This window comes from Arachis ipaensis, chromosome B9 (assembly GCF_059453495.1).
Source record: "Arachis ipaensis isolate K30076 ecotype BB chromosome B9, ASM5945349v1, whole genome shotgun sequence".
Lineage (NCBI taxonomy): Eukaryota > Viridiplantae > Streptophyta > Magnoliopsida > Fabales > Fabaceae > Arachis > Arachis ipaensis.
In genome coordinates, this window is record NC_142444.1 from 42,826,669 (window position 1) to 42,898,757 (window position 72,089).

Here is a 72,089-nt window from a genome sequence, read left to right on the forward strand (position 1 = left end):
ATGGTTCTGATTATGGAGGCCACTTTGGTGGTGAAAGGACAGCTACAAAGGTCCTTCAGAGCGGGTTTTACTGGCCGACTCTCTTCAGAGATTCAAGAGAATTTGTGAAGCACTGTGACAGATGTGAAAAAGCCACAAATCTCCCTGCCAACCATGAAATGCCACAGCAGGGGATTCTTGAGGTTGAGTTGTTTGATGTATGTGATATTAATTTCATGGGACCTTTCCCACCCTCACATTCAAACAACTATATTTTAGTGGCAGTTGATTATGTGTCCAAGTGGGTGGAAGCTGTGGCTCTACCCACCAATGATGCCAAGGTGGTAATGAGTTTTCTTCAGAGATATATCTTTAGCCAGTTTGGTGTTCCAAGGACACTCATTAGTGATGGAGGAAGTCACTTCTATAACAGACAGCTAGACTCTCTTCTGCAGAGATATGGAGTCCGTCATAAAGTGGCAACCCCTATCACCCTCAGACAAGTGGACAGGTTCAAGTTTCCAACAGGGACCTCAAGAGGATTCTAGAAAAGAGTGTCAGTGTTTCAAGAAAAGACTGGTCTAGGAAGCTTGATGACGCTCTCTGGGCATACCGGACAACGTACAAGACTCCCATTGGCATGTCCCCTTATCAGTTGGTCTATGGCAAAGCCTGTCACTTGCCAGTCGAGCTAGAGCATAAAGCTTACTGGGCAATCAGGTATCTGAATCTTGATTCAGAAGCTGCAGGAATCAAGCGAATGCTTCAGTTGAATGAGCTTGATGAATTCAGATATTCAGCCTATGAGAATGCCAAGCTCTATAAGGAGAGAACCAAGTTATTGCATGACAAGAAGATTGCCATCAGAGTCTTTGAGTCAGGACAGAGAGTACTTTTGTATAATTTAAGGCTCAAACTCTTTCCCAGGAAGCTGAAATCTCGGTGGTCAATACCGTTTGTGGTTTCCAGAGGTTCACCATATGGTCATGTGGAAATACAGGAAGAGAATTCTGACAGAAAATTTACAGTGAATGGCCAGAGGTTGAAGCACTATCTTGGAGGCGAGATTGATCGCCAGAGGTCCGCTCATCTGCTGAATTAGCAGAATTGACCGTCAAGCTACTGACGTTAAAGAAGCGCTTGTCGGGAGGCAACCCGATAATTTTGTATCCTTAGTTATTTTTTGTAGTAGTGCTTTTCTTACTTCTTTGATTTTTATTGAGTTTTTACTGTTTTTCTTTCGTTTTAAGTGTGTTCTGATCATGCAGCTATTTTCGAACAGGAATCGAATAAAAAAAAAAGAGCACACGACGCGCGAGCGTCTATGATGCGTACGTGTCATATGTGTGTGCGTGAAAAAAAATAATAAAATTGAATAGAGAGTTGGGCAGGAGTGGTGCTGGTGGCGTGCCTTGCGCACAAGCAAGTCCACACGTACGCGTCTCTCACGCGTACGCGTCTCTCACGCGTACGCGTCGCTTGCGTTTTCACCAGTCCACGCGTACGCGTCCCCCACGCGTACGCGTGACCTTGAAAATGGCGTAAATGAATGTATGCCCCGAGAGTTATGATGGTGTGGGGCTGGAACTATGCTGGCCACACAAGCCACATCACGCGTACGCGTCCCTGACGCGTGCGCATCGTTTTCCCACCCTGGCCGTCCACGCGTACGCGTCCCTGACGCGTACGCGTCATATGCAATTTTGGCTCTTGTGCGTATCTGAGCAGAGAGTTGTGCGTGCACGGGGCTGCCCTTGCGCCATTCGCACAACCAACATCACGCGTCCGCGTCCCAGACGCGTACGCGTCGCTTGAAATTCGCGCGATCCACGCGTACGCGTCGCATGCGACGCCCAATTAAACCACCTCGGCGCCTGATTTCAAATCATCCACCCCCAATCCTAATTCTCTCTTGTTCTTTTATCCTTTTATTCTTCTTTCCTCATGCTATTTTTTTATGTCTTTCTATGTCTCTCTTTGTTTTCAGTTCTTCTTTGCTTGAGGACAAGCAAAACTTTAAGTTTGGTGTTGTCGCTCGCTGATGGGTTTTCTGTTTATTTTTATGGTAGCAAAGGGAGGCAAATCATCTTCACGGAGGAGCACAGCCTGAAGAATAAAACGACCGCTAGGATAACTGAGGTGATTGAGTTCCTTTCATTCTATATTCCTTCCCGCTGTTACTATGTTATGTTCCGGTTTTCTGCTATTTTGTCTCGTTTATTGCATGATGCTTTATTAGATAACTTCCTAGGTTCTAGTTTAGTCTACTATTTTGAATTTTTCTGTTATTTTCTTTAATGTTGAAAGGTGCCTCATGTATTGCCCACAGAGCTTGAAATCAAAAAGAAAGAAGAAAAGATGTAGTGCATGAGAAATTGAGTTTAATTTTTTTAGAGTAGTCTCATTTATTCAAATGTGGTGGTATTTTCTGTGACTCTGAATGCATGACATGAATAGTGCATATTTGAATTTGAATCAAAGAATGTTGATGTACAAGGAACAAGGATTTAGAGAATTATTATAACTTCTCTGAAATAAACAAAAATTTAATCCTTGAAACAAAAGAAACAGCAAAAAAAAAGGGGGATATCAAAGCAAGGTCCAAGGCTCTGAGCATCAATGACTAGGGAGGTCAGACATGATTAAAAGCTCAAAGAGTTATTTCCCTAGTCATATGCTTGTGGTGTTCTTATGTCAAGTAATCCTTGAGACAAAACATTTAGAGTCGAGATCAATTGCAATTAGTAGAGTATGCCAAAGGCTTTCAGCACCAATGTCTGGGAGTAGCTGAAAGAAAAATCAAAACTTCAAAAGAGTTCCCCAGTTAAGTGCTTGTGGTGTTTCTGTGTCAAGTGAAGCTTGAGACAAAACATTTAAAGTCACGGCTAGGCTCAAGTTGCAAAGCACCAAAGAAAAGAGAATCAAAGAAAAATTGCTGTGTTCAAGGGTTAAATTGAGTTACAAAAGATCAGAGAATTCATAATATTATCCGGATTCTAATTCCGAATGACAGTGACATCCTTCTGATTTAAAGGAGAGTGAGATGCCGAAACTATTCAAGATTGCAGTTATAAACCCCACTATAAGAAGAGACATGAGCTTAATCGAACTCTCATTCTCATGCAAATTCACATTCTAAGCGTATATTAGTTTGGTTTCTTGAGGACAAGCAACAATTCAAGTTTGGTGTTGTGATGCGTGAGCATCTTTCCTATCTTTTCCTAATGAATCTGCATTTAAATTGTTGACTTTAATCAAGAATTAGTAATCTTTTAGCCACTATGGATGCTACTTTGAGTCGTGTGCAATTCTGTTTATTTTAGGTAGCATTTGGTTGGATTTGATGGAGCTTCTGCAGAAAAAGAAAAGAAGGCTATATAGGACAGGAATGGCTTAGAAGATGGAGAGGAAGCTTGCACAAATAGAATCAGCACAAGAATTAAAGGAGATGACATTGCGCGTGCCTGATGCGTGCGCGTGATTTGGAGATTTGCATAGCGACGCGTGCGCGTACCTGACGCGTACGCGTGACACGCGAAGAAGACCATCGACGCGTACGCTAGACTGACGCGTACGCATGACATTCGCCACGTGCAGAAAACGCAGAAAACTCTGATTATTTAATTAATTCTGATTTAAACTTTATTTTTATTTTAAAATAAGAAAAGATATTATTTTAGTTTTAGAAAATAGATTTTAAATTAATTAGGATTAGATATAAAAGAGAAAAGAAACTTCTCTTATGGGGGATTCCAACATTATTCCACTTTTCATTCCACCTGAGCCCATTTTACATTTTATCAGAATCCTAGTTTTTCTCTCTGAACCATGAGCAACTAAACATCCACTGTTAAGGTTAGGAGCTCTGTCTATTGTATGGATTGATACTATTATTTTTCTATTTTAATTCATGCACTGATTTATAATTCAAGAATTGTTTTCGTTCTTTATCTTATGAATTTGGGTGGAACGAAAGTATGACCCTTTTTCTAATTGAGTTCTTGTATAACTTGGAAAAGCTCTTTACTTGAACAACAGCTTGAAAACATATTCTCTTAAATTTCTAATTATCTGGACTTAACGAGATACGTGACATATAATCCTCTTATATTTGGGTAATTAGGATTTTTGTGGCATATAAACTAGAATTAAGCTTCACCCTCTAATTGGAATTAAGTGACCAAGGAATTGGCGGTTGATGAATTTTAGAGGAGACTAAAAAGGTCTAAGGAATTAGAGTTTAGTCACATATAGTTTGCCATGAATTAAATCTTGCATGATTAAAATAGTTAGTAAGAAAAGCCAATCAGAAAAATAGATATCTCTGAAGCCTTAACTGTTTTCTCCATATATTATTCACCTCAATTCACTGCTTGCTTTATTAATATTCTGAATTTACTGTTGATGCTTTTGAACCTTCAAACACATTTTTCTGCTTGTCTAACTAAGTAAATTAATCAACTATTGTTGCTTAGTCCAACAATCCTCGTAGGATCGACCCTCACTCACCTGAGGTATTACTTGGTACGACCCGGTGCACTTGCCGGTTAGTTTGTGGTTAAAATTTCTGCACCAAGAAACAGTTAAGACTTCAGAGTTATCTATTTTTCGGATTGACTTTTCTTACTAACTATTTTAATCATGCAAGATTTAATTCATGGCAAACTATAAGTGACTAAACCCTAATTTCTTAGACCTTTTTAGTCTTCTCTAACCTTCATTAACCGCCAATTCCTTGGTCACTCAATTCCAATTAGAGGGTGAAGTTAAATTCTAGTTATATGCCACAAAAATCCTAATTACCCAAATATAAAAGGATTATATGTCACATATCCCGTTAAGTCCAGATAATTAGAAATTTAGGAGAATATGTTTTCAAGCTGTTGTTCAATTAAAGAGCTTTTCCAAGTTATACAAGAACTCAATTAGAACAAGGGTCATACTTCCATTCCACCCAAATTCATAAGATAAAGAACGAAAACAATTTTTGAAATAGAAATCAATACATGAATTAAAATAGAAAAATAATAGTATCAATCCATACAATAGATAGAGCTCCTAACCTTAAGAATGGAGGTTTAGTTGCTCATGGTTCAGAGAGAAAATAAGGATTCTGAAAAATTGTAAATTGTAGAATGAGGTAAAAGAGAAGAGAAGAGATGCCCGAAGGGCTGATTCTTTTCCCTTTTATATCTAATCCTAATTAATGTAAAATATATTTTCTAAAACTAAAATAATATCTTTTCCTAATTATAAATAAAATAAAATTAAATCAAAATAAATCTGGCTTCATTTGCAGCTTTTCTTGAATGCCTGGGGACCACTTGGTTGTTAGGATCCACGCTGAACTTGAAAAACCTCAAGTTCAGCGTGGGATAAGCAGAGGCGTCCTTATTGAGTTCCATTGAGTCCACGCTGAACTTGGAAATTTCCAAGTTCAGCGTGGGATGGTGCATGGTTCTCCCTTAGAGCGTGGATTCCACGCTGAACTTGGAAAATCCCAAGTTCAGCGTGGACAAGGTCGAATTGTCTGGATGGAGGATTAGTTCCACGCTGAACTTGAAAAATTCCAAGTTCAGCGTGGAGTGGTCAGCAACAATTCATCGTTTTCTCCATTCTCTAGCCTTGGCCTAAACTCTACGAAATCCATCCAAAATGCTACCTGAAATAAACAGAATTGTACAAAGCTCAAAGTAGCATTCATAGTGGCTAAAATGTATTAATTCTTGATTAAACTTAACAATTCAAGTGCAAATTCACAATGAAAAGATAGATAAGATGCTCACGCATCACCCCTCCTACTATTGCTATTAATTTCCACCCCAGCCACCATCTCGGTCCTACCATAATTCCAGGATTCAGTTCTATCCGAATTAGCATCTTTATTACTTGCTGCAAAATCTGATTGATCAGCCCTCAACACACCAGAATTGATTGACCTAACTGTTGTTCTTGTTGTGTTCAAATTAAAAAAATCATTTCTCCATTCATTCAAATCCTCATGTTTAATTACAACTTTTCCCTATCATTGATTCTCCTTCCTAACCGTCGTCGCTATCAAATCTGCTGCTGCATCCCATTCCGACAGCAGCGTATTACTGCTATTACCACCCTGGTGATTTCCAGGATCTCCCATAGCACATTTTCCTCTCCCATAGAGAATCCATCAGTGCCTTCCAACACATCCTTCACCACATAAGGCAGTAAGCCATCGACTTCAATTCCCGCTTCCTTTATTAATACATCGAATCCAACCGTCCCTACAGTAATGTGTACCCATTCATGAATGACCTCGAACATGCATGTGTCAATCTGCACTCGTCTAACACTAAAGGACTGACATGATTTTGTTGTATCGTTACAATTCACCACCTTACCCCACTGTTCACCGATTGTACAGAACGCATCTTCTGACCAAGCATGTAACGGTACTCCCAAGCACTCGAGCCACACCCTTCTAGTTTCGCATCGGTCATTCTCCTCCCACCTTCACACCCTATGAAAAAACTTCAACGGGCCATTCCCGTCAAGTGCGAGCGCTGCTTCCATAGTGCGAATGCTATGAAAAGTTAGTAAGGCTTTGTATGCCCCCATCTCACAAACCTTGACCATGTGAGGCCACTCCTTACGAGATGTCGCGTTCAACAAACCAAAGTCTATAGCTGTCATCATGGTACCGATAACACTCTTCTATAACCAGCTCAAATTTAGCTGTGCCACCGAGACATCTATCTTCTTCGTCCACACTTTCCATGCATATCTTTACCAGTGTCCATGTTTGCCCGTTCTTCCGATTGTTCCCCTCATAGAGCACTAGTTTTCTGACGTTTCACAACTCCATCATCAATTCGCCGAATCGTAGTGTCCACAACCACTACCTTCTTCCCCTGGTCAGTATCCCGTCTATACCTCGCCCCTCCCACAAAAATTTTCTGACCTCGCAATCGCATTCGATTCATTTCTAAAATGGCTTTCAAAGCTTCTCCCTTTGTGGTCTATCGTATGAACCCAAAAAGGTATACCACACCATTTCTCATCTTCCTTGATAGATATATGTCAATGCTGCCCTATCCACAAAAATAAGCCAAATAATTCACGTTTTGATATATCTTCTGGTAGCCCATCCACAAAAATACTAAAGAATTCCTTCTCCAAACGGACGTACTCTTCTCGGTTCTAAATCATTGGATCCTTGACTTTGGATCGTGACTACCTAGACCTACCCCAACCTGTGTTTTTCCAACCCACTCTCTCTCGCTCTCTTTCTCGCTCTCTCATGATCGAAGTAATTTTATACGTTAAATTACATTTTCACATGTTAATTCTTTCCTATGAAAAAAATGATGAAGGTACAAGAAGAAGATATTTGTCTTGCAGATAGTGCAAGTACACACACTATTCTTAAAAACAAAAATTATTTTTCCAATCTTGTACATGAAGAGACAAGTGTTGCTACCATTATTTGTACCAGTAAAATGATTGATGGATGTGGAAGAGTTGTTATTTTATTTCCTAAAGAAATAAAACTCATTATAGATAATATGTTGTTATCTACAAAGTTTCAAAGGAACTTGTTGAGTTTTAAACATATTTGTAAGAATGGATATCATATTGAGACAGTAGATGAGAATAATAATGAGTTTCTCTATATTACGAATTGTGATTCAAATAAAAAAATTATATTACCTATGTTTTCTTCTGATATATATTATACTCATATTAGTGCAATTGAATCACATGTTATAGTAAACCAAAAATTTACTAGCCCAAATGAATTTACCATTTGGCATGACCGATTAGGTTACCCTGGAACAAAAATGATGCGAAGTATCATTCAAAACTCACAAGTAAATTCATTGAAGAACCATTAGATTTTTTAATCAATATAAGTACTGTTTTGGTCTCTATGATTTGAGGTCAAAATCAAAATAATCTCTAACATTTTTTTGGGTTTGAAATTGTCCTTAATGTTAAATTTAGTATTAAAATGATCCTATTCTAATTTTTGGACCAAATTATCTCTGATAAAATAAAATAAAAAAACTCTCTCCTCTCATTTTCACAAATCTCATATTTGTATTTCTAAATTCAATCTATCAATTTTTATCACTACATCTATATTATTCATTATCATCATTACATTTCAAATTATTCTAAACTCATTCTTATTTATCTCTAATCCTAAATTTTCAAAATTATACACAACTTAATCTCCACACAAAGAAAAAGAAAAGAAAGAAGAGAAGGCACCAGAGACAGAGGAAGAAGAAGAAGAAAAGGAGAAAAAAGAAAGGGAATGATGGTGCCTGCGTAGGTTGAGTCGCCAAGAATAAGGAGTGGTAGAGCAGGGAGAAAAGAGACTGTAGCGCCGGTTTCCGGCAACCAGAGGTTCGGTGGCGTGGACCTCCTCCCCTTCTCCTCCTTCGTGTCGTGCTCTCTCTCTCTCTCTCTCTCTCTCTCTCTCTCTCTCTCTCTCTCTCTCTCCCTCTCTCTCTCTCCTCTTCCCCCTCTCAATCTGATCTGTCTCTTTGTCCATAGCCGTAACGGCGGCGGTGGCAGCAATGCCTCTTCACATCGTCGTTTCTTCCTCCCCTTTCCTCCTCTTCTATTATTCTTTCCTCCCCCTCAGCCTCTGTTTTTCACTCCCTCTTTCTCTCCCTATTTCTGATTTTCTCTTGGCCAAACTCCCTCTTTCTTCCTCAGCCACGATTGCAACGTCGCCCGTTTCCTGCCTTCTTTTTCTTTCTCCCTCTCTGATGTGGATGATGGTGTTAGAGAGGTGGATGGAGGATGCTGATGATTCTTCTTCTTCTTTCTTCGTTCTCTTTCTCTCTCTCTCTCTCTTTCTCTCTTTCTCTCTCTAATGTGGATGAGGGTGTTAGAGGTGGATGGAAGATGCTGATGATGATGAAAAATTTTCTGTTGGTGTCTAATAATGACGATGGAAGATGATTCTTAGGGATAATGTTTTTTTTTTCAAAAAAAGGAAAAGGCTAATTATTAATTTTTAAAGGGTAAATTTGTCCAAATATCTGCACATTGAATATATTACTAACACAATTAAATTCACCAACTCTAAACATATTAATACACTCAATACAGTAAATATATTAATAATATAACAAACACCAATAAATAATAATATAAGAAGAAATTCAAGAAATAACAAATAACCCAAAATACTTAAAATAAGAATTTTAAAAAGGAACCAATTCATGTCATAATTAACAAAAATATCAACTCTAAACATAATTCTAAAACTTTCGAAAACATAATTTTAATTTTTCAATTTCACTCAAAATCTTATAAAAATTTCGACAGAGTCTCCCCTAAAATTCGGATTTCTCCACCCCTTAAGGGTTCCATCCAAACCAAATATCCATCCAACCCAACATACAAGGGTTGAAATCCTAATCCACCCACCAAAAGGCTTCAATCATTTTTACTAATAAACTCAAATGCACAGTATAAAGCGATCTAACTTTGTAAAATAAACAAACACTAAATTATATAATTTATTTTAATTTCTTCATCATAAAACCAATTTTAATAACCAGAATAATCAACACGAATCTAATATAATCAACATAAATCCTATTTTATAATAGCTAAATAACAAATACGAATAAACTCTAAATTACCATATGATAACCAAAACGCAAATGGTAGGTCGAGTGGGTCATGTGGTCGTGGTAGAGGGTGGCCTTCCACTGAATCCCCAAAGACTACCCAGTCATCGCCCTCTACTTTGACTACACCATCGACTCCTGTGACATCATAAGCGGGAGACCAGCAATTTATCATTATCTCAAACACCAACTACGTTCCTCCTTTTGCTACGCCCCTTGCAGATCCAGCGACAACAGAATTCGCAGTGGGTGATTCCTCCAGTGTCCCCCTGCAGGATGCCCCTCCACCACTGTCCGTCGCATTTCTATATGTTTGTTAATGTTAGATTTTTTCTCTACTAGGTTTGCACGAAATTCCAATGCTTGCACACAGGAGATCTTCAACATCATTAAGTCAATGTACGACCACCCGTGGCTGACCTACATGCAATCTGGGACCAGAGATCGATGGTTTCAGAAGTGGGCAGTAAGAACCCAATAATGTTGAATTAATTAACTGTACTTGAATTGTATTTTATTCTGACTAACTAATGTTGGTGAATCACTTTGTGCAGTTGAAATTCATATGAGATGCGAAGCATAATCTCATGATTAGGAAGATTAACGACCACCAAACAGCTAAACGTTTTCAGCAGATGATGAGTGACGTTCATAAAGGGCGCAACCACTTAACGTCGTGGATCTGTTCAGCCATCAAGAAGGACTTGGAGATCTATTTTACTCATGATGAGAAGTTCAAGTGTCGCCGTCTAATGAATGTCGCTAACAGCACTTCGCCCAAGTCGTCAAAGTATACAGGTGGGTTGGCAACCTTCATGAAGATGAAGAGCAAACTGGTAAGAATTTTGTCATTGTGTAATATTTTAGTAGTTACTTGAATTAGTTGTTTAAGTTATTCATTTATTTTATTGGACTGTGAGGCGACACTAGCGGAGACCTTCAAGAATATCCATACTTTGAAGGCCAACAAGAAGAGATTTGTTGACGAGCGGTCAGCGGCCCATTATATGAGTTTAAATTAATTCTAAGTTTCAAATTTATTTTGTTTAAAAGCAATTATTTAACTGTTATCCTAATTACGATGTGTGTGACACAGGAGGAATACACGCAGATGTTGACGGGCACGACCCACCAATCTCAGCCGCCTAGTGGGAACGACGAAGTCGGCTCCGAGACCTCAATGGTAGATCCTGATAGGATTTGACCTAAGACCGCCTCTGATTCCCATAAGAATCGTCGCTTCGGGTTGGAATCGTTCTTCGCCAGTGGCCTCTGTTTCTCTGTAATGGTGGCTTTCTCTGCCTCTGCCTTTGCCTCTGCCTCTGCCTCTGCCACCAGCCTTGCCGATACTTAGAAAATTGTTGACTTGAGGAAGGAGGTGCAGAAGCTGATACAGGAGCTTCACCAGCAAACGGAACAAAGGTACAACGACCTTCTTGTACTTGTAGGAGGAGTCGTTGCCATCAGCTCGAATTGAAAGAGAAATTGGAGCAACTCGATTGGTTGTAAAAGCAGATGGAGGAGTACAACCAACAGATGCGCGCTGAAGGCAACATGTAAGTTTTTTTCAAAAGCTTGTTTGATTTTTCAACAATGTTCTAATATTTAATGGACTCGATCAATACATATATTTTGAAGTCTTTCTTACCTAGAAGGAAGAATATGTTGAAGAATGATTTGGTATTTGGATTTAGAAGCCTGGTTGAATTAACTAATAGTTGCTCCAGTTTTTCCTTTTCCAATTTATTAAGTACTAAATTAAATAGGTTGTGTAGTAAGAAAGGGCTAAAATGGTAGTTTATGATGATAACAAGATGAGGTAACTGAAAATAAACATAGAAATGAACAGTTAAAGTAGTATGGTAAATTAGGAATGGAAGGGTGAGGTAAATGCATCAAATTAAAACTAAAGGGCAGAGGCGACAAAGAACAAGCCATGCCAAGCGGCAACCATTGGATCAGATAAATAGAATTAAAAATAACATTGAGCAGTTAAACAGGCTACTGCAATTTCTAGAAGGGGACTAAAAGGGAGCACAGCAGACACACCCATTGAAATTGAAAGGATTTTATAATTAAGACACTATCTGATAGATCCATCAAAGTCAAGCAAATAACATAACATAGCTATAAGCTCTCTAGGCACAATTTTAGATTGAGACACTATTTGGAATCCCTCTTCCAGTTAGTCCACCTTCACTAGAAGGATAAAGCAAAGTGTACGGCATCTTAACGGGTCCATATCTGTTCCTCAGTTTCTCATCATTGTTCATTCTCTTCATCCCTTCCTCAATATCTTCAATCTTCTTCCCGAACTTGGCAAATGCTTCTAACGCCTCAGCATCCGACGTCCAATTTTCAGTGTCTCTCTGCCCTAAGTACACCTCATCACTAGAATGCCTAGACAAGATCTCCACAAGTGAAATTCCAAGAACAGCCTTGAACTGTGAAGTGAATGTTTTCAGATAAGTCTTATCAGGATTCGCCAACAGTTCATCATACTCCGGCGTTCCTTTTTCCGGCACCAATTTGCTACTTATGGCTGGACGGTTCGGCGGGTAGCCTCCGTACGGATACTGTCCGAAGTTGATGGCGGCATGAAGAGCCGAAGCGATCCATATAATGATGGTGCATGTTTCAATGAGCTCCTCACGTGTCTGCATCTTTGGCCACCATATCTCTTCTTTCTTGTCACCATGGCCCTTCTCCCTTAATTCCTTCCACCAAGATTGGAGTTCTGCGTCTTTCTTGATTGACTCGTCGTCCTTGTAGTAAACGCTGCAATAGTCTTGAACCCATGTCTTGATGGCGAACCAGATTTCTAGTCCATCAACTGCAAAAGGGTAATCCTCGATCAATAGCTTAAGGCCGTGTGGGCAACTTGAATCTTTAACAGCCACTCCTCTGAAATAAGCAAAGATGCAACATGTTAACACGAAATTCATGGCGATCGAACAATGTCACATAACAAAATTATGAGAAAATTTCATTCCTTTCACTTGAGAGAGATGCTAAAATGACACTCCCCTCTTCTCTATTTGTAAAATGTATATTTTCGGAGAGTGTTATTTTAGCCTCTCTCTCAGGAAATGGGAGTGAAATTTTCTCTAAAATTATTTGTTCTCTTGATTTCAATATGGTGGGTTACCTCTTGAGAAGATCTTGAGGTAGTGCTTGCTCCGGGAAAACCCAATCTTTATAAAGCATAGAGGAAAACTCCATGGAATATTTTGATGTAAAAACTGTTACCTCTAGAGCACCACCTGCATTGATGAGGATCTGCCTTCCAAGCGCATTTATATTCATGGTGTCGCGATAGTGAGGATGTAACAGCTTATAAATCGGATGAAGAACACTAAGCTGCCTGTTCGTCGCGATAATAAACGGCTCGATGACTGCATGAGTATGTAGCCTGTGATGCAAGAAACACAACATCAAATAACAAAACACTTTTACTCTAAATTTCTCTGATGGAGTTATTATTACCAATGGCTTATAAGTTGATGATAGCCGGAGTCGACTACTCCGACATAACCTTTGGCGAGTTGCCACAAGGAATTTTCAACACCTTTTTCTTCGGGGACAAAAACTTTACTTATGGCGCCATGTTGATCTCCCTCGGGATGCGGCAAACTCAGCTCGATGGCGAGGGGCTTTAATGTCCCATTCTTTTGCAAGAAAAGAAGTGTTCTGGAAGCATAAGTCTTTGTAGAAGTGGAGTTTATCCTTCTCAGGTATGGCATTAGTGCATCATGGTGATCCAATATGAATAACTTCCTTTCTATGATTACCTATTGAATCAATACAAATAAAACATTAGATGGAAGGATTTATTGTGAAAACACAGCATCATTTTAAAAATTACCTCATTAATTGTGTGGCCTTCCAAATTACTTTCAATGTGTTCTTTTGTTATTGTGCTGGTTTGATCACCATAGACTTTTGGGTCTAGCTTGCTTGCTGGTGGGAATTCCTGCAGTTTAAGGATGATTGTTTAATTTTTTAATTGTTAACAATTAATCTTAAAATAAAAAGAAAAGATATGAAACATTGGCTTACTTCGAGACTGCGGATCATAACCGGGTTTATTCCGGCCAACATCTCTCTCGCAAATTCTTCGTCTGTTCTCCATGCAAACTTATCCACTGCACCAATATCCCAATCATTCAATAGGAACGGTTTGCACTTTGCAAAATGCATAGTTTTCTATGTTTATAATACCTGCAATCACTTGAGGCAGAGGAAATTTGAGGAACCTTTCACCATCGGTGCGAAAAATTTCCTTCAGCATTTCAAGAGGAACATTATCCCGAATAACCTTAACTACACCCTCAGGCACTTCAAGTCCACCTTCATATAGTTTGAGTACATCTTCAAAGCTGTCAAACTCATTAGGGGTTTTGTCGAATATTGATTCAAATTCCGGTTTGAGAACTTGGACTATAGATTTCAGTGCATATGAGAGAAAATCCGCCAACTTCAAGTGACCAAATCTTTCATCCCTTGGAACATATATGTTTAAGCTCAAAGCAAGATTCAACCTACTCTCATACTTTGGATCTGCCAAGATAACAACCACATACAACATTGATTTTATTCATATCATCCTTGCCACATCAACAAGCATAGAACACAACTGAAAATCTTCCAGAACATTGAACAATCTAGACCTGAATAAAGCACTAACCTGATTTAGCTGGTGCTCTACCGGTTCTTCCTCTTCGAGGGTATGGATATTCGGTGGACCCTCCAAGAACTGGACGAGCATGTTGTGGACCCTTATCTGGATTTCCCAGGTCATTGTAGACTTCATAATCATAGACTCTGTCCCACTCTTGGAGCTGGCCCTTTCCATCCCCTCTTAAATTCTCTAGTTCTTCTTCTCTATACTTGAGCAGTGATATTGGTGTTTCAGCTGGAAGGTATGTCTGCAATTCATACAAAGTTATGTAACTTGTATCACACATTTCTAATGATAACTAATTAAATGCAAGGGTAAAGTATTATTTTAGTCCCAATGTTGAGTCAGGTTTTAATTTGATCTCTAAAATTTTAAACAGAAATGATAAAAAATTTACTAAAAAAATGTATTTATTTTATTCCACATTTTATTCTAATCTAAAAAAAAAAAGAAAGATTCTAATCTAATATAGAAATAAGATAAAAGCGGGTAGCGGGAATCGAACCCGCATCGTTAGCTTGGAAGGCTAGGGGTTATAGTCGACGTTTATTTATCTTTTTTTTTTTAACGTCTCTAATTCAAAACCGAACGTGAAACTTTTGTTTCATTCGGCTCCTTTACGGAAGGGATTCAGAAAAGAAGAAAATGTTTCAAATGGCTTTAATGTTGTCCTCCCGTTAAATTTAACACGAACATTAGTATATTGAAGAGCTAATACCGTTCGACTTAAACATGTAAATAAAATTAACTCACCAACGACCACCAATGTAAAATCTTTTTCTTTGATTCTAGAGCGTTAAAAATTGATTGTTAGAATTTGGAGTTTTGTACAAGAACGAGAAGAAAAAGTGTTATAAAAAAGTTTTGATTATGTTTTTTAACACACGAGAATAAGAAGATATGACTTCACTAATAACGTTATTAACGTTCACGTCACTCATTTCATTAACTATTTGTGACAAATTTAATAATAGAACAACATTAAACTTGTTTAAAATTTTTTGAAACAAAAATAACATGTTTAAAATGTTAAAAATCATATTAGCACTTGGTCCAAATATTAAAGGTCAAAATAATACTTTATCCTAAATAAAACAAGCAGGTCATTGCCATGTTTTACAAAACACAAAGGTCTCAAGTGCATTATTATTTAAACCTCAAAACTGAGGTTAGCTCAGTTGGTATAGATAGTTAATTTAGATTTTTCCTTTCCACTATCTCCGGGTTCAAATCCCCTGATGTACTGAAAAAAAAAATCATCTAAACCTCAAAGAGGATTAATATAGATATTTATCATGTGTAAGTTACCCTTAATAACAACAAACAGTATGACTCGAAATACAAGTATGGAGGGTAAGTGTGTAATTGTACCTTGTTGGAGAAGAAAACGCGGTCGTTTTGATATTTACTAGCAGGGTAAACCCAAGAATTACAAGGAAAGTGAATGACACCATGGGAAGGAACATCTTCAAGTGTGAGGCTTTTAAGGTAAAACTCACTGTGATGGTTGTTCCTAATTAGAAATGCACCTGGTGTTCCTATCTCCTCATTGTCCCAATCAAAAGTAACTGTGAATGCTGCTTCTCCTGCTGTCAATGGTGTAAATGTGGTGATCCAATCTTCCAAGTATGCAGCCTTACCTACCTTCCCCTTCAACCCATTTCCTATACAATCACAAAAACATTCAGATTAAAATTTTAATCTGACGTAAAAATATTTTACAATTACTTAATCTAGATTGTCACGTTATCTAGATCCCACCACCATTTGCAAGTTTAAGATATAAGATAAGGAGACAAGAACAGTTCCATGTTTCGAAGTACGCTTCTAAACTTTTGGACCTTTGACTACAAGATTTTATGATATGGAATTTGACTTAAAACACGTCACAAATGAATTTAAATATCGATCAAGATAAATAAAATTACAAATTGTTCAAAGTGCTTCCTCATCTATATAATGCAAAGCACCAAATTACACTCATCACACAATGAATGTGGTGACTTGGAAATTGGAAAACCAACAAAATAGCAAACAACCAAATGATATCTATACAAAAGGGATATTAAAATTGGCCCAATAAAGTAAACACACATTATATTTTAAATTACACACCTAAATCTTAATATTAGAATAACTATCTGCATACCTAGTAAACTGAACATCCGATATATCTATTATTCACATTGTTTAGTATTTTCATTATCTATCTATACTTTTCCATACAAAATAATTAGTGGTATATATATTACATTAATTTTAATAACACTTTTTAAAATACCATAATCACTATGATCTCCGTAGTATATACAGCATCACATGCACCTACTAAGTGTGAATATACAGATTTTTTAATTTAAAATATAATATATTAAAATGTGTAATATATAGACAAATTATGATTTTAAATACCCATTACATATTTTGGATATACAGACCAAAAAATTATTATTCAAATAATTTAAAATATAAAATTTTGAATTTAAAATTTAGATAAATATAATTTAAATTAACGATTTAATTCAATCTAATATAAATAAATGTATTCATATTATTGTACTTATATTTAAAAATTTTTTAAAATTAATTAGGTAGTACTTTTGATTAATCATATGAATATAATAATATAAGTATATTTATTTGTATTTAATTAAATTAAATCGCTAATTTTAGTTATATTTATTTAAATTTCAAATTAAAAATTTTATGTTTTTAAACTTTTAAATTATTTAAATAAATATGTACATATCTCGAGTATATTGGTTAAGATTTTTATATGACCATATTTCGGGTGCAATTGTGTTTTTCTTTAGCTGTGTCATATTTTGGGTATACAGTTCTCCATTTGTGTATTTAATGGTTTTTGGGTCTGTGTACTTAAAATGTATGATGAATTGATGATAATATAAAAACATAAATATACTCAGCAATATGTATATTGATAAATTTATTTATAAATAAAAAAATCCGTGAATATATCCTAGCATTATGTAATAATTTCTTCAACACCCAGCATGCTAAAATGATTTCAATGAACATAAATAAATAAATAATAAAATATCATGAAAGGGAAAAATAAGTAGACAAGCACATGGTTCCATCCATATAAAGATAGCACCGACGCCCCACTAATAATGATGCTACATTATATTTTTCTATTTCTTCCTTTATTTTTCCCATTAATTCCCAAGTTTTCTCATTATAGCACAACAGCATTGTTATATTGGGTACAATTTAAAGTCATTCTTAATGGTCTTTTATTTTGCTATATTTATAATAAAACTACGAATTTAATATTTTTTCCGATTAAATATATCCAATTAGTTCCTAAAAATTTTTTTAAATTAAATATTTTAATCTCTCGAAACAAATTGGTCTATTTGTTAGGGGATTAATTTATTTATTTTATAATAATATTTATTAAGAATCTAATTGTCTTATAATAAAATTTGTTAAAAAATTTCTATTTAACACACATATTAAATATTTTATTGTAAGTGATAGAAAAATTAAACCATTTGAAAAAAATAATTTTTAAAATAATAAAATATCTAATTTAAAATTCGTTAGAAATTAATTTGAGTATATACTCTTTTCTTCCCCTTATTGTTTAGGTACATTCTTTGTCACTACCACAACTACACTATCTGTGACTGTTATTCTGATTTCATTATATAGATGAGTCAACCTAGATATTTTCTTTTAAGAATTAGAAACGACAATCTATCATTATCAAAGCACTAAAAAAATCCATGTGAGCAAGCATCTATTTCACGGACCAAAATTTCTCCACAAATTTCCAGTTTCGTAAGAATTGAATGAGTCGCAGTTATATTAACCTAAAAGATTTGCTAAGATACTTGTTAAAAAAATAATTATTGAAAAGCATCATGTCTTCAATATATTTAAAGTAGTTTAAAACAAAACCGATAATTATAAACTTAAAAAGATGTCATTGTCATGTGAATATAATTTAATTTATAATTTTTTTCTTTATCAATTTGTCAAACATTTTTAGAAACAAAATATAATAGGAAGTTGTGAAGTATCAAAACAACGACCATTTTAGTATTTTTATATTTCACACCAATAAAATTGACAGGGCCTGACCAATTCTAATTTTGTTTTCATACTCACTGGGAATTCGCAAAATGTGAAAGTGTTAACTCTTAGCTTATTTGACTTTAAATTGTATGGGGTATGTATATTTATTATAAGATTTATTGTACGTACCATTCAAACATAATATGATGAGAACTTATGTATATTTATTTTAAATTCTATAAAGGCAAAACAAAAAATTATATATTATCCATTAATATTAATGAAGAGGAGGGGGTTTAATTTGATATGCAATTTTTCAATTCCAAAATATTTCTCTATCTAATTTTTCTCTCTAATAACTTTTATACTATAAGTATAAACAACAAAAAAGAACTAGTCACTAACTAAACTACTACCGATTATATAATTAATTTTCACAATAAAATCTAATAACTTATTTATAGACAATAACATTTAAATAAAAAGTAAATTAACAAGCATGTATATAAAGTTATAAACCTACTACTATCACTTGATCACTTAAAAATTTAAAAGTTTTTAATCAACACAAACAAGTGATTAGATTATAAATTTATCAAAATGAATAATAGAAAGAAAATTCTTCCATTTTCCAATTCTTTTTTACCATGAATAGTTATTTTGACCATTAAATTTGAAAAACGAAGAGAAAAAAATAATAAAAGAGAAGAGAATGTGAAAATAGATAAAAAGAATAAGGAAAAGAAACATCTCCTTCATATAGGAAATAAGAAATTCCTATAATATAAATACTTTTCTACAATTGCATAAAAAATAAAATTCTTTATCATATTTACCAAAACAATACATTGATGTTGTTTTTATAAAACCATGGGCTGAATAACTAAAGGAACCTGTTGTATGTTGAGCATTATTCTCACAAGAAGTGTTGACTCACATTATTTTTAGTTTCATCATTGAACGAGTAGTACAATGAAGACGAATTGAAAGATTTCTTCAAAATAAAAAAAATTGAGAAAGAAGACGACACTTTAATTTTGTTTTATTTATTTATGATCAGTTATGATATGTCACTTGATCAGCACGCTATAGACCCAAAAGATAAAATAAAACTAATTATTCAAATAAATTATTAAACTACAGTGTCAATCATCGGAATATCACAATTCCCAATACCAAACAGCAGTATTTGAACTTGGACTAGATATAAAGTGCTAAGAAATATAAGATCTCATAAGATCAATAATTGCTAAAAATGTATATTCAACTACTTGGAACTTTAGACAGTGTTTACCAAGAAATTGATTTTTTTTTCTTTTATTATTATATCCAAAAAGCCTGACAATTCATGTTTAAATGTTTTTTCACCAAAGTTGGTGCATGGCCTAAAAGTAATCGAATTCATCTTGAAACCGATGAAACCAATTTTATATAAAAAAAATTGAATTAAAAGTACCTATAGGCTATAAAGAATAATTAACTAAATAATTTTATAAAGAATAATGAATTATGTTCATGATTATTTTAAAAGTACCTATAGGCTATAACATAAAGAAAAAAAATGTTAAAAGAATATAAAAATTTAAGCCCCCTTTTATACAGTAAAATTTTTCTTAAGACACTAATTAACTAAATAACAACAAAACTAAAGAAAGCAGTTACTACAATGGAAAAAGCTGTAGTGAACAGAGCGAAATCATTATCGAACATTTGAACTTTGAAGTAATAATTAACAAACACCCAAGACATAAAAGAAGAATGGAGAAAAGTTATACAATCCTTTTTTTTTTAATGAAAAAAAAAAAGAGAAAGAAAATGATTGATAAGGAATGTAAAGCAGAGAAGTATTTATTGCAGGCGTCCACATTTTCTCAAAAAATGTTTGATGAAAGTATAGGGTGTTTATGTTAGGATGATTATAGTAATTATGACATCTTAAAAAATGTCTTGGAATTATAATAACGTTTATGTTACTAAAATATAAAAAACATAATTTTAATTTTAAAATATTTGCATAATTACTGTAACTAATATAACTATAATTACCGTACATTTCCCCTTGATAAAACAGTATACCAAAAACAGAGAATACCAAAAGATCGAATTGATTGGGTGCTATGCTACTAAAATTTTTAGAATTCTTCATTCTATATTTAAGTTATAGCTATCTAAAAATAAAAAATAAGTTGTTGAGCAAAGTAACTAGCAGATAGGTGGTCCAAAATAACATAAAATTAGATAAACCTCATATCATATTAGAATTAAGATTAAATGAGTTTAATTAAATCCAAAAGTCAGTTCAAGCGGTAACTCTTGAATAATTTCTTGAAGAATCTTCAGCAGAAAGAAAGGAAGGAAGGAAGGAAGGAAGAGAACTAACCATGATCATCAGCGTTGACGGCACTTATGAGTTGGAGAGAGACTCGTTTTCCGAGAAACTCATGAAGGCGATCGAGGAGGGAGGCACTGAAATCGTTGAAGTCCAACACGTTCTTTTTCATGAGCACCACCGTCCCTTTCACTGTCTGGCGGTGGTTCTGCTTGTCGCCTCCGCCAGTGACAGCGTCGATGATGTTCTTAAACATGTTTCAGAGAGAAAACAGAAACCTTGGCAGTTTAGAATGAAGTGAGAGAGCTTATTTTTGTTAGTGTGTGGTGTGAAGGAGTAACATGACATTATTGTGCCATTTATAGACACAACCGACTCACTCTGTTACTGTTCGCTAGCTAGGACAACAGTTATTTTGAACGAAAGGATTTATGAATATCTTTTGCCACGTTGGAAATAATAGTTTTGTCAATGTTTTCATGTGTGTCTTCCAAACCCTTAAATAATTTTGTCCAAATATTAATAATTCAAATGATGCAAATGTAATCATTTTTATCCACTTCAACACGGCTTGCTTTTTTTTTTTTTTTTAACGATTCTCTATCAAGTATCATTTGAAAAACTAAATTACTCCTTTCTTTAAATAAATATTAAAAAATTAAATTTTATTTATATAATAATTTAATAATAAATTTTTAATAAAATTTTAATTTATAATAAATCAGATTGAGTTAAAAAATAACAATTATTTATAGTGTGTGGAGAAAATTAGAAAGACAGATTGAGATTGTGAATTTTCTAACGCCTCAGACAGTGATAGATATAATATAAACTTCATCAAACAATACTGAAAAGAGATTGGTTAATAGTTCACTGCAGTGGTGATGAAGTTCTTTCAGAGCGCTAAACTACCAACTGATGCGAATGTCACGTGAATGACACTAGTTCCGAAGTTTGTGGCTACCAAGGAGACCAAGGACTTTCAGCCGATTAATATGGTGAGGTGTATGTATAAGGTGATTTCGAAGGTTTTGTTGAGAAGGATGAGGTCAGTTATGTCAAATTTGGTAGGAGTGATATAGAGTGCTTTTGTGAAGGGTAGAAAAATTTATGATGGTGCCCTTATTGCCTGTGAGACGGTTCAATGGCTCAAGACGCGAAGAAAGAAGGCGACAATTATCAAGCTGGGTTTCCAAAAAGCATATGATAGAGTCAGATGAAGTTTTATGGATATTGTGCTACAGAAGATGGGTTTCAGACAAAGATGGAGGAATTGGATGAAGCAGTGTGTCTGTACGGCTACTATGTCAGTTCTGATTAATGGGTCACCATTCAAGCCGTTCAAAATGGAGAGGGGCCTAAGACAATGAGATCTTTTATCTCCTCTTCTGTTTGTGCTTGTGGTCGATGTATTGCATAGGATGTTGGGGGAAGCCGTAAGGAATGGGCGCATTGCTTCGTTACTGGTTGGGAGAGATCATATTGAACTGCCACATCTCTAATTTGCAGACGATACTATCTTGTTTTGTCCTCCGGAGACAGAGACAATTGTGAATTATAAAAGGCTGTTGCGTTGTTTTGAGTTGATGTTTGGTCTGAGTATTAATTTTTATAAGTCGAATTTGATCTCGGTTAGTTGTGAGTAGAAGTGGGTGGCGCGTGTATGTGGCCTACTAGGGTGCAAGCAAGCTGTCTTACCTATTAGATACCTCAGAATTTTTTTAGGAGCTAATTTGTGTTTAGTGAAGATGTAGAAACTGATCATAGATAAGGTGGAAGAGAAGCTCAACTTATAAAAAGTGAAGGTTCTAAATAAAGCAGGTAAGCTAGTTCTCATCAAATCGGTGTTGAATAGCCTACTGATCTATTATCTTAGTCTGTACAAGATGTCGAAGACGGTCGCTGACATGTTGATTGCATTACAAATGAGATTTATGTGGTGTAAGGAGGATGGTAATTATGGTCTACCTCTAATTAAGTGGGAAGTTAAGTGATTCCGGTACCAAAAAAGGACGGGAGTTTGGGAGTCGGAGATGCAGTGCTCAAGAACACAACACTTTTGTTTAAATGGTGGTGGCGGGTTTTAAAGGAGGACTGTCCGTTGTGGAAGAAGAATGTTTGTTCTTGTAACAATTTGAAACCTAATGTAATGCTAGTAAATCAGACTTTACCAGTAAAAGGGGGTCCGTGGAAAGACATCTGCCAATTGAATATAAAAGAACAACAGGTGAAAGAAAAAATTATTAGTGGGCTGATGATGGAAGTAGGGAATGGAAGAAGAACTCTTTTTTGGAAAGATAATTGGGTTCAAGGTGGTCCTTTAAAAGTGGGTTTTTCAAGACTCTTCTCTATTTCAAACTAACAAAGATCTGTGATAGGGAACTGTGAATTTTGGGATGGGTTAAAGTATATATGAAATTTTTATTGGAGAAGAGAGTTGTTCCAATAGAAGTTGAAACTCGTTCATCAACTTCATGATAGGTTAAGGCTAGTGAAGCTTTCAACTGGTAGAGAGTATAATGTTGTTTGAAAATTTGATATTAAATGTGTTTTTTCTACTAACTCTTTTGTGCAAGTGTTACATTTAGAGACTCTTTCGGAAGAGATTACGAACTATAGTTTTACAAGTTCAATTTGGAGAGGGTTAGTACCTCCGAGAATTGAGCTTTTCGGATGGTTTGTTCTAGTTGGTAGGATGGATACTAAAGAGAGGTTGAATAGATTAGTTATTATTTATCAGAGTGACAATACATTGTACTGTGTAAAAAGGAGATAGAATTTGTTCATCATTTATTTCTTTTTTGTGAGTTTATGTGGCAGATGTGGTGCGCTTGGTTGAGGTGTTTTAATAGAGTTTGGGCCATCTCTAGAACTATTAAAGAACTGTTTGAGAGTTGGACTAGCATGCCTAATAGAAAAGAGGAGTAGAAGATGTGGCTGACTGAGTTCTTTGTAGTGATTTGGAATATCTGGTTGAAACACAATGATAGAATTTTCAACAATAAAAAAACAGATATTAAAATCATACAAAAAAAGACATTTTTGAGCTACAAAAAATTGACTGGTATTGATTTTTTTTGTTATTAATGACAATGTCAAATATGACAGGAGATTAATAATTTTTGTATTCAAATTTACTTTGTTGTATCTGATTTATTTGTTACTCTATTTTAGTGTGTTGAGCTTTTTTTATTTTAAAAAAATCAATTACTTTAAATATATATAAAAAATTAATCACTAAATTAATAACTAATATAAGACTAAAAGTGAAAACATTAAATATGATAAAATTAGTAGTGTGAAACACATAAATACCGTATAAAATTTTTTTGTTGAGCGCCAAAAGCTTGTTTGTATTGGGGGTGAAAAGCAAAGCTTTTCATTGGGGCTTTTATTTGCCAATTATCAGGGGTGTTCATGGTTCGGATTCGATCCGTATATTTACTGTGTTTATCCGAATCTGATCTGAAAATTGTGGATATAGATCCGATCTGCAAGGCTTTCGGATTGGATCGAATCGGATCAGATCCGCACACTAATCGAATCGGATTGCGGATTTTGTGTTGGTATTCGCATATCCGTGTATCTGCAAAAATAAAGAAATAAATAAGTAAATATTCTTTTTATGTTTTATTTCAACTAATAATTATCATATATGTATTATTTTAATTTATTATTTAAGAAAAGTATGTTTAATATTATTTTAAGAGTAAATATATTTAAAAGAATAGAAAAAATGAATTTTATTGATATGTTTTTAATAAAAATAAGCTTTTAAAAATATTTTTGTATTTTGCGGATATATCCGATATCCGATCCGATCCGATCCAATCCGCAAATATGCGGATATTGAATCCGATCCGATCCGATAATTTTAGTGCGGATCGGATCGAAATTTTAGCCATATCCGATCCGATCCGATCCACGTTCATCCCTACCAATGACTCTTCCGTTCAATTGAATTATTTTTAATTTCTCCTTTTTGTTTTAGAAAAAAGAATTTTCAAGTTACGAAAATAATATTTATATTATCAATTGTTTTTTTATATTTGTCCTCATATTTCATGTTTAGGACTTAAAGTGAGATGAATCAATCACAGTTTAGTAAATGACTTAAGTACCTTAAGTTAAAATTTAAATATAAACTAGTTATTATTATAATTTAATCCCTTTAAATTGTTTTAACTTTGAACCAAAATTCTAATTGAAACCAATATTAAACCCATTTTGTTTTGATAAAAAATTTTTGATACAAATTAATTTAAAATATCAATTATACAGATTGATTACGTAAATTAAATTTTATAAATTAAACAATAGAATTATATAGTCACCAAAAAACAATAGAATTATATTATATGAAACATAGAATTATAATAATTAATCACAAACCATCTTCTAATAACTATAATAATAAGGAACGAATTTAGTACGATATTTTTTGAAAGAAAAACATTATGCACCTCTGATTAGGATATAAGCCAAAAAATTTATAAAAAAAATTCATTTCCGTGCTTATTATCTAAAATTGTAATTTTTTGTTATCTCTATATATATAAACATTAAATTTGATATTAGTACAATATATTTTTACATTGATAGTTTAAAAAGATAAACTCAAAATCAATCTTTATTTTTATTACAATTGAATCTTAATTTTAAAATTAACATTTTCTCTAAATTATTTAATGTTTTTTTAAAGGGAAAAAACTGAAAATTTGAAAGGTAGGTGATAAAAATTTTCTTTTTGTTTTTTTTTGAAAAATAAATAAAAAAAGTATACACATAACTATATTTTTATGTGAACAATATTATAGAAGAAGAGTATTAAGAAATTAGCAGATATTATAATTTGTAGTCATTAATTAATTATTATTAATATTTTTAATAGTATAAAATTATATTTAATAATATAAGATTACTCATTTTTTTTTGTTGATTAAATACTAACCATATTTTAATAAAAATATTAGTTGCTAGACTTTTTCTAGAATTATTATCTTTTGTTTATGTATATTTTTTTATTACAGATTTAGTATATGTCCACCGACTCATCACTCGTGATTTTATGAATTTATTTTAAATATAGTAATATTTTATGTTTAAATTTCTTTTGAATTTAAAATTATTTCCCTAAAGAAACGCGAAGTCATGCAAGTATCGGGTAGTCATAATACGAGTTTTATAGTGGCATTCATTTTGATGATTAAAGATGATATAAATTTAATTTAAAATATCGATACATGATAAAAAATTAAATTTAAAATTTAAATAATTTTTTTATAATTTTTTATAATTATTTTTATTAAAATAATTTTTTATAATTATAAAAAAAATAATTTTAGAAAAATAATACTAAAATAAATTTTTTTAATTATATTTATAATTACTATTTTATTATTATTTTTATTTAAAAAATAATTTTTTATAATTATTTTTATAATTATTTTTACTAAAATAATTTTTTATAATTATTTTTTATTTTTTAATTATTATTATTATTATTATTATTATTATTATTATTATTATTATTATTATGTCCTAAAAATAACACCAAAATTATTTTATTAATTATTTTTACCAAAATAATTCTTTTTATAATTTTTTTTATAATTTCGAAAAACTAATACTAAAATAATATTTTTTTTGTGGTAGTTTAAAAATAATTATAAAAAATTATAAGAGAGAAAATATGTCATTTCGGTGTTAGTTTTTTAAAACTACAAAAAAATAATTATAAAAAAATTATTTTGATAAAAATAATAATAAAAATAATTATAATTTTTTTAAAATAAAAATAATTAAAAAAATAATTTTAGTTTTATTTTTAGAAATTATTAAAAATAATAATAAAAAATAAAAAATAATTATAAAAAAATTATATTAATAAAATAATTATAATAATAATTATAAAAAAATTATATTATTATATAATATTTTTTAAAAATATAAATAATAATTTTAAATATAATTAAAAAAATATTTTAATAAAAAAAATTATAATAATAATTATAAAAAATTATTTTAATAAAAAAAATTATAATAATAATTATAAAAAATTATTTTTTAAAAATAAAAATAATAATTTTAAATATAATTAAAAAAATTATTTTAGTATTATCTTTTTAATAAAAGAGAGAATTATTTTGAGCTTAAATTTAATTTTTTTTATCCTGTATCAGTATTTTATTTATAAGTTAAATTTATATTATCGTTAGTTATCAAAACTAATCTCACTGTAGAATTTTCTCATAAAATCCTAATTATAGTTCCACGTACATATTTATTTATTTTTATTCTTTGCGTATAGTGCATGAGCATACACTAGTTTAATATTAAACGTATGAATTATGGATTTTATTTTGTTTTATGTGACTATTTTATGGATTTTATTTGATTACATAATATCTGTTTTATTTATTTCTGAGATGTTTAAATAGCTGATTAATTACTTCTTTCTTTTACGTGGTTGATTAACACTTCTGCATACAACGAATCTGGGATTTCCAAGAAAGAGTATTTTAAGAATTATTTTTGAAGCTAAAAATTATAAATTATGTTAAGTAACTAATGATTTTTTTAAACATAAACAATTACTAATCAAATAAAAATACACTATATCTCTAAATTATTCACCTAAATTTTAATATTAAAATAATTATCTGTACACTTAATAAAATAAACATCCGATATATTTATTATTCATATTATTTAATATTTTCATTGCCACCTATACTTTTTCAAAAACTATTTGGGTGGCTGGGTTTAATTTTTATATTTCTTTAGCTTTCTGACTTTCGCTGCTCTCAAAAACCTAAAATACTCTTTTAGCAACGCGGTAAGTTTCCAACCGCATTCCATGGAGGTTTAGAAACTATTTTTAATAAGGCCACGACTGTAATTAGTTTATCAAAATAAATAGAGTCAAACTAACAAATATCAGAGAAAAGTGGAGTTAAACTCCATTTTAATTTTTGAGATTGGTAAGTTACTTAATTTAATTTATAATTTTTAATTGTTATAATTTAATCTTTTAGATTAAAAAAAATACACTAATATAATTTTTCGTGTATTTTTTATCATTGGAGCTCTAACGCCGTTAGTAACATGACTCAAGCCTTGCCATGCTGGATTGGACATATTAAAACGATGTCGTACGCATTTTGACGTTAAAAAAGGCACTAAACAATGTCATCTAAGGGTTAATTGTTAAAAAAGGAGAGATATAACGTTTTAGTATTATTCAAACACTCAAATGTCATCGTTTAGTGCCTTCTTTAGCGTCAAAACGCGTACAATGTCATTTTAATATGTCCAGCATAGCAAGACTTGAGCCATGTCACTAACGGCATTGAGTTGGGAGCGACAGAAAATACACAAGGAACTACGTTGATGCACTTTTTTAATCCGGGAGGGGGGGGGGAGGGATCAAATTGTAGCAATTGAGAAGTCAATGACTAAAACAGTGCAACTCGTCAATCTCAGTGACTAAAATAGGATTTAATTCGAGAAAAGTGAGTAAATAGACAAAAATATACATGAAAAATTTTAAGTTATAAAAAGACATATGACATAATTAAAATTTTTAATGTACGCACCAAAGAGATGATTAACAATTGATAAAATTAACCTGTTTACGTGACAAAAAAAAAGTGGCTTAGCATTCTTTATCATTATTTTGAGTAACTGAAGTAAAAATTAACAATTTTTTTTGAATGAGAAAATATTATTATTAAAGGATGAAGTGTCCATATCTAGCCTTAAATTGATCGAATCCTAATTTTACCATATTATTCAGAGGTGTGCCAACAAACAAGGACTAGAAGAAAATACTAAAGGTTTCAGAAGGGTTAAAGAAGGGGGAGGGGGATTGAATTTATGGCCTTCTTTAACTTTGATTGATTAAGCATTAAACCCAGAGCTTTGAACTTGATTTCTGTTTGGTTTGCGCAGCGGATAATTCAGGAGACAATTTCGTTTTGTCTCATAAAAATAAAAAAACCGAACTAAAGTAGATAGGAAGAAGATGACATAGCCATATATCCTAGTTCAGTTGCCTTGTGCAATGCAACCTATATCCAGTCTCCACCACAACATTGGTGGAATTTTTACTATAATCCAAGTATTATATACACCAATTTCCTAGGACTCAACGTAATCCTATCTGAGCACACAAGTTTCAACATAAAATTAACTTGAATATGCTAATACCTAGACTCACCACACTAAGTGTTTACCCAACTTAGCAAGGGATACCTCTCAAGTACATGACACAAGATAGAAAATACAACCAAAAGAAATCTGAAATTACTCTTAGCTTTTCTCTCAAGTGTTTCACTCAACTTTTTTCACTCGACTTTTTCTGAATGATTCTCTTTCTTGCCCTTTACCTCTAAAAAAATAAAAAACTAAGAAAGATATACATTGAAATTGAAATATAAAGATGGCAAGCTTTATGGGAAGGAACTTCAACTCGCTGATTCTGATAAAATCTATTCTCAAGTACCTCCTTTCATTCTTCTCTTCCTTGTTTTTTCACTATGAATTTGCAAAAGGAGAGGAGATTGACTCTTCTATCATCAAGGATGAAAAATCTAAGTTCCATCTTAATACGACTACTAAACTTCTCAAGTGTGTGCTAGCATAACTCATTTGTTTATTTCGTATGCTCTACTATGCTTTATTATGATTTTGTCAATGTTCAGTTCATTTTATGTAATTTTGTTTTAGGTATGATGCTATGAGCTTGGAAGATGCACTGATCAAGTGTGTGATGGTAACACCTGACGAGGTCATTATAAGAACTCTTGATCCTGTTTTTGTTGGTAGCAGGGATGCATTAGCTAAATTCTAAATCTATCATTGTAGTTCTTGATATCTATGGGTTTGAAAGTTTTAAATTCAATAGGTAAGCTAGTTGTTTCATTTGGCATTTTTGGTATAGTATTTAGCCATGTATCTGATAAATATCTTTTTCTTAGTTTTGAACATTACGAATGAGAAGTTGTAACAACACTTAATCAGGTTAGGTGATTTCTGGCATAATTTGTGACCCAGATCCAGAATTCTTGTATTACTCTACAACTGAAGCATTTTTTAATTGAATGGTCGCATCATATATTTAAAATGGAACAACAAGAATACACCAAGGAAAAGATTGGTTGGAGTTACATAGAATTTGTTGACAATCAAGATGTTCTGGATTTGGTTGAAAATGTATTTATCTGTTGCTTGTTACATATTATAATGTCTTGTTCTTCTTAAGAATGGACAAGCAACTATTGGTACAAGATGTATGTGTGTGCTTTAAATGTATAGATTATCCATGTAAAGTGTAAAAGTTTTTTTTAATTCTATTTCACTCTTAATTTTCCTACACAATTCATTCATGTAATGTTGATTTTAATGTTTCAATCTTTTGCAGAAACCTGAAAGAATAATTGAACTTCTTGATGAAGCCTGGTATGCTAATGGCGTTGATTTGTTATTGATTTGATATTACTTTTAAGTTGTAGCTAAATGCTTATACCTTTTTCAAATATACTTTTTTTTACTGTATTATTTTTCGTATAACACTTGTATTAGGCATTGCCTATAAGGTGTACTTTGTAATTTGATTGAGAGTTAATATTAGCCTAATTTTTGTGGTACATTATGTTTCCTAAGTCTACACGAAACATTTGCTCAGAAGTCGTACCAGACATTCAAAAACAACAAGTGGTTTATCAAACCTAAACTTTTCCGAACTAGTTTTACCATATCTCACTATATAGGGGAGGTAGATATATTCAACCTTTTTTATTACATGTTCCGTTTAATGACTTTTCGAATTTAAATGTTGCTTGAATATTTGCCTCCTTCATTTTGACTATTATTTTTTTTGTCCAGGTGACATATCTGGCTGATATGTTTCTTGATAAAAACAAGGATTATGTGGTTGCAAAACATTAGAATCTGCTGACAGCCTCAAAATATTCATTTGTGGCTGGTCTATTTCCCCTTCCCCACTCGGTGTCTTCAAAATCTTCAAAGTTGTCTTGAATTGGATCTTGTTTCAAGGTATTATTAATTTTTTCAACTCTTTTTGTGCTTTTTATACCTCATTTTCATGTAGTCTTTGAAACTCTTCTGTTGTATATCTAGGCTTTTTGTTTTCATGTAATAGACTTAGTGAATGACACTTTCTGAAAAATATAGTTATAACTTCAATCTTTGATGGAGACCTTAAATTCAACAGAACCTCATTATGGGTTCGCTATGTTAAATTTTTATTATTGACTTTATGGATTTGTCTAGTTCTTTTTAATGATAAATAGGAATATTGGCCCGGAAGCTCTATGAGTAGTTGCATCGTGAAGTAGCAACTCTGAAAATAGAAAAGAACCTCAAAGGATACATTGCTAGGAAATCTTTCTTAAGTGTACGATCATTTGCAATAATAATACAGACATGTTTAAGGGCTATGAAGGTTCGTGATGAATTTAGATTTAGAACGCAAACAAAGGTTGCAATTCATATCCAGGTTCTGTTTTTTATATTCATACTTCATAAGTTATAGACTTTCAGTTGAGAAAATGGAAAGATGCAATTCCTGTAACATCTTGTTACCCTAAGCATTACCTCTAACCGTAAAGCAAAGGATAACAAAGTACCGCGATAGTTCTAAAGCTTATATACACACACACACAAGAATTTATATAACTAGAAGCCCGATAAAGGAGTAAAGCTCAAAGTCGTATAAAGTGGAATTACGAAATGTGAAGCGTTCACACACGACAACTAAACGCGTAGGCACGGACGGAACAAAACATAATATATATAAAACCTTGTAAATAGCTCTAGGATACACAAGGTAATAATTAAAATAAATAATATATATAAGTATGATATACCAAAAAGAGGACTAGTCACAGTCTGCGAAATTTAGGCCGGCTAGTCAAACTGAAATACAAAAGAGTTTGAGAAGTTTAAAACAGTTTATACAATTTATCTCTCAAATCAAGCATCTAAGGCCATAAAGTATAGAATACAAAAGGTGAGAGAATAACTACAACAAAAGTAAAGTAAAATAAAGCATAAGAAAGATCATCCTCCGCTTTGTCACCATATCCGCAAACTCACTGAGGTGGGTTGTGATCTGCATCTGAAAAATAACAACATATGGTATGAGAACCGGAGATTCTTAGTATGGTAACAGTGCCCAGTAATGTAAGATATAAGATTCTGGGACGCCAGAGACAATCCTAGAACTTCACATCAATACAGAATATTCAAGCTTAAAGCAAATAATTAACTTAAACTGTAAACAGGGTATTCTAACTTAAGGAATTTCTAACTAACATAGCACCGCTATCTCACAGCCTTTGCCAGCCTAACCTCCATGTGATCCTATCGCCACCGCCTACCGAACTTCCTCAATTCCAGCAGAAAACACAAGTAATGCAGACAAGTAAAGTACATGTATAGTAAGTAGAACAATTAGCAAGTAAACATGTGATTCATTTAGGCATAATAGAAATTAAGCAAAGTAAAAAACAGGTAGAAGATGCATATGATGAATGCCTTTCCTATTGGCTCATGATATCACTTGTCAGTCTATTGGATGTAGCCTTTTTGCCACGCTAGGGATATAGGTCATGCACACTCATGCAGTAGAGAAGGTTATGCGAGTGGGATACCACCCCAGCCCTCACATCTCAACATAAGCGGGATTAACTACCGTCATTACGCCGACGCCGTGACCTTGACAAGTGGGAGACTGCCACAGTCCTTGCCCGAGGCGCATAGCGACTCAACAGTCTCAGCACAAAATAATATATCTGTAACTTTTTAGAAATCATCCTTGTTACTCAATAAAAACATCATTTAATCCCGAGTCCTAGACTCGTCTCAAACATCATCAACTCGTAATTCCACAAATCATCACATTAGTCATCGTTACAGTACTCCGTCATCTTACTCAACTAATCCATCCTCAGTACTTCAGAAACCTAAGTTTCCATCTTCTAAGTTCATATAGAAATTCCCTAAATTAGGTCACTAACTCATCTTTAGCAATATTAGTAACTAAGCACTAGATAGTATTCTTAAACGGCACTTAAAGAATGTTTGGAAAGCTCGAGAACCTTTGAAAACAAAGAAAAACAAATTTTCAGCAAAACAGGAGTCTCGCGTACACAAGCCTCTGTCTCGTGTACGCATGCAGTAAAAAATGGGTGGTCATGTATGCAACCACCTGCTCGCGTACGCGAGTGTCCCAACCTGAATGGGTTGCTCGCATCACGTGTTAAAGTTCGCGTACACAAAGGCCAAAACTCTTATAGCTCGCGTACGCATATAATGCCCACGTACGCGAGATGCCCAACCCGAATGGAATGGCCACATCGCGTGCACTGTGTCGCGTACGCAACCCTCACTAGACTTAGAAAATTTTCAACTCTGCAGAATTTCAGTTTTGAACACCAAACTTTAAACGTTCATAACTTCTTCTACAAAAATTTATTTTTCTCAAACTTTATATCAGTTTAAAGCTCTTTAAATCATCTTTAATTTAAAGTAATTTCCAACCAATTTCAAAAATAGAGGCTCAAGTTATGATCCACCAAATTTCACCAAAAACTTATTTTTACCAAAAGTTAACTAGGTTCTCAACTTCCAAAATTCATAATAAAAACCAATTATCCTACAACCAAAACAGTTCTAATGGACCTAAATGATGTTTATATATCTTTCAATTCATTTTGCAACCTATCCATACACATTTTCACCATTTCCACTGAAAAATTTCCACTTACACACCTTCACAATCTCAATAAATCACAACTCAACCTTAATTCAAAATCCTCAACATTCATCAACATCAACAAGCATCTAAACCCAATATCACTACTCAATATTGTCATTATTTAACTTCAATCTCAATAATCAACAACAACATCACAATTCATTAAAATCATCACAAGCATCAATATTCATAAGCCACAATCAACAATTCAAACCTATCCTATAGTCCACTAGCCTAAGTGTCCAGAAATTTTACATATTACATAGGAAAAACCGAAACTATACCTTGGTTGATTCCCAAAATGCACCAAACACCAAAACGAAGCCACTAAGCTCAATCCAAAAAGCCTCAAACCAACTCCAACAAATACCAAAGCTCAATCTAACACCATACAACATACCAACATCAAACTCAGGGTTCACAAAAATAACTAAACACAAAGGTTTGAAGAGACTTATCCAACGAGATTAGGGGCAAAACCCAACAATATTTTAATACTAGATCACTCCTAAACAACCAAAATCATAAAAATCTACTCAAAAATCAAACGTAAAAATGCAAAATTATTAGGGCTGAAAATTGGAGTTTGAGTTTCAAAATCTTACCAACAAAACTTAGCTAGAAATGACGGGCTCGATGAGAGCATCGCGTGACCACAAACGGCTCATTAATCAGAGCTCCGTAGCTCAAGTTATAAGCGAAACAAGATGAATGTGAATAGTAAACCCTCTCCTCTCTTCTCTCAACTCAGCAGCATCCCTTTTTTTTTATGGGTGGAAATGAGCTAAATTTACTCTTAAGTGAGGTATATATATGTTGAGATTGGGTCCAAGTTGGGCCCGGTTCAACCTGTTAGCGTTTTTAGCCCGTTTGCTCCACTTTGGGCAAAAACCCTTAAGATTAGCGACCGGTTTTGAATTCTAAATTATTTTTTCCCTTTCAAAATAATAAATTCAATTTTCAAAATCTTATTTTTCTAAGTACGTGGTACCGGATAGACTAGAGTCGGTTCTGTTGGCTTAAGCATCGATACGCATTTTTTTACAAAAATTTTCTACAAAAAATACATTTTCCCACTCAGAAAAATTTATTGAATTCAAATTTCACCTTTTATTTTTAAAATACCATTGCTATATTTTTGAACCTATTTCAAATAGTTAAAAAAATTATTTTATTAAAATGGTTATTTCAGTTCTTATAATTCCTACTTTCTTATTTGCCCTGCTATAATGATCTTTTTTGTCAATATCTTCAGGCTAATTTACGCCGAAAAATTGTATTTTCATATTATAAAAAGTTGCAAAAGGCTACAATTGTTACTCAGTGTCGCTGGAGGAGAAGGGTTGCTAGGAAGGAACTTAAAATGCTCAAAATGGTTTGAACTATTCTATCTCATTTGTAATTTTATATAATTTGACCTTATCTCGAGATTAATAATTTGTGTAATTGCATTCAGGTTGCAAGAAAAACAGGGCCCTTAAGGAAGCAAAAGACAAACTAGAGAAGCGTGTAGAAGAACTTACATGGCATTTGCAAATTGAGAAGCGTTTGAGGGTAACATAATCATGATAAATTTTGACATATCAATTTTAAGTATCTGATATACATTTTCAGTGTTTCTTATACCATAAACTTATTTACTTTTTGACTAGTTACAGACTGATTTGGAAGAGGAAAATGTACATGAAATTGTCCAAGTTACAGGGTGCTTTGCATGCAATACAAATACAGGTATATGAAGCAAATTCCATAGCAGCTAAAGAGCGTGAGGCAGCACGGAAAGCCATTGAAGAAGTACCACTAGTTATTAAGCACCACCAAGCTGAAGTGAGAAATTAAATAAGGAACTAATTAAAAAGGTTAAAGATTCTGATCGTAAAGTGGAACAACTTCAAGAATTGATTCAGAGGTTAGTAGAGAGCCTAACTACATAAGGAAAAATAATGATTTATAGGGTTTCGCGGATGTTAGGTCCATAGTGTTATATACAATTTACACTATTATTTGTTACATAAGAATAAATAAACCATATTTAGATTTTTATGAAATGCAAACATATTGAGTTTCAAAGTTAGTAGTGTGATTTTCTTGTGTCCCAACCCTCAAATGCAATTGTAATGGTGCTTAAGATTTGTTCTAGTCCCGTAACCTATCCTGATCTAAAGCTTATATTAGGCTAGGTTCATGTTCTAAATTTTAGAACTCTCATGTCAAGTTTACGACACAGTCTGGCTCAAATTAAGGTTACATGATTCTTTCAAATTTTTCCTAGTATAATTATTAGTTAGGTGGGTTATAACCCATAATTGATTCAATTATGCCTTCAAAGGAAAACCTAGTCAAGAAATTAGTGTATGGGTTGAGGTCTAGTAGCACTGTCGATCAACTTTTACGATCCACTTTCATTTATGTTATTCATTTGTGCACCTTTTATGCCTTTGGATGTATAACACACTTCTTTTTCCATCTTTCCCATCATCATCATCATCATCATCATCATCATCATCATCATCATCATCATCATCATCATCTATACCTGCCTTAACATAAATCTAATTAACTTCTTAAAACAATTTTTTTTATATAGATTGGAGAAAAAATTTTCAATTTGGAGTTAGAAAACCAAGTTCTTCGCCAGTAAGCTTTGGTTGTATCACCGATTGGAAAAGCTTTGATTTCAAGATTAATATAATCACCATTACAAATTTTTAAGGAGGAACAATACTTGAGGCATTACTTCTGCTTCAACAATTAACACATAATTGATAATACTTTTAACTTTATTGTTCCAGTTTATGTGAGTAAGTTAGTTTTATAAAGTAATTAGATTAATTTGATGAATGAAGTTGTATGAGAGAGTGGAATGATGTAAATGGTATTGATTATGTGATGTAAATGATATTCATTACTTCTGCTTTAACCTTTTTAATTATATGATGTAAATGAATTATATTGACTTGCTTGTTTATGGTACTTCTCTTTTAGTTTGATTATACAATAAACTTGTTTAAATTTATATTTATTTTGTATGAAATCAGGTTTATTTTACAATAAAAAAATCTAAAAAAATGTTTTACCTTACTGACAGATTTATAGACAGATTTTCCGTCTGTATTTAGAGTTGGAAATACTTTCTCAAACTCCAAATCTGTCTGTAAATCTATCTGTAATAAGTAATTTTCTAATTGTGAATATACATTGTAAGTACTCTTCTCTCTGTTTTCTTCTTCTTCTCACTGTTTCAAGTCTCTAATATGTGACTAAACCACTTCTCATTATACAGGTGATTAGTGGCATATGGATTCTCCATCGTTACCCTTCTTATTTTTGATTGTTATACTTTATTCTTTCATTGTGAATCTGAGATACTGTTTCTACTATAATATTGTTTTATTGATTTTTAGCAAATCGAAGGTAGTTCGATATCGAGTGGTCTGTGATGAGCGGATAATTTATACACTTTTTGACATTGTTTTTAGTATGTTTTTAGTAGGATCTAGTCACTTTTAGGGATGTTTTTATTAGTTTTTATGTTAAATTCACATTTCTGGACTTTACTATGAGTTTGTGTGTTTTTTTGTGATTTCAGGTATTTTCTGGCTGAAATTGAGGGACTTGAGCAGAAATCAGATTCAGAGGTTGAAAAAGGACTGCTGATGCTGTTGGATTATGACCTCCCTGCACTCAAAGTGGATTTTCTGGAGCTACAGAAGTCGAAATGGCGCGCTTCCAATTGCGTTGGAAAGTAGACATCCAGAGCTTTCCAGCAATATATAATAGTCCATACTTTGGCCAAGAATTGACGATGTAAACTGGCGTTCAATGCCAGCCTTTTGCCCAAATCTGGCGTCCAGCGCCAGAAAAGGAGCCAAAACCAGAGTTGAACGCCCAAACTGGCACAAAAGCTGGTGTTCAACTCCACAAATGGCCTCTGCACGTGAAACACTCAGGCTCAGCCCAAACATACACCAAGTGGGCCCAGGAAGTGGATTTATGCATGAATTACTTACTCATGTAAACCCTAGTAGCTAGTTTATTATAAATAGGACCTTTTACTAGTGTATTAGGCGTCTTTTTGACCGTCTTTTTGACCATCTTTGAACGCATTGTTCTTAGACCATAGGGGCTGGCCATCTCGGCCATGCCTGGACCTTCACTTATGTATTTTCATACGGTAGAGTTTCTACACTCCATAGATTAAGGTGTGGAGCTCTGCTGTTCCTCAAAGATTAATGCAAAGTACTACTGTTTTCTATTCAATTCTTCTTATTTCTCTTCTAAGATATCCATTCGCACCCAAGAACGTGATGAAGGTGATGATTATGTGTGACGCTCATCATCTTTCTCCTTTATGAACGCGTGCCTGACAAACACTTCTGTTCTACATGAATTAAGCTAGAATGAGTATCTCTTAGATCTCCTAACCAGAATCTTCGTGGCGTAAGCTAGAATGATGGCGGCATTCAAGAGAATCCGGAAAGTCTAAACCTTGTCTGTGGTATTCCGAGTAGGATTCAATGATTGAATGACTGTGACGAGCTTCAAACTCGCGATTGTTGGGCGTTAGTGACAGACGCAAAAGGAGGGTGAATCCTATTCCAGCATGATCGAGAACTGACAGATGAATAGCCGTGCCGTGACAGGGTGTGTGAGCATATTATTCACTGAGAGGAGGGGATGTAGCCACTGACAACGGTGATGCCCTTGCATACAGCCAGCCATGGAAAGGAGTAAGACAGATTGGATGAAGATAGCAGGAAAGCAGAGGTTCAGAGGAACGAAAAGCATCTCCATTTGCTTATCTGAAATTCCTACCAATGATTTACATAAGTATCTCTATCCCTATTTTATTATATAATATTCGAAAACACCATTATCACTTTATATCTGCCTGACTGAGATTTACAAGGTGACCATAGCTTGCTTCATACCAACAATCTCCGTGGGATTCGACCCTTACTCACGTAAGGTATTACTTGGACGACCCAGTGCACTTGCTGGTTAGTTGTATCGAAGTTGTGACAATTATGTATTGAGATCAGAGCACCAAGTTGCTCAGGTTGCCGGGGATTGTTTGAGCCTGGACATCACAATTTCGTGCACCAGTCTGGGAGCGAAATCTACTCCTCTTTGCGTGTACCAGCTTTACTAAAGTGCATCAAAGACCTTTCGATTGGATAAGAATTTAAGGAAATCTGAAAACAATAAATAAGACTTTGAAAATAAATTGACTGAATTTGAAATGGTTTGGGTTGAATTTAAATGAAAGCAATAAAGTGCCTTCGATCAATCAAAGGGATTTTGAAATTAAAATGAAAGTACTGAAACGTAAAATTGAACAAAGAAATGAAATGTTGCTTGAAAGATAAATTTGCTAAAAAAGTAACACTACAAGGGACACAGCTCTTAGCTGCGGAAAATTACTAGCCTTCTTCTAAATTGCTGCAAATCGAGTGAGCTGCTGCAGTTCTTGTTGCGTTCTGAGGGTCTGCTTCCAATAGATCCGAATTGGTGGCCGTTTTGGCCCCAACCGCATCTAATAACCTGGTGGGGGTGGGGGGTTGTTTCATTAAAGTACCCCAACCAAAATATTTCCGCGCCAATAACCTTCCCCTTTTTGGCGCGAACCCTAGCAGAGCAAAGGCGCCAATCGCTGGTCTCCTTCCACCGCTGTTGTGACTCATCCCTCCGTTAGTTCCAGTCGCCACGTCCGTGTCGTTGTTCTTCCCCGTGACTAGTCTCCTCCCTCCGCTGTGTAGCTCCCGCGCGTGAAGGTAAAGCTTAAAGGGTCGTCCAAGTCTTCCCCCTCCTCCATGCACGTCCGTGACGTAGTCGGTGGTCGCCCCAACCATCTGCCCCGGTGTCGTCATCGGCAGCCTTCCCCCTTTCCCTTGCTCTGTTGTGCGTTGCCGATTGCCCCCTCTCCCCTCTCTCAGGTTCGTTCTTCTCCCCTGCCCCAATTTAATTTGAGTGGCTGTCGATAAATTAATTTTGCATAAATTTCATCCCTGTACCTTGTGAATTTTGGTTCGAACAACGTTGATCGACTTACTCCGCCTAAATTTTCCTTCCCTAATTTAACATTCTGATTTAATTTTCCTCCAATTTTTGAACCCCTAAGTCTTAATTACTTTGTGTTTATTGCTTTTAGAATCATATAGAAATCCGAAGCAATCATAATATTTAATGAACGAACATCACCAGATGTTGAAACACGAGTGACTTTAAGAAAAATTCAAGCCGAATAAACTATTTCAAGAAGCTTGTAGTTGCCCAAGGAAACCTATCAAAACTATAAAAACTAAAGATTTTGACTATCATTCAGCAGGGATCTATACTTTTCATGTGAACTTTTGGTGTCAAACGCATGTGAAGAACGATCCTCTCCCTCGTATGTTCCGATTTTCTTCCCCAATTTAACATGCAACTTTGATTTTTTTTTTCCCAATTTCTGAACCCCTGAGTCTTGATATGTTTGTGTTTATTGCAATTTCATATTGGAATCTAGTTTTGCACTTTCAATTTAGCTTAAACTAATGTACTTCCTACATGACTGTGTGGTTGAATAAATTAAGTAGAATCCACTTTTATAATGCAAGAATATTGGGTGTTTTATCAAACTATCTATGAATTGTATGTTCTCTTATTCCTGGCTTGTTTTCCATCCATTCAAGTCAGGCAAGTCTTTATTCATAATCTTATCTGTTTTGAATACTAAACTTTGTAATAATACTCTTAAAAAGGTCTTTTACATTTTCAGCATTATGACTATAAAATTATGCAGCTCTGCCTGTGTCTCTTCTTCATTTAATTTGAAACATAGATTCTTGAAAGAAATAAATGGAGCTTTATTTTCAAGAGCAGTCTATGTTTCTGACTATACACATAGAGTGGATCTACTCCATCTGAAGATCCTTTTCAGTTCTTAACTGAATTCTTGCAGATATGTGATACTGTTAAGACTAATGGAGTAGATCCTGAAGTCTACAGGCTCATGCTTTTCCCTTTTGCTGTAAGAGACAGAGCTAGATTATGGTTGGATTCTCAACCCAAAGACAGCCTGAACTCTTGGGATAAGCTGGTCATGGCTTTCTTAGCCAAGTACTTTCCTCCTCAAAAGCTGAGCAAGCTTAGAGCTGATGTTCAAACCTTCAGACAGAAAGAAGGTAAATCTCTCTATGAAGCTTGGGAAAGATACAAACAGTTGACCAAAAAGTGTCCTTCTGACATGCTTTCAGAATGGACCATCCTGGATATATTCTATGATGGTTTATCTGAGCTATCAAGGATGTCACTGGACACTTCTGCAGGTGGATCCATTCACCTAAAGAAAACGCCTGCAGAAGCTCAAGAACTCATTGACATGGTTGCTAATAACCAGTTCATGTACACTTCTGAAAGGAATCCTGTGAATAATGGGACGCCTATGAAGAAGGGAGTTCTTGAAGTTGATACTCTGAATGCCATATTGGCTCAGAATAAAATATTGACTCAGCAAGTCAATATGATCTCTCAGAGTCTGCATGGAATGCAAGCTGCATCCAACAGTACTCAAGAGGCATCTTCTGAAGAAGAAGCTTATGATCCTGAGAACCCTGCAATAGCAGAGGTAAATTACTTAGGTGAACCTTATGGAAACACCTATAACTCAACATGGAGAAATTATCCAAATTTCTCATGGAAGGATCAAACGCCCCAACAAGGCTTTAATAATGGTGGAAGAAACAGGTTTAGCAATAGCAAGCCTTTTCCATCATCAATTCAGCAACAGACAGAGAACTCTGAACAAAATGCTTCTAATTTAGCAAATCTAGTCTCTGATCTATCTAAGGCCACTGTAAGTTTCATGAATGAAACAAGGTCTTCCATTAGAAATCTGGAAGCACAAGTGGGCCAGCTGAGTAAAAGGATCACTGAAATCCCTCCTAGTACTCTCCCAAGCAATACAGAAGAGAATCCAAAAGGAGAGTGCAAGGCCATTGACATAAGTGCCATGGCCGAACCTGTGAGGAGAGGAGAGGACGTGAATCCCAAGGAGGAAGACCTCCAGGGACGTCCAGTGATCAATAAGGAGCTTCCCTCTGGGGAATCAAAGGACTCTGAGGCTCATCTAGAGACTATAGAGATCCCATTGAACCTCCTTATGCCCTTCATGAGCTCTGATGAGTATTCCTCTTCTGAAGAGAATGAGGATGTCACTAAAGAGCAAACTGCCAAGTTTCTTGGTGCAATCATGAAGCTGAATGCCAAATTATTTGGCATTGATGCTTGGGAAGTTGAACCTCCCTTATTCATCAATGAACTAAGTGATCTGGATCAACTGACATTGCCTCAGAAGAGACAGGATCCTGGAAAGTTTATAATACCCTGTACCATAGGCACCATGATCTTTAAGGCTCTGTGTGACCTTGGTTCAGGAATAAACCTCATGCCCCTCTCTGTAATAGAGAAACTGGGAATCTATGGGGTGCAAGCTGCTAAAATCTCACTAGAGATGGCAGACAGCTCAAGAAAACAGGCTTATGGACAAGTAGAAGATGTATTATTAAAGGTTGAGGGCCTTTACATACCTACTGATTTCATAGTCCTGGATACTGAAAAGGAAGAGGATGAATCCATCATCCTGGGAAGACCTTTCCTGGCCACAGCAAGAGCTGTGATTGATGTTGACAGAGGTGAAATATTCCTTCAATGGAATGAGAACTCCCTTGTGTTTAAAACTCAAGGATCTCCCTCTGCAACCATGGAGAGGAAGCAGAAAAAGCTTCTCTCCAAACAGAGTCAACCAGAGCCCCCACAGTCAAACTCTAAGTTTGGTGTTGGAAGGCCACAACCAAACTCTAAGTTTGGTGTTGAACTCCCATATCCAAACTCTAAGTTTGGTGTTGGAGAGTCTCAACAAAGCTCTGCACATCTGTGAGGCTCCATGAGAGCCCACTGTCAAGCTATTGACATTAAAGAAGCGCTTGTTGGGAGGCAACCCAATGTTTATCTAACTTTTATTTTCATTGTTTTTTATGTGTCTTTATAGGTTCATGATCATGAGGAGTCACAAAATAAATATAAAAATTGAAATCGGAATCAAAAACAGCAGAAGAAAAATCACACCCTGGAGGAGCTTCTGTCTGGCGTTCAGCGCCAGAACAGAGCATGGTTCTGGCGCTGAACGCCCAAAATGGGCAGCTTCTGGGCGCTGAACGCCAGAACAGGCATGGTTCTGGCGTTCAATGCCAGAAATGGCACACAGATGGGCGTTGAACGCCCAAAATGGCCACCAACCTGGCGCTGAACGCCCAGAGTTGGATACAAAGGCATTTTTACATGCCTAATGGTGCAGGGATGTAAATGCCTTGACACCTCAGGATCTGTGGACCCCAAAGGATCCACTCAGGATCTGTGGACCCCACAGGATCCCCACCTACCTCCACTCACTTCTTCTCACCACTCTCTCTCACACAACCCCATAAACACTCTTCCCTAAAAACCCCTCACCAATCACCTCAATCTCTCTTCCCCACTAAACCTTCACCACTCACATCCACCCACTCTTCCCAATAAACCTACCTCATAAACTCCACCTACCTTCAAAATTCAAAACCAATTTCCCACCCAAACCCACCCATATGGCCGAACCTTAACCCCCTCTCCATTCCCTATATAAAGACCTCCATTCTTCACCGAATTCACACAACACACCCCTCTACACTCTCCTTAGCAGAAACCACATCTCCCTCTCCCTCTCCATATTTCTTCTTCTTCTTCTTCTATTCTTTTGTTTATTGCTCGAGGGCGAGCAATATTCTAAGTTTGGTGTGGTAAAAGCATAGCTTTTTTGTTTTTCCATTACCATTGATGGCAACCAAGACCGGAGAATCCTCTAGAAGAGGGAAAGGGAAGATAAAAGCTTCCACATCCGAGTCATGGGAGATGGAAAGGTTCATCTCCAAAGCCCATCAAGACCACTTCTATGATGTTGTGGCCAAGAAGAAGGTGATCCCTGAGGTCCCTTTCAAACTCAAAAGAAACGAGTATCCGAAGATCCGACATGAAATTCAAAGAAGAGGTTGGGAAGTTCTAACAAATCCCATCCAACAAGTCGGCATCCTAATGGTTCAAGAGTTCTATGCCAATGCATGGATCACCAAGAACCATGATCAAAGTAAGAACCCGGATCCAAAGAACTATGTTACAATGGTTCGGGGGAAATACTTAGATTTTAGTCCGGAGAATGTGAGGTTGGCGTTCAACTTGCCATACATGGAAGAAAATGCACGCCCCTACACAAGGAGAGTCAACTTTGATCAAAGGTTGGACCAAGTCCTTATGGACATATGTGTAGAAGGAGCTCAATGGAAGATTGACTCTAAAGGCAAGCCGGTTCAACTAAGAAGATTGGACCTCAAGCCTATTGCTAGAGGATGGTTGGAGTTTATTCAATGCTCAATCATTCCCACTAGCAACCGGTCTGAAGTTACTATAGACCGGGCCATCATGATCCATAGCATCATGATTGGAGAAGAGGTGGAAGTTCATGAGATTATACCTCAAGAACTCTACAAGGTGGCTGACAAGTCCTCCACCATGGCAAGGTTAGCCTTTCCTCACCTCATTTGCCACCTATGCAATTCAGCTGGGATTGACATAGAGGGAGATATCCTCATTAAAGAGGACAAGCCCATCACTAAGAAAAAGATGGAGCAAGCAAGAGAGCCCAGTCATGGAGCTCAAGAGGCGCAGGAAGCTCATCACCATGAGATCCCGGAGATGCCTCAAATGCACTTTCCTCCACAAAACTATTGGGAGCAAATCAACACCTCCCTAGAAGAATTGAGTTCCCATATGGGACAACTAAGGGTGGAACATCAAGAGCACTCCATCATGCTTCATGAAATAAGAGAAGATCAAAAAGCAATGAGGGAGGAGCAACAAAGACAAGGAAGAGACATAGAAGAGCTCAAGGACATCATTGGTTCCTCAAGAAGGAAACGCCACCATCACTAAGGTGGATTCATTCCTTGTTCTTATTTCTTCTGTTTTTCGTTTTCTATGTTATGTGCTTATCTATGTTTGTGTCTTCATTACATGGTCATTAGTAGTTAGTAAACTCTGTCTTAAAGATATGAATGTCCTATGAATCCATCACCTCTCTTAAATGAAAAATGTTTTAATTCAAAAGAACAAGAAGTACATGAGTTTCGAATTTATCCTTGAACTTAGCTTAATTATATTGATGTGGTGACAATGCTTCTTGTTTTCCGAATGTATGCTTGAACAGTGCATATGTCTTTTGAAGTTGTTGTTTAAGAATGTTAAATATGTTGGCTCTTGAAAGAATAATGACTAGGAGACATGTTATTTGATAATCTGAAAAATCATAAAAATGATTCTTGAAGCAAGAAAAAGCAGCAAAGAACAAAGCTTGCAAAAAAAAAAAAAAAAGGGGGCAAAAAAAAAAATAGAAAAAAAAAATAGAAAGAAAAAGAAAAAGCAACAGAAAAAGCCAATAACCCTTAAAACCAAAAGGCAAGGGCAAATAAAAAGGATCCCAAGGCTTTGAGCATCAGTGGATAGGAGGGCCTAAAGGAATAAAATCCTGGTCTAAGCGGCTAAACCAAGTTGTCCCTAACCATGTGCTTGTGGCGTGTAGGTGTCAAGTGAAAACTTGAGACTGAGCGGTTAAAGTCAAGGTCCAAAGCAAAAAAAAGAGTGTGCTTAAGAACCCTGGACACCTCTAATTGGGGACTTTAGCAAAGCTGAGTCACAATCTGAAAAGGTTCACCCAATTATGTGTCTGTGGCATTTATGTATCCGGTGGTAATACTGGAAAACAAAGTGCTTAGGGCCACGGCCAAGACTCATAAGGAAGCTGTGTTCAAGAATCATCATACTGAACTAGGAGAATTAATAACACTATCTGAACTCTGAGTTCCTATAGATGCCAATCATTCTGAACCTCAATGGATAAAGTGAGATGCCAAAACTATTCAAGAGGCAAAAAGCTATAAGTCCCGCTCATTTAATTGTAGCTATGTTTCATTGATAGTTTGGAATCTATAGTATATTCTCTTCTTTTTATCCTGTTTGATTTTCAGTTGCTTGGGGACAAGCAACAATTTAAGTTTGGTGTTGTGATGAGCGGATAATTTATACGCTTTTTGACATTGTTTTTAGTATGTTTTTAGTAGGATCTAGTCACTTTTAGGGATGTTTTTATTAGTTTTTATGTTAAATTCACATTTCTGGACTTTACTATGAGTTTGTGTGTTTTTCTGTGATTTCAGGTATTTTCTGGCTGAAATTGAGGGACTTGAGCAGAAATCAGATTCAGAGGTTGAAAAAGGACTGCTGATGCTGTTGGATTCTGACCTCCCTGCACTCAAAGTGGATTTTCTGGAGCTACAGAAGTCGAAATGGCGCGCTTCCAATTGCGTTGGAAAGTAGACATCCAGGGCTTTCCAGCAATATATAATAGTCCATACTTTGGCCAAGAATTGATGACGTAAACTGGCGTTCAACGCCAGCCTTCTGCCCAAATCTGGCGTCCAGCGCCAGAAAAGGAGCCAAAACCAGAGTTGAACGCCCAAACTGGCACAAAAGCTGGTGTTCAACTCCACAAATGGCCTCTGCACGTGCAACACTCAGGCTCAGCCCAAACATACACCAAGTGGGCCCAGGAAGTGGATTTATGCATCAATTACTTACTCATGTAAACCCTAGTAGCTAGTTTATTATAAATAGGACCTTTTACTAGTGTATTAGGCGTCTTTTTGACCGTCTTTTTGACCATCTTTGAACGCATTGTTCTTAGACCATAGGGGCTGGCCATCTCGGCCATGCCTGGACCTTCACTTATGTATTTTCATACGGTAGAGTTTCTACACTCCATAGATTAAGGTGTGGAGCTCTGCTGTTCCTCAAAGATTAATGCAAAGTACTACTGTTTTCTATTCAATTCTTCTTATTTCTCTTCTAAGATATCCATTCGCACCCAAGAACGTGATGAAGGTGATGATTATGTGTGACGCTCATCATCTTTCTCCTTTATGAACGCGTGCCTGACAAACACTTCTGTTCTACATGAATTAAGCTAGAATGAGTATCTCTTAGATCTCCTAACCAGAATCTTCGTGGCGTAAGCTAGAATGATGGCGGCATTCAAGAGAATTCGGAAAGTCTAAACCTTGTCTGTGGTATTCCGAGTAGGATTCAATGATTGAATGACTGTGACGAGCTTCAAACTCGCGATTGTTGGGCATTAGTGACAGACGCAAAAGGAGGGTGAATCCTATTCCAGCATGATCGAGAACCGACAGATGAATAGCCGTGCCATGACAGGGTGCGTGAGCATATTATTCACTGAGAGGAGGGGATGTAGCCACTGACAACGGTGATGCCCTTGCATACAGCCAGCCATGGAAAGGAGTAAGACAGATTGGATGAAGATAGCAGGAAAGCAGAGGTTCAGAGGAACGAAAAGCATCTCCATTCACTTATCTGAAATTCCTACCAATGATTTACATAAGTATCTCTATCCCTATTTTATTATATAATATTCGAAAACACCATTATCACTTTATATCTGCCTGACTGAGATTTACAAGGTGACCATAGCTTGCTTCATACCAACAATCTCCGTGGGATTCGACCCTTACTCACGTAAGGTATTACTTGGACGACCCAGTGCACTTGCTGGTTAGTTGTATCGAAGTTGTGACAATTATGTATTGAGATCAGAGCACCAAGTTGCTCACGTTGCCGGGGATTGTTTGAGCCTGGACATCACAATTTCGTGCACCAGTCTGGGAGCGAAATCTACTCCTCTTTGCGTGTACCAGCTTTACTAAAGTGCATCAAAGACCTTTCGATTGGATAAGAATTTAAGGAAATCTGAAAACAATAAATAAGACTTTGAAAATAAATTGACTGAATTTGAAATGGTTTGGGTTGAATTTAAATGAAAGCAATAAAGTGCCTTCGATCAATCAAAGGGATTTTGAAATTAAAATGAAAGTACTGAAACGTAAAATTGAACAAAGAAATGAAATGTTGCTTGAAAGATAAATTTGCTAAAAAAGTAACACTACAAGGGACACAGCTCTTAGCTGCGGAAAATTACTAGCCTTCTTCTAAATTGCTGCAAATCGAGTGAGCTGCTGCAGTTCTTGTTGCGTTCTGAGGGTCTGCTTCCAATAGATCCGAATTGGTGGCCGTTTTGGTCCCAACCGCATCTAATAACCTGGTGGGGGTGGGGGGTTGTTTCATTAAAGTACCCCAACCAAAATATTTCCGCGCCAATAACCTTCCCCTTTTTGGCGCGAACCCTAGCAAAGCAAAGGCGCCAATTGCTGGTCTCCTTCCACCGCTGTTGTGACTCATCCCTCCGTTAGTTCCAGTCGCCACGTCCGTGTCGTTGTTCTTCCCCGTGACTAGTCTCCTCCCTCCGCTGTGTAGCTCCCGCGCGTGAAGGTAAAGCTTAAAGGGTCGTCCAAGTCTTCCCCCTCCTCCATGCACATCCGTGACGTAGTCGGTGGTCGCCCCAACCATCCGCCCCGGTGTCGTCGTCGGCAGCCTTCCCCCTTTCCCTTGCTCTGTTGTGCGTTGCCGATTGCCCCTCTCCCCTCTCTCAGGTTCGTTCTTCTCCCCTGCCCCAATTTAATTTGAGTGGCTGTCGATAAATTAATTTTGCATAAATTTCATCCCTGTACCTTGTGAATTTTGTTTCGAACAACGTTGATCGACTTACTCCGCCTAAATTTTCCTTCCCTAATTTAACATTCTGATTTAATTTTCCTCCAATTTTTGAACCCCTAAGTCTTAATTACTTTGTGTTTATTGCTTTTAGAATCATTTAGAAATCCGAAGCAATCATAATATTTAATGAACAAACATCACCAGATGTTGAAACACCGGTGACTTTAAGAAAAATTCAAGCCGAATAAACTATTTCAAGAAGCTTGTAGTTGCCCAAGGAAACCTATCAAAACTATAAAAACTAAAGATTTTGACTATCATTCAGCAGGGATCTATACTTTTCATGTGAACTTTTGGTGTCAAACGCATGTGAAGAACGATCCTCTCCCTCGTATGTTCCGATTTTCTTCCCCAATTTAACATGCAACTTTGATATTTTTTTCCCAATTTCTGAACCCCTGAGTCTTGATATGTTTGTGTTTATTGCAATTTCATATTGGAATCTAGTTTTGCACTTTCAATTTAGCTTAAACTAATGTACTTCCTACATGACTGTGTGGTTGAATAAATTAAGTAGAATCCACTTTTATAATGCAAGAATATTGGGTGTTTTATCAAACTATCTATGAATTGTATGTTCTCTTATTCCTGGCTTGTTTTTCATCCATTCAAGTCAGGCAAGTCTTTATTCATAATCCTATCTGTTTTGAATACTAAACTTTGTAATAATACTCTTAAAAAGGTCTTTTACATTTTCAGCATTATGACTATAAAATTATGCAGCTCTGCCTGTGTCTCTTCTTCATTTAATTTGAAACATAGATTCTTGAAAGAAATAAATGGAGCTTTATTTTCAAGAGCAGTCTATGTTTCTGACTATACACATAGGAACAAAAAATCGTATGTGTTTTGTAGGTATATATGGCTGGTTATTTTGTAGGTATATTACTAGGTGGTAATCCTAGATCCATTTCCTTTTGGGACCCTGTTGTTGAGGAGATTTCAAAGTGTTTGGCAATATGGAAAGGGGCCTATTTTTCTTTAGGTGGTCATATCATTCTCATTCATGCATGCCTCTCTGGTAGTCCTCCTTACTTCTTATCCTTGTTTCGTATTCCAGTAGGAGTGGTCAACACCATTAAAATTATTATGAGGGACTTTCTTTAATGTGGTGCTTTAGATGTTAAGATATTTAAATAAATAATATGTTAGAAGTACACTTAGACATGACATATACCTTTGGTTTATAGTTACTTCCTAAAGCATTTCATTAATTAGGCATTTTTCTTGAAAGGAAGTTTATATAATGTAAAGTTCTATAGGTTAGTTCCAGCTGGCTAGAAAGTCTAGTTTAGTATTGAATTTGTTTGACTTAACAGTATTCACATGTTATAAAATCCGTCCGAAGCGTGAAGTAAAGCGTTTTGTTGATCTCACTGCAGTTGGAGACTTCTGATTTGTGGCTCACTGCGCAAAAAAGTGGGAACCAGCTTGAGAGCTACCATAAGGCTTCGTCACTTACATTTTCTATCCAAGTAATACTCATGTTTTTATTTTTTTGAACTTATTTTTATTTCTTAGATTGCTAATTCAGTTCTATTTTTGCATTTTGGTTTGCAATCACTGTCTTTGGTTATGCTCTCACCTCTTATATTTAGTTGGATTAGAATTCAGAAATGAGATTGCTGGTCTATTTTTTCCTCCATGTCATTCTTTCAAATTGTTCACCATTTTCTCTCTGCTATTAGCGACTCTCATTACACACTCTTGCTATTATGTGAACAGTATGGTGGACTATCAAAATAGTTGTTCCCTTCATTAATTGAAATTTCAAAATAACTATTCTCTTTATTATTTGATGTTAAGTAATGTTACTATTGATAAGATGATAAAATACTAAGACACACCACCTTTATTGCTATAGGATTAGCAGTAGTTTTGCCATTTTGAGCTGTGTGTTAAGTTAAAATGTTTCATATTTAAGCGAATAAGTTAGCTTGATCATCTATTTTTATGGTTAAATCATTCGAACAACCAAATGGTTTTGATTAGAACCTCTTCAAATATCTTCCATTCCTCTGCTGCATAAGGATAGATAAAATATTTTCAAAACTTCACACTTAATTAATTAAATAAATGTTGTCTGCGTAGCAGCTTTGCACCTTAATTTATATGGTTTTAAAGTAAGCAAGCCACAATCTGAATAAGACAATAAACCTATAGAAAAGTACACATTTTGTTGGTAACCATGTATGGATATATTTATTTGCTTCAAGTGCACGTGAAAGCTAGTTAATTAACTTAATCCCTTTATATATTAGCCCTTTTTTGTTTATCTAACTATAACAATTTTAATCTCTTTATTTTGCTTTTAGACTTGATTGTTTACCTCTTTTATGCTTTTGTCCTAAATATTTTCTTACACCTAACCTATACTCCTCTATTCTGTTTTTGTTTTTGTTTTTTTTTTTTTGTAAGAAAGGTTTCTTTTTCTTTTCAAGTTTTTGGCATTGGAACCAGAGTTTATTCATTCCAGTAATTTTTTTTCAAAGTGCAGAATTTTCAAATGAGTAAGCAACTTTCTCGAATAATTTTGTGGGCTCCATATTATCATGGATGTTAGTGACTGTGTTTTTTGTTTTTTCCGTTAAGAGTTATTCTCCCAGTTTATTTCAAACAGTATGACTATATCATAGTCTACACTCCCTGAATTTATTTAAGATATATTATTATTATTTGAGCCGGTGGTCTGACTCTATTATATGAATTCTCATCGTTCTATAATTTTATTAAATTAGACATTAATAAGAGTTGGATTTCAAAGCCACGAGTTGGTGCAGAATATAGGGACGGTTTGACCAGATTCTTAGATTTTACATTTGCCAATGCGTCATCCGATGGGATGATACGTTGTCCATATCCGAAGTGTGGGTTCAGCCTTCCACAAAATAGAGAGGATGCGTACGATCATTTTGGATACATCACGGTGAGAGACACGTGGTAGAGAGCCCTAGTGACTGATAAGAAGTTCAACCCGATAGAACTTTCAATGCTCCAATGTTTGAAATGGTCCACGAGGCATTCAACTTCCAAGGATTTCATGGCGAGGAAGAAGACTTAGTGAATGAACATCCTGGAGGGGATGCAGATGAGTTGCCATACCTATACAATGAACCCAGTCGTGAGGCCTGCAATTTTCATGACCTACTTGATGATGGAGAGCAGGAGTTATACCCGGGATGTTCAAAATTTTCGAAGCTGTCTTTCTTGGTAAGGCTCTATCATATAAAGTCCATGTGCGGAGTGAGCGACAAGGCCTTCAGAAAGATATTGGAGTTGCTGGCGGAAGCCTTTGAGCATGCACGGATTCCAAGCACTGTGCACGATGCCAAGAAAGTCATAAGAAAGCTCGGCCTCGCGTACAAGAAGATAGATGCATGTCCAAATGACTGCATGCTATACCAGGGCAGCGACGAAGAGCTGACCAAATACAAACGGTGTGGGACATCAAGATGGAAGCATAAGACTAAGAAGAACTCCAGAGTGAGGATCAACATGGTTGTTAAGAAGAACGGGAAACCGCAAGCGGCGAAGATTCTTCATTACTTCCCCTTGATTCCACGAGTGCAGCGGTTATACATGTATAGTAAGACCGCCATTGACATGCTGTGGTATAAGAGAGGTCCTAATTCTGATGGTATGTACAGGCATCCAAGGGACGCCGAGGCATGGAAGTCATTTGACAGAAGATATCCCGACTTCTCCGGTGACCCGCGCAGTGGTCGCCTAGCCTTAGCTAGTGATGGCTTTAACCCTTTTGGAAACATGAGCTTGAAGTACTCAATTTAGCCCGTGGTTCTTATCCCGTAACCTGCCCCCCTGGATTTGCATGAAACCCACCTTGTTTATCCTCTCTATGATTATTCCTGGTCCTAAGATGCCTGGAAATGACATAGATGTTTACCTAGAGCCCTTGATCAATGAGTTGAAGTAGTTGTGGGTTGGAGTTGAAACTTACGATGCTAATGAGAAAAAACCTTTAATATGTATGCTGCATTTATGTGGACAATCAATGATTTTCCAGGCCTGGGCAACTTATCTGGGTGGAATACTGGTGCACGAAATTGTGATTCCTGGTAATGACTCCAAAAACTTGGTGCTCTAATCTTAATTCATAATTTGTCACAACTTCGATACAACTAACCAGCAAGTGTACTGGGTCGTCCAAGTAATAAAACCTTACGTGAGTAAGGGTCGATCCCACGGAGATTGTCGGCTTGAAGCAAGCTATGGTCACCTTGTAAATCTCAGTCAGGCGGATATCAAATGGTTATGGAGTTTTTGAATAATAATAATAATAAATAAACAGAAAATAAAGATAGAAACACTTATGTAATTCATTGGTGAGAATTTCAGATAAGTGTATAGAGATGCTTTCGTTTCTCTGAACCTCTGCTTTTCTGCTGTCTTCATCCAATCCTTCCTACTCCTTTCCATGGCAAGCTTTATATAGGGCATCACCGTTGTCAATGGCTACATCCCATCCTCTCTGTGAAAAAGGTCCAAATGCTCTGTCACGGCACGGCTAATCATCTGGAGGTTCTCGATCATACTGGAATAGGGTTCACCCTCCTTTTGCGTCTGTCATTACGCCCAGCACTCGCGAGTTTGAAGTTCGTCACAGCCATCCCTTCCCAGATCCTACTCGGAATACCACAGACAAGGTTTAGACTTTCCGGATCTCAGGAATGGCCATCCATGGGTTCTAAATTATACCACAAAGATTCTAATATCTTAGACTCGGTCCTCTATATTAGATATCTAAGAGATACTCATTCTAGCTTGTTGTATGTAGAACGGAAGTGTTTGTCAGGCACGCGTTCATAAGTGAGAATGATGATGAGCGTCACATAATCATCACATTCATCATGTTCTTGGGTGCGAATGGATATCTTAGAAGCGGAATAAGTTGAATTGAATATAAAACAGTAGTACTTTGCATTAAATCATGAGGAACAGCATAGCTCCACACCTTAATCTATGGAGTGTAGAAACTCTACCGCTGAAAATACATAAGTGATGAAGGTCTAGGCATGGCCGAATGACCAGCCCCCCATGATCTAAGAATTAGACGTCCCAAGATGATTCGAAGATGTAAATACAATAGTAAAAAGTCCTATATATACTAGACTAGCTACTAGGGTTTACAGAAATAAGTAATTGATGCAGAAATCCACTTCCGAGGCCCACTTGGTGTGTGCTTGGGCTGAGCTTGAGGTTTACACGTGCAGAGGCTTCTTTTGGAGTTGAACGCCAAGTTGTAACGTGTTTTTGGCGTTCAACTCTGGTTCGTGACGTGTTTCTGGCGTTTAACTCCAGACTGCAGCGTAGAACTGGCGTTCAACGTCCTTTTGCATCGTTTAAACTTGGGCAAAGTATGGACTATTATATATTGCTTGAAAGCCCTGGATGTCTACTTTCCAAAGCCGTTGAGAGCGCGCCATTTGGAGTTCTGTAGCTCCAGAAAATCCACTTTGAGTGTAGGGAGGTCAGAATCCAACAGCATCAGCAGTCCTTCTTCAACCTCTGAATCTGATTTTTGCTCAAGTCCCTCAATTTCAGCCAGAAAATACCTGAAATTATAGAAAAACACATAAACTCATAGTAAAGTCCAGAAATGTAAATTTAACATAAAAACTAATAAAAACATCCCTAAAAGTAACTAGATCCTACTAAAAACATACTAAAAATAATGCCAAAAAGCGTATAAATTATCCGCTCATCACAACACCAAACTTAAATTGTTGCTTGTCCCCAAGCAACTGAGAATCAAATAAGATAAAAAGAAGAGAATATACTATAAATTCTAAAATATCAATGAAACATAGCCCCAATCAGATGAGCGGGACTTGTAGCTTTTTGCCTCTTGAATAGTTTTGGCATCTCACTTTATCCATTGAGGTTCAGAATGATTGGCATCTATAGGAACTCAGAGTTCAGATAGTGTTATTGATTCTCCTAGTTCAGTATGTTGATTCTTGAACACAGCTACTTTATGAGTCTTGGCCGTAGCCCTAAGCACTTTGTTTTCCAGTATTACCACCGGATACATATATACCACAGACACATAACTGGGTGAACCTTTTCAGATTGTGACTCAGATTTGCTAAAGTCCCCAATTAGAGGTGTCCAGGATTCTTAAGCATACTCTTTTTTTGCTTTGGACCTTGACTTTAACCGCTCAGTCTCAAGTTTTCACTTGACACCTTCACGCCATAAGCACATGGTTAGGGACAGCTTGGTTTAGCCGCTTAGGCCAGGATTTTATTCCTTTAAGCCCTCCTATCCACTGATGCTCAAAGCCTTGGGATCCTTTTTATTACCCTTGCCTTTTGGTTTTAAGGGCTATTGGCTTTTTGCTCTTGCCTTTTGGTTTTAAGAGCTTTTGGCTTTTTCTGCTTGCTTTTTCTTTTTCTTTCTATTTTTTCGCCATTTTTCTTTTTTTTTTTTTCTGCAAGCTTTGTATTCACTGCTTTTTCTTGCTTCAAGAATCATTTTTATTATTTTTCAGATTATCAAATAACATGTCTCCTGTTCATCATTCTTTCAAGAGCCAACATATTTAACATTCATAAACAACAACTTCAAAAGACATATGCACTGTTCAAGCATTCATTCAGAAAACAAAAAGTATTGTCACCACATCAAAATAATTAAACTAGTTTCAAGGATGAATTCGAAACCATGTACTTCTTGTTCTTTTGAAAAAAAATTTTTCATTTAAGAGAGGTGATGGATTTATATTCACTACTTTAAGGCATAGACACTTAGACACTAATGATCATGTAATAAAGACACAAACATAGATAAACATTTAACATAAGAAAACGAAAAACAGAAAATTTAAGAACAAGGAATGAGTCCACCTTAGTGACGGTGGCATTTTCTTCTTGAGGTACCAATGATGTCCTTGAGCTCTTCTATGTCTCTTCCTTGTCTTTGTTGCTCCTCCCTCATTGCTCTTTGATCTTCTCTAATTTCATGAAGGATGACAGAGTGCTCTTGATGTTCCACCCTTAGTTGCTCCCAATAATTGTGTGGAGGAAAATGTATCCCCTGAGGTATCTCAGGGATCTCTTGAATTGTAGTCAAATATTCTACCACTGAGCTATAGACCCTTGAGATGAATCTCTCCATCTCCTATGACTCGGAGGTGGAAGCTTTTGTCTTTCCTTTCCTCTTTCTAGAGGTTTCTCCGGTCTTAGGTGCCATGAATGGTAATGGAAAAACAAAAAGCTTATGCTTTTACCACACCAAACTTAGAATGTTGCTCGCCCTCAAGCAAAAGAAGAAAGAATAGTAGAAGAAGAAGAAGATATGGAGGAGATGGAGGGATGTGTGTATTTGGCTATATGGGGTTTAAGGTGGTTATGAGGTGTGAAAAGGAGGGAGTGATGGTGTGAATTTTGAGTGGGTGGGTGTAGGTGGGTGTATAATGGTTTTGGAGGGGAATTGGAGGTGATTGGTGAAGGGTTTTGGGGAAGGGTGTTTATTGGGAAGAGAGGATGAATGAGAAGAGGGAAGAGTATGAGTGGAGGTAGGTGGGGATCCTGTGGGGTCCACAGATGCTGAGATGATCCAGTGGGATCCATAGATCCTGAGGTGTCAAAGAATTGCATCCCTGCACCAATTAGGCATGTAAAATGCCTTTGCAAGCAATTCTGGCGTTTAAACGCCGAATTGGTGCTTGTTTTGGGCATTCAGCGCCCAGATGCAGCATGTTTCTGGCGTTGAACGCCAGTTCTATGCTTGTTTCTGGCGTTCAGCGCCAGCTTTCCTCAGGGTGCATTCCTGGCGTCTGAACGCCAGGATGCTGTTTGTTTTGGGCGTTCAACGCCAGATCCATGCTCTGTTCTGGCGTTGAACGCCAGCCAGATGCTCCTTACTGGCGTTTAAACGCCAGTAAGTCCTTCCTCCAGGGTGTGATTTTTTTTTCTGCTGTTTTTGATTCTGTTTTTGATTTTTCTATTTATTTTGTGACTCCACATGATCATGAACCTAATAAAACATGAAAGAACAATAAAATAAAAATAAAATTAGATAAATAAAAATTGGGTTGCCTCCCAACAAGCGCTTCTTTAATGTCAATAGCTTGACAGTGGGCTCTCATGGAGCCTCACAGATGTTCAGAGCATTGTTGAGACTTCCCAACACCAAACTTAGAGTTTGGATATGGGAGTTCAACACCAAACTTAGAGTTTGGTTGTGGCCTCCCAACACCAAACTTAGAGTTTGATTGTGGGGGCTCTGTATGACTCTGTTTTGAGAGAAGCTTACTGTTCCTCTTTTCCATGTTTACAGAAGGATGTCCTTGAGTTTTAAACACAAGGGAGTCCTCATTCAATTAAAGGGCTAGTTCATCTCTGTCAACATTAATCACAGTTCTTGCTGTGGCTAGGAAGGGTCTTCCAAGGATGATGGATTCATCCTCATCCTTCCCAGTATCTAGGATTATGAAATCAGCAGGGATGTAAAGGCCTTCAACCTTTACTAATATGTCCTCTACTTGTCCATAAGCCTATTTTCTGGAATTGTCTGCCATCTCTAATGAGATTTTAGCAGCTTGTACCTCAAAGATTCCCAGTTTCTCCATTACAGAGAGTGGCATGAGGTTTATTCCTGACCAAAGGTCACATAGAGCCTTCTCAAAGGTTATGGTGCCTATGGTACAAGGTATTAGGAACTTTTCAGGATCCTATTTCTTCTGAGGAAATCTCAGTTGATCCAATGCATTTAGTTCATTGGTGAACAGGGGAGGTTCATCTCCCTAAGTCTTATTACCAAATAAATTGGCATTCAGCTTCATGATTGCACCAAGGAACTTGGCAACTTGCTCTTCAGTAATATCTTCATTCTCTTCAGAAGAGGAATACTCATCAGAGCTCATGAAGGGCGTAAGGAGGTTTAATGGAATCTCTATGGTCTCTAGATGAGCCTCAGAGTCCTTTGGTTCCTCAAAGGGAAACTCCTTGTTGATCATTGGACATCTCAGGAGGTCTTCCTCCTTGGGATTCACGTCCTCCCCTTCCTTCTTGGATTCGGCCATGATGGTTATATCAATGGCCTTGCACTCTCCTTTTGGATTTTCTTCTGTATTGCTTGGGAGAGCATTAGGAGGGGTTTTAGTGATCTTCTTACTCAGCTGGCCCACTTGTGCCTCCAAATTTCTAATGGAGGATCTTGTTTCATTCATGAAACTCACAGTGGCCTTAGATAGATCAGAGACTAAGTTTGCTAAATTAGAGATATTTTGTTCAAAGTTCTCTGTCTGTTGCTGAGTGGATGATGGAAAAGGCTCGCTATTGCTAAACCTGTTTCTTCCACTATTATTAAAGCCTTGTTGAGGCTTTTGTTGATCCTTCCATGAGAGATTTGGGTGATTTTTTCATGAGGGATTATAGGTGTTTCCTTATGGTTCACCCATGTAATTCACCTCTACTATTGCAGGGTTCTCAAGATCATAAGCTTCTTCTTCAGAAGATGCCTCTTGAGTACTGTTGGATGCAGCTTGCATTCCATTTAGACTCTGAGAAATCATATTGACTTGCTGAGTCAATATTTTATTCTGGGCCAATATGGCGTTCAGAGTATCAATTTCAAGAACTCCCTTCTTCTGAGGCGTCCCATTACTCACAGGATTCCTCTCAGAAGTGTACATGAACTGGTTATTAGCAACCATGTCAATGAGTTCTTGAGCTTCTGCAGGTATTTTCTTTAGGTGAATGGATCCACCTGCAGAAGTATCCAATGACATCTTAGCTAATTCAGACAGACCATCATAGAATATATCCAGGATGGTCCATTCTGAAAGCATGTCAGAAGGACACTTTTTGGTCAGTTCCTTGTATCTCTCCCAAGCTTCATAGAGGGATTCACCTTCTTTCTGTCTAAAGGTTTGAACATCCACTCTAAGCTTACTCAGCTTTTGAGGAGGAAAGAACTTGGCTAAGAAAGCCTTGACCAGCTTATCCCAAGAGTTCAGGCTATCTTTGGGTTGAGAATCTAACCACACTCTAGCTTTGTCTCTTACAGCAAACGGGAAAAGCATGAGCCTGTAGACTTCAGGATCTACTCCATTAGTCTTAACAGTATCACATATCTGCAAGAATTCAGTTAAGAACTGAAAAGGATCTTCAGATGGAAGTTCATGAAACTTGCAGTTTTGTTGCATCAGAGAAACTAATTGAGGCTTAAGCTCAAAATTATTTGCTCCAATGGTAGGGATGGAGATGCTTCTTCCATGTAAGTTGGAATTTGGTGCAGTAAAGTCACCAAGCATCCTCCTTGCATTATTATTATTTTTGGCTACCATCTCCTCTTCCTATTCGAAAATTCCTATAAGGTTGTCTCTGGATTATTGTATTTTAGCTTCTCTTAGTTTCCTTTTCAGAGTCCTTTCAGGTTCAGGATCTCCTTCAACAAGAATGTTCTTGTCCTTGCTCCTGCTCATATGACAAAGAAGGGAATAACAAAGAAAATATGGAATCCTCTATGTCACAGTATAGAGATTCCTTTGTGTGAGTAGAAGAAGCAAAGAATGTAATGTAAGGAAAGAGAAGGGAGGAGAATCCAAACACAAGGGTGAGGAGAGCAGAGATATGAGATGAAGAGAAGTGTTAGTAAGTAATTAAATAAATAGAAGAGGGTGAGGGAGGTATTTTCGAAAATTAGAGAGGGATAGTTAGTTAGGTAGTTTTGAAAAAGATAAGAAACAAACAAAAAGTCAATTAGTTAGTTGAAAAAGATTTGAAATTCAATTTTGAAAATATAAGAAGATAAGAAGTTAGAAAAGATATTTGAAAAAGATAGGATAAAAAGATATTTTTGAAAAGATATGATTGAAATTAGTTTTGAAAAAGATTTGATTTTAAAAATAAAAATTAATGACTTGACTCACAAGTAATCACAAGATATGATTCTAGAACTTAAAGTTTGAATCTTTCTTAACAAGCAAGTAATAAACTTGAAATTTTTGAATCAAAAGATTAATTTTTGATGATATTTTCGAAAATTATGAAATAAAATTAAGAAAAATATTTTTGAAAAATATTTTTTAAAAATTTTTGAAAATAAATAAGAGAAATGAAAAAGATTTGATTTTTGAAAAAGATTTTGAAAAAGATAAGATTTTTAAATTGAAAATTTGATTTGACTCCTAAAAACAACTAGATTTTAAAATTTTTTGAAAAAGTCAATCCAAATTTTCGAAATTTATGAGTGAAAAAGGGAAAGATATTTTTTGAATTTTGAATTTTTAATGATGAAAGAGAAAAACATGAAAATGATGCAATGCATGAATATTTTGGATCTAAACATGTGTTGCATGCAAGAACACCATGAATGTCAAGATGAACACCAAGAACACTTTGAATGTCAAGATGAACATCAAGAACTTATTTTTGAAAAATTTTCAAGAAAAGAAAACATGCAAGACACCAAACTTAGAAATTTTTCATGTATAGACACTATGAATGCAAGAATGCATATGAAAAACAAGAAAAGACACAAAACAAGAAAATATGAAGATCAAACAAGAAGACTGGCCAAGAACAACTTGAAGATCATGAAGAACACTATGAATGCATGAACTTTCGAAAAATGCATAAAATTTTTTAAGAAAAAATGCAATTGATACCAAACTTAAAAACTGACTCAAGACTCAAACAAGAAACACAAAATATTTTTGATTTTATGATTTTATTAATTTTTTTTGGATTTTTGTATATTTTTATTTTTTTTGAAAATTATTTGAAGAAGAAAAATAAAGATTTCAAAATTTTTAATATGAATTCCAGGAATCTTGTGCTCTTTAGTCTAAAGCTCCAATCTGAGGGTTAGACATGGCTTAATAACCAGCCAAGCTTTAGTATGCTATTACATGCATTGAAGTGATTATTTGGACATGGCTTTACAGCCAGCCAGGATTCAACAAATCATCATGAAACACTAGAATTCATTTTTAAAAATTCTGAAATAATTTTCGAAAACAAAAGAAATTTTTTTTTCGAATTTTAATTGAGAAAAACGAAAAAAGAAGAAAATATTTTTGAAAAATTTTTGAAAAATTTTTGAAAATAAAATAAGAAGAAAATTACCCAATCTGAGCAACACGATGAACCGTCAGTTGTCCAAACTCGAACAATCCCCGGCAACGGTGCCAAAAACTTGGTGCACGAAATTGTGATCCCTGGTAATGGCTCCAAAAACTTGGTGCTCTAATCTTAATTCATAATTTGTCACAACTTCGATACAACTAACCAGCAAGTGCACTGAGTCATCCAAGTAATAAAACCTTACGTGAGTAAGGGTCGATCCCACGGAGATTGTCGGCTTGAAGCAAGCTATGGTCACCTTGTAAATCTCAGTCAGGCGGATATCAAATGGTTATGGAGTTTTCGAATAATAATAATAAATAAACAGAAAATAAAGATAGAAATACTTATGTAATTCATTGGTGAGAATTTCAGATAAGTGTATAGAGATGCTTTCGTTTCTCTGAACCTCTGCTTTTCTGCTGTCTTCATCCAATCCTTCCTACTCCTTTCCATGGCAAGCTTTATATAGGGCATCACCGTTGTCAATGGCTACATCCCATCCTCTCTGTGAAAAAGGTCCAAATGCTCTGTCACGGCACGGCTAATCATCTGGAGGTTCTCGATCATACTGGAATAGGGTTCACCCTCCTTTTGCGACTGTCACTACGCCCAGCACTCGCGAGTTTGAAGTTCGTCACAGCCATGCCTTCCCAGATCCTACTCGGAATACCACAGACAAGGTTTAGACTTTTCGGATCTCAGGAATGGTGATCCATGGGTTCTAACTTATACCACGAAGATTCTAATATCTCGGACTCGGTCATCTGTATTAGATATCTAAGAGATACTCATTCTAGCTTGTTGCATATAGAACTGAAGTGTTTGTCAGGCACGCGTTCATAAGTGAGAATGATGATGAGTGTCACATAATCATCACGTTCATCATGTTCTTGGGTGCAAATGGATATCTTAGAAGCGGAATAAGTTGAATTGAATATAAAACAGTAGTACTTTGCATTAAATCATGAGGAACAATAGAGCTCCACACCTTAATCTATGGAGTGTAGAAACTCTACCGTTGAAAATACATAAGTGATGAAGGTCTAGACATGGCTGAATGGCCAGCCCCCCATGATCTAAGAACTAGACGTCCCAAGATGATCCGAAGATGTAAATACAATAGTAAAAAGTCCTATATATACTAGACTAGCTATCAGGGTTTACAGAAATAAGTAATTGATGCAGAAATATACTTCTGGGGCCCACTTGGTGTGTGCTTGGGCTGAGCTTGAAGTTTACACGTGCAGAGGCTTCTTTTGGAGTTGAACGCCAAGTTGTAATGTGTTTTTGGCGTTCAACTCTGGTTCGTGGCGTGTTTCTGGCGTTTAACTCCAGACTGCAGCGTAGAACTGGCGTTCAACGCCCTTTTGCGTCGTCTAAACTTGAGCAAAGTATGAACTATTATATATTGCTGGAAAGCCCTGGATGTCTACTTTCCAACGCCGTTGAGAGCGTACCATTTGGAGTTCTGTAGCTCCAGAAAATTCACTTTGAGTGCAGGGAGGTCAGAATCCAACAGCATCAGCAGTCCTTCTTCAACCTCTGAATCTGATTTTTGCTCAAGTCCCTCAATTTCAGCCAGAAAATACCTGAAATTACAGAAAAACACACAAACTCATAGTAAAGTCTAGAAATGTGAATTTAACATAAAAACTAATAAAAACATCCCTAAAAGTAACTAGATCCTACTAAAAACATACTAAAAACAATGCCAAAAAGCGTATAAATTATCCGCTCATCAAATACGTATGGTGGGAGAGCCTGTCCTACGTGCAATTTGGATCCTGATGCTAACCGGCTCACACACAGTCAGAAATAGTGTTTCATGGGTCATCGTCGCTTTCTGAATCATGACTACAAATATAGAAAAGACCGGTACTCATTTGATGGAACGATAGAGGATAGAGGTCCACCTGTCAAATTCTCTGGTGGAGACATTGTGAGGCAATTAGAGGGTGTGCATGTCCAACTTGGCAAGGCTCAATCGGTTGCGGAGAAAAGGACACGCGGATAGCAAACAGCCATCCAAGACGAGTCTCCTTAGAAGAAGAGGAGTATATTATTTAAGCTGCCATATTGGAAGAACAATGGATTGCGTCACAATCTTGATGTCATGCACATAGAGAAGAATGTGTGCGACAACGTAGTTTTCACCATACTGAATGAGAAAGGTAAGTCTAAAGACCACATTAAAGCTCGAAAAGACCTCCGGTCGATGGGCATCAAGCATGATTTGTGGCCACAGGAAAATGGAAAGTACCCATCCGCCATCTTTACTATGACCAATCCACAAAAAGAGCTATTTCTAAGGACTATCAAGAACATGGTCTTTCCAGATGGATACTCTAGCAATATTTTCCGTTGTGCTGACTTATGATAGCACAAGTTGTCGGGCTTGAAAAGCCACGACTGTCACATTCTAATGGAACATCTACTGCAAATTGCATTAAGAAATGCATTGCCTACCCTAGTGTCTTCTATCCTGGAAGATTTATCATCCTTTTTTTGTCAAGTATGCAGCAAATCCATAGACCCTCAACAACTTCCTCTCCTTCAGGATCGCGTAGTTCATACTCTGTGTCGCATGGAGATGATTTTTCCTCCTTTCTTCACAGTCATGGTTCACTTGACAATGCATCTGGTCGAGGAGGTGCGTCTCGGTGGTCCAGTGTATTATCGGTGGATGTACCCAATTAAAAGGTAATTATAAAAAAAATTTGTGTTTATATATTTAATTTCGGCATATGACACATGTTATATTCTCAAAGGTACCTATGTCGTCTCAAGCAGTACGTGCGTAACAGATCACAACTAGAGGGCTCAATTGCAAAGGGATACTTATCTGAGGAGATACTCGTATTCTGTTCAAGGTACCTGGATAATGTCGAGAGTAGGATTAACCGACCAATGCGTGTTGATGATCGACCGCGTGAACTTATGCCTGATGAGAGTCCAACCATGTTTTCAGAGGTTGGAAAGGCTGTCGGGGCTGCTTCTTTTTACACTCTCACACCAATTGAAAAATTCCAAGCTCACCGTCATGTATTGGTCAATTGCCCGGTTGTGGAAAATTTTTTAGAGTAAATGCATTTGAAAGTATGGATTTCGTATGATCTACTACAGTTGGAGATCCTGACATAAATTTGTTGTGACGTATCCAGTGAATTCAGGGCGATCACAAAGAGAAAGTTACGAAGTAGGACAAGGTCCCAGTCTCACATAGACAGTGTTGTGCACAGAGAATTTTCTTAGTGGTTCAAGCTTGAGGTGAATCCTGGTATCATTAATCCATTTACACATTCAAATGGTGTCCTATCGTTTTTATCCCAAGCTGATGAAACACGTAACTGTTCACATCCAAGTTCCATTGGGAAGCATCATGCACCCGAACGAGTTGCAGTGGCTTTCATGTGGGCCCAATGTTTAAGTTAGCTGCTTTACATCTTACAACGTAAATGGATTTAAGTTCAGAACCCTGTCGAGAGAGGAAGGGTTGAAAACCCAAAATAGCGGGGTTTATGTTACTTCTAACACGAGGAGTTATGCAAGCAAGCGCGACAGTAATATTGCTATTGGTAGCGTCTCGTATTACGGAAAACTAGTGGACATCATTGAGTTAAATTACAGCGGTCAATTCACAGTTGTCTTGTTTAGATGTATTTGGGCAAACACCACCTCTGGCAGAGGCATAAAACAAGATTCTCTGGGGCACAAAGTGGTCAACTTCTGTCATCCAATTCATACCGGTGATCGAGAAGATGACGAACCATACATTCTTGTATCCGAGGCTCGCCTTGTATACTATGTGGATGACGAAGCTGATAAAGAATGGAGTGTAGTAGTCCATGTGAACCCAATGAATATGTTTGACATGGGTGAAGACATATGACAATGTCAGTTCGAACTTCCCCCCAACCGATTTTGACTGGGTTGTCTGAGTTTGATGTCGAAGGTTTGTTGTTGAGAAGGGACGACGATTTAGAAGAACCCACCACTGATGCCATTGATAATTGTGAAGAGGCTGCCCATTTATAGATGTATTTGGATACCAATTTAGGACATGAGTACTAAAATTCTATGGTTTGTCCTATTGAGGGTTATACACTTGCATAATTATTAATTAGCAAATAGCATATAATCGAAATTAGAAACACTTGATGTTTTAAACCACCTGGAAAATGTGATTTTAATAACATATTTTGTCTTAAAGTTATTTAATTTGTAATTTGTTAGTATATTATAATGGAAGTTATATATTGACTGACATAATCGGACTTACCAGGGAAATTAGAAGAGAAGGACCTCTTTCTTTGCAGCTCTAGCGTCTTGTTTTGCAAGGCGATGGAAGAGGCCTCCTCGTTCTCTTCGCTAGAGCACGCAACATCATTCACAAGAGACCTGTGGTTCAACATGTTGCCAGTTCAGTCATGGCTGGATGCATTCTCAGCATACAGGCACATAGGTGATGCTATTACTATAGCGCATGGAGAAATTAGGACGGTACAATGTCTTATGTTTGCTCGCAAAAGGGACTTTTACTATATTTCAAGCTGCTATATTCAATCCAGTGGTTTTATTATCCTGTAATTAAAAGACACTTTCCAAAGGCCTTACATATTTGAGACTCTGAACATTATAGGGATTGCTTCAATTCGGAACAAAGTACTGCAAGAAATTCGACTTCGGGTTCATAACTAGCACAAACCTATTTCGTTCGCAACAAATATTTGAGGAGGTGAAGGTAAATTATGGCCGGTTACTAACTGTTCTGCATAGTTCAGTAGTGTTTCTTTAAATGTATGTTTTTGGAATAAACAAATACATATCTCTCTAGTAAACATATACAAAGCACTACTGTACAGTAGCTACCCCCTAACATATACATATCTTAACGGCCCTTCAATTTGTTCAATCAGATAATAGGGACAAACCACCACTGATTTGCTCATTTGTTATTCATCACTCTCTCTCACCAAATTGAAGAAAACGATATTTACCTAAATAACATAATTGACCTATCAACTGATTTTTCAGTCTTATTTTCTTTTGTGAGATGAGGTACTAAATGGGTAAGTAAATAATTATATGTATGTTTCTGCAGTAAATATTATTATATCTGACTCTCAAATCTGAATATGTGCGAGATGATGTTATAGTAAATTGTTAATCATTCTAACAAGATCATAGCAATTTAAGTTAGTATACCTCATCTCTTTTCCTTTGCCTCCATGTTTTTTTTTTAGTTTTTTTGTTACCTCCTAAGGAGATTAATTGGAAGAAGAAAGTTGAAAAGGAAAATAGGATGTGGATGTAATTTAGTCAGTTAACTTTGTTCATTGAATCTTACAATGCTTGGGAAGGTATGATTTGACAAGGCTATCATGTTATTTGCTTCCTTTTATTTCATACTATTGAGACTGGTCTAGAATTTTAAGGAATGGATTTTAATTTGCCAAGTGGCACTTTTTATTGCTCCTTTGTATTATATACTTTATTTTAATTGTAATTTTAATTTCTATTTTAGTTTGGGATTCTAAATTCATATTAAAGTTTAGTTGGTATATTATTAGTTAATTAGTTACCATGGTGTCCAGTTGGAATGTTCTTTAGTTGACATGAAGGATGAAATGTTGCTGATGAAGAACAGAAAGTACTTCTGATTAGTGGCGTTGAAGACTTCTAGCTACCAATTAATGTACCTTTTCATATTGCACCTTTTTTATTTTGTGTAGGCACGCTATGAGAATAGTCTAATTGTTGAACTTAAAATTGCATCTCGGGAGAAATTCACTCTTATACAAAGAGGTCTTTGGTGCACGAATTGCGAATCACACTTTTCACAACACGTACCACTAACCAGCAAGTGCACTGGGTCGTCCAAGTAATACCTCACGTGAGTAAGGGTCGAATCCCACGGAGATTGTTGGTTTGAAGCAATCTATGGTTATCTTGTAAATCTTAGTCAGGAAGTCAATTATGTTTATCAGTTGAATTGTGAATAACCAAGAGAACATAAACTAAAGATTACTTGTTGTGCAGTAATGGAGAATATGTTGGAGTTTTGGAGATGCTTTGTCTTCTGAATCTCTGCTTTCCTCTGTCTTCTGATTCACGCACGCACGCCCTCCTATGGCAAGCTGTGTGTTGGTGGGTCACCGTTGTCAATGGCTACCTTCCGTCCTCCCAGTGAAAACTACGCTCACGTGCTCTGTCACAGCACGGCTAATCACCGGTTGGTTCTCGATCCGGTTGGAATAGGATTTACTATCCTTTTGCGTCTGTCACTAACGCCCAGCCTTCAAGAGTTTGAAGCTCGTCACAGTCATTCAATCCTTGAATCCTACTCGGAATACCACAGACAAGGTTTAGACTTTCCGAATTCTCATGAATGCTGCCATCAGTTCTAGCTTATACCACGGAGATTCTGATTAAGGAATCTAAGAGATATTCATTCAATCGTATATAGAACGGAGGTGGTTGTCAGGCACACGTTCATGATTTGAGGAAGGTGATGAATGTCACAGATCATCACCTCCATCACAGTTAAGCGCGAATGAACATCTTAGATAGGAACAAGCGTGTTTGAATGGAAAATAGAAATACTTGCATTAATTCATCGAGACACAGCAGAGCTCCTCACCCCCAACAATGGGGTTTAGAGACTCATGCCGTCAGAGAATACAAAGTTTAGATCTGAAATGTCATGAGATACAAAATAAGTCTCTAAAAGTTGTTTAAATACTAAACTAGTAGCCTAGGTTTACAAAAATTGGATAAACTATGATGGATGATGCAGAAATTCACTTCTGGGGCCCACTGCTGTGTGCTGGGGCCCACTTGGTGTGTGCTGGGGCTGAGACTTAAGCAATTCACGTGCAGAGGCCATTTGTGGAATTGAACGCCAGTTTTTGTGCCAGTTTGGGCGTTCAACTCCAGTTTTTGATCCTTTTCTGGCGCTGGACGCCAGAATTGGGCAGAGGACTGGCGTTGAACGCCAGTTTACGTCGTCTATTCTTGTACAAAGTATGGACTATTATATATTGCTGGAAAGCCCTGGATGTCTACTTTCCAACGAAATTAGAAGCATGCCATTTCGAGTTCTGTAGCTCCAGAAAATCCACTTTGAGTGCAGGGAGGTCAGAATCCAACAGCATCAGCAGTCCTTTTTCAGCCTGAATTAGATTTTTGCTCAGCTCCTTCAATTTCAGCCAGAAAAATATCTGAAATTACAGAAAAACACACAACTCATAGTAAAGTCCAGAAATATAAATTTTTCCTAAAAACTAAGAGAATTATACTAAAAACTAACTAAAACATCCTAAAAACTATATGAAATTAACCCCAAAAAGCGTATAAAATATCCGCTCATCACAACACCAAACTTAAACTGTTGCTTGTCCTCAAGCAACTAGACAAATAAAATAGAAGACTAGTAGGTTGAGAAGCAATAATATCTCAGAGTTTTTTTTTTTTTTTGCATGAAGCTCAGATTCTAATTAGATAAGCGGGGCTAGTAGCTTTTTGCTTCCGAACAGTTTTGGCATCTCACTTTATCCATTGAAGCTCAGAGTGATTGGCATCTATAGGAACTTAGAATTCAGATAGTGTTATTGAGTATCCTATTTCAGTATGATGATTCTTGAACACAGCTATTTTATGAGTCTTGGCCATGGCCCTAAGCACTTTGTTTTCCAGTATTACCACCAGATACATAAATGCCACAGACACATAATTGGGTGAACCTTTTAGATTGTGACTCAGTTTTGCTAAAGTCCCCAATTAGAGATGTCCAGAGTTCTTAAGCACACTCTTCTCTTTGCTTTGGACCTTGACTTTAACCGCTCAGTCTCAAGTTTTCACTTGACACCTTCACGCCACAAGCACATGGTTAGGGACAGCTTGATTTAGCCGCTTAGGCCAGGATTTTATTCCTTTTTGGCCCTCCTATCCACTGATGCTCAAAGCCTTGGGATCCTTTTTATTACCCTTGCCTTTTGGTTTTAAGGGCTTTGGCTTTTTCTGCTTGCTTTCTCTTTTTTCTTTCTTTTTTTTTTCTGCAAGCTTTGTTCTTTGCTGCTTTTTCTTGCTTCAAGAATCATTTTTATGATTTTTCAGATTCTCAATAACATGTCTCATGTTCATCATTCTTTCAAGAGCCAACATATTTAACAGTCTTAAACAACAAATTCAAAAGATATATGCACTGTTCAAGCATTCATTCAGAAGACAGAAAGCATTGCCACCACATTTAACTAATTAGAATTTCTCTTATTAAAACTCGAAATTTTATTGCTTCTTATTCAAAAGATCTACTACTTTATTCATGTTTGCTGATGATGAGAAAAATAAACTATAGCTTAATTGGAGATAAAATCAAAATAGATACTAATTACTACTTATATGACTCCTAAGGTAAAATTAAAATAAGAACAGTTATCACAGAGTTAAGGCTAAGATTAGAACTCAACAACCTTGAGGTTTGGGAAGTGGATGTTCCTCTAGTCTGTGAGGTGCTTGGTCCTTCAAGAGAGAATTTCTGGCGCTTCAGTTCCTTTAAATCACGCCCTTGCTCCTCTTGGAGTGGGTTGTTTTCCTTTAGGGGCCATGATCTTAGTGATCACGGATAAGCACACCAAACTTAGAGCTTTGCTTGTCCTCAAGCAAAAGAAAAAGAAGGAGATGGGTAGAAGGAGAGCTCCTCCCCACCATCCTGGCGTTTGAACGCCCAAACACTGCCTGTTTTGGGCGTTCAACGCCCAAATGCTGCTCTCCTGGGCGTTCAACGCCCAGTTGTTGCCCTTTTCTGGCGTTGAACGCCAGATAGCTATCCTTACTGGCGTTCAGCGCCCACTGGATGCCCATTTTGGGCGCTGAACGCCCAAAATGGCCTTCACTGGCGTTTTCTTGCCAGTAAGCTCCCTATCTCTGTTTTGTGTGTAGATTCCTTCTGTAACCCTGTAAACTTATGCAAATGATTCTTTACCTTAGTGTTAGTGAACTTTATATAAACAAATAAAAATAAAAATAGGGCAAAAATGCTTAGAGGATTGATGCCCCATGGCTGGGTTGCCTCCCAGCAAGCGCTTCTTTATTGTCTTTAGCTGGACCTTGCTGAGCTTTTAATCTAGCTTCAGCCTTGAGCATTCTTGCTCAGTGTTGCCTTCAAGATAATTCTTGATTCTCTGTTTATTGACAATGAACTTCTTATCAGAATCAATATCTTGAAGCTCCACATAACCATATGGTGACACACTTGTAATCACGTATGGTCCCCTCCACCGGGATTTCAGTTTCTCGGGGAATAGCCTGAGTCTAGAGTTAAACAACAGGACTTTTTGTCCTGGTTCAAAGATTCTAGATGACAGCTTTCTGTCATGCCATTTTTTTTATTTTTCTTTATAAAGCTTGGCATTTTCGAAAGCTGTGAATCTGAATTCCTCTAGCTCATTTAGCTGGAGCAATCGTTTTTCTCCTGCTAATTTGGCATCTAAGTTTAGGAATCTGGTTGCCCAGTAGGCCTTATGTTCCAGTTCCACGGGCAAGTGGCATGCCTTACCATACACGAGTTGGTATGGAGAGGTCCCTATAGGGGTCTTGAATGCTGTTCTGTAAGCCCACAGAGCATCATCCAAGCTCCTTGCCCAATCCTTTCTACGGGTATTTACTGTCCGTTCCAGGATTCTCTTTAATTCTCTGTTAGAGACTTCAGCTTGCCCGTTGGTTTGTGGATGATATGGAGTGGCCACTTTGTGGCGAATTCCATACCGAACCATGACAGAGTAAAGCTGTTTATTGCAGAAGTGAGTGCCCCCATCGCTGATTAACACTCTAGGGACACCAAACCTGCTAAAGATATGTTTCTGGAGGAATTTCAGCACTGTTTTAGTATCATTAGAGGGTGTGGCGATAGCCTCAACCCATTTTGATACATAGTCGACTGCCACCAGAATATAAGTGTTTGAGTATGATGGTGGGAAAGGTCCCATGAAGTCAATTCCCCATACATCAAACAACTCTATTTCCAAGATCCCTTGTTGAGGCATGGCGTAACCATGAGGCAGGTTACCAGCTCTTTGGCAACTGTCACAATTACGTACAAACTCTCGGGAATCTTTATAGAGTGTGGGCCAATAGAAGCCACATTGGAGGACCTTGGTGGCTGTTCGCTCACCTCCAAAATGGCCTCCATATTGAGATCCGTGGCAATGCCATAGGATTCTCTGCGCTTCCTCTCTGGGGACACACCTACGGATAATTCCGTCTGCACATCTCTTAAAGAGATAGGGTTCATCCCACAAGTGGTACTTTGCATCAGTAACTAATTTCTTCTTTTGTATTCTATTGTACTCCTTGGGTATGAACCTTGCAGCTTTATAGTTTGCAATATCGGCAAACCATGGTGCTTCCTGAATGGCAAATAGATGCTCATCAGGGAACGTCTCAGAGATCTCAAGAAAGGGGAGGGACGTCCCTTCCACTGGCTCTATCCGGGACAGATGATCAGCCACTTGGTTCTCTGTCCCTTTTCTGTCTCTTATTTCTATATCAAACTCTTGCAGAAGCAATACCCATCTGATGAGCCTGGGTTTTGAATCCTGCTTCGTGAGTAGATATTTAAGAGCAGCATGGTCAGTATACACAATCACTTTTGATCCTACTAAGTATGATCTGAACTTGTCAATGGCGTAAACCACTGCAAGTAGTTCTTTTTCTGTGGTTGTGTAATTTTTCTGGGCATCATTTAGAACGCGACTGGCATAATAAATGACATGCAGAAGCTTGTCATGCCTCTGTCCCAATACTGCACCAATGGCATGATCACTGGCATCACACATTAACTCAAATGGCAATGTCCAGTCTGGTGCAGAAATGACTGGTGCTGTGACCAGCTTAGCCTTCAGCATTTCAAACGCCTGCAGGCATGCTGTGTCAAACACAAATGGCGTGTCAGCAGCTAGCAGATTGCTTAGAGGTTTTGCGATTTTTGAAAAATCCTTTATAAACCTCCTATAGAATCCTGCATGCCCCAGAAAGCTTCTGATTGCCTTAACATTGGCAGGTGGTGGTAATTTTTCAATTACCTCTATTTTTGCTTGATCCACCTCTATTCCCTTGTTTGAGATTTTATGCCCAAGAACAATTCCTTCAGTCACCATGAAGTGACACTTTTCCCAGTTTAAAACTAGGTTGGTTTCTTGGCATCTTTTCAGAACAAGTTTCAGGTGATCAAGACAGGAGCTGAATGAGTCTCCATATACTGAGAAGTCATCCATGAAGACTTCCAGAAATTTTTCCACCATATCAGAGAAAATAGAGAGCATGCATCTCTGGAAGGTTGCAGGTGCATTGCATAGCCCAAAGGGCATCCTTCTATAAGCAAACACTCCGGATGGACATGTGAATGCTGTTTTCTCTTGATCCTGGGGATCTACTGCAATCTGGTTATAGCCTGAGTAGCCATCCAAAAAGCAGTAATAATCATGACCTGCTAGTCTCTCTAGCATCTGGTCTATGAATGGTAAAGGAAAATGATCCTTTCTGGTGGCTGTATTGAGCCTTCTGTAGTCAATACACATGCGCCACCCTGTAACTGTTCTTGTAGGAACCAGTTCATTTTTTTCATTATGAATCACTGTCATGCCTCCCTTTTTTGGGACGACTTGAACAGGGCTCACCCAGGGGCTATCAGAAATGGGATAAATAATCCCAGCCTCTAGTAATTTGGTGACCTCTTTCTGCACCACTTCCTTCATGGCTGGATTTAGCCGCCTCTGTGGTTGAACCACTGGTTTGGCAT

General features: G+C 36.3%; 1 protein-coding gene, 1 non-coding gene and 1 pseudogene across 2 annotated transcripts; 2 read left to right on the forward strand and 1 right to left on the reverse strand.

Moving 5' to 3' along the window:
- Positions 1-11,533: 11,533 nt before the first annotated feature.
- Positions 11,534-21,135, reverse strand: LOC107617884 (putative linoleate 9S-lipoxygenase 5). Its single transcript, XM_016319760.3, has 9 exons — positions 20,714-21,135; positions 15,661-15,953; positions 14,296-14,536; positions 13,830-14,168; positions 13,668-13,753; positions 13,474-13,581; positions 13,095-13,399; positions 12,757-13,020; positions 11,534-12,512 (listed from the first exon to the last, which is right to left on the reverse strand). The coding sequence occupies exons 1-9, from the start codon at positions 20,916-20,918 to the stop codon at positions 11,759-11,761; spliced, it is 2,595 nt and encodes an 864-aa protein (XP_016175246.1). The 5' UTR covers positions 20,919-21,135; the 3' UTR covers positions 11,534-11,758.
- Positions 21,136-29,105: 7,970 nt separating this feature from the next.
- Positions 29,106-36,138, forward strand: LOC107615520 (myosin-17-like; annotated as a pseudogene).
- Positions 36,139-58,005: 21,867 nt separating this feature from the next.
- Positions 58,006-58,113, forward strand: LOC148544461 (small nucleolar RNA R71). The gene has a single exon (XR_015900951.1). It is a non-coding gene; the product is annotated as a small nucleolar RNA R71 (small nucleolar RNA).
- The last annotated feature ends 13,976 nt before the right edge of the window (positions 58,114-72,089 follow it).

Excerpts from the sequence above, each read along its gene's own strand:
- LOC107617884 (XM_016319760.3), bottom strand. The coding sequence starts at position 20,918 with ATGTTTAAGAACATCATCGACGCTGTCACTGGCGGAGGCGACAAGCAG. Across the intron at positions 15,954-20,713 it reads CGTCAACGCTGATGATCATG|GAAATGGGTTGAAGGGGAAG; the intron begins GTTAGTTCTCTT and ends GTGATTGTATAG. Across the intron at positions 13,582-13,667 it reads TTATGATCCGCAGTCTCGAA|GAATTCCCACCAGCAAGCAA; the intron begins GTAAGCCAATGT and ends CTTAAACTGCAG.